We start from the raw sequence: 68,409 nt of genomic DNA on the forward strand, positions 1-68,409 counted from the left end.
AACGATACATGTATGAATAGTAATTAAATAAATAATTAAAATATTAAATCATTTAATCAGAACTGATACGTAAAATTTTAGCATGACACATGTAAGCAGATTTATGACTTTAACTCACAGTTCTGACGACCTCCTAGCTTTGCTCTGATGCCTCCAGTGGAGCCAGTCGAACTGACGGATTATCTAATCACTCGAACAATTCAATCAGTAAACGTAAAATGTTTGACAACTAACCCTAGGCCTAGACTCCTAGAATTAACTGTCTAAGAATTTCGACTCGGGTAAATTCTACCGAAAATTCGACAAAACCTCCTATAAACACGAACATCTACCCCCCGTATAACGGGTCCAGAACCTGCTAAAAAACACTTTAAATTTCCAACAATTTATTTAATGGGAGTCGCGTCACTAATACTTCATTATTTTTTCTGACTCCGCTACACATTACAATTCACGATTATTGGCAGACGGTTCGACAATTTATTATTTTGACAAACAAACCTTACATAATTATTCTAATGCTCAACAAAATAATTAATCACATAATTTTTCTCAACAAACTCTAAAATCTACGGGCTAGAGGATTACCGAGACACTTGATCATTCGGTCGACTCGCCTCCAGCCGCCGGAGTCCGATCAACGATCCGAACGCGCCTACAGACTCGAAACAACGCGTTGATGATGATTTCAGCACCCGATCTTCTGATTCGACCCCCGATCATCCGAAAATATTTATGGACGATCTCGACCGTCGATTTTCAAACGGAGTTCGATCACCGCGAAACTGGTGCCATTGGAAAGCTTGAGCTGAGGGGAGTCCGGATATGCCCTCAGATCAGCGAAAGCTCGCCGGAGACGATCGGAAAAGCCCAAAAACTTGGGTGCCATCACTTTGTTGGAACTCCTTCCTTTGGCCACCATTGTTGACGCTGCTACTCCTAAAAGGAAGCCCTCAACTTTAATAATTACTAACAATTTTGCCCTGCAAAATTTTCGTTTAACCCTCCAACTTTTTTAAACCCTTAACTATTTAATTTGGGTCAAATTAAAATTATTAAAAATAAAGAATTACTTATTTACCCTTGCTTTTAAATGTGAAATTATCAAAATGCCCTTACCGACACATTTAATTATAAAAAAACCAACCATACAAATTTTTATCAAAACCCCATATTAATAAAATTATATTTTTAGCCCTCATTTCAAAATTAATTGTCAATTTAATGCTAACACTTAATTTAACTTAAATAATCAATTTGCTAACAATTTTTCAATTAAAGTCAACACCATTTGCTAATTAAAATTTTTCATTCCTCAATAAAGTTTTTTATAAAATATTATTTACTAATTCTTTTATAACTCTCAAATATAGAATTTAATTCATATATTCATATGGGGAGAAAATTAAGTGACCGAAGATATAATTTATTTTTTAAGAAATTTACTTAATTAATTTCTTAAAAATCAAACTAATTAGATATAGACAAATAACTCTCTTATTTTTATCTAGCATTGCAATTCTATTTTAAATCATCCCAATTAAATCAATTAAAAATAAAATAATATTAATTTAAATAAAACTTGTTATTAATTATTACTAATATTATTATTATTATTAAAAAAATTCAGATTTTACAAGTAAATTGTTGTTTTATTTTATTCAATAAATTATTTTATTTTAATTTCTCAAGGGAGAGTTTTATGTAATAGCTAATGTGAATCAAAATAATAAAATTTTAAGCTAAATTTATCAAAATGGTAAAAAAAAAAAAAACAAATTAAATGACAAGAAGCCAAATTAAACTTTGTTTCTAATAATTTCTCGAAGTGGAGAGCTACCAATCCAACCAGCAAAGTGGTGAAGTATTATCGACATATTTTTGCGTTACATTCCCACTGGGAAAGAGAAAGAAAAAGAAGACTCACAGAGGTGTCTCTTCATGGATGTGAACCATCGCTCTTTCGTCAATGATTAATTAATTAATTTTTAATTTTTTGTCAAACACAAATTCGTCAATCACTCTTTGGGCTTACATGGAATTTTCAACAGCCTGCTCGACTTTACACTTATAACACATTTGCTTTTTGAAATTTTTTTTTTAAATATTCTAAAATTTATAAGAATATTTTTATTATATAAATTATTTTTTTAGATATTTTATTTTTTTAATTTTTTAAAATTTATGGTATGGTTATTTTTTAAATATTTCCTAGTTGTTTTATAAAAAATAATAAAAAATTAAGACCGTAACTTATTTTAATACAGCAAAAATAAAAAAATAAAAAAATCATAAATTTAATAAAGATTTAAAAATATTAAAATTACTGATATTCTTCTTTAGTTTTCTAAATATAATAAAACTAAGTAAACTATATGTCCAAAATTCGTGGGCCATTTAGTTGAAGTTTTAAATGCTTAAGTACTATTTTAAAATAATGTTTAGTTTGTAATTTTGGTACTTCTCTGTTGAGAGATTATTATGAGTTTTCACCATTCTAAAAGGAAAGTTTAGAATTTAAATTCTTTATTTATACTAATAAAGGGAAAAAAATAATATCATCATGACATGGAAGAAATACAGTAAATGGAGGTGACATGGAACATTATCTTATCCTAGTCATATTGCCAACTGCCATTTGCTGGGCAAATTATGTGGAAAATGAAACATTTTCTTATTATAGCTAAATAGCTGAAATGGAATTTTGATGGCCAAATTAGGTATTTTATTAACTTTATTAGCTAAATAAGCCAATTTCTTAAAGATTATATTGAGAAGTTAATATGGCAACTTATTAATATAAATAGAAATAACATAAGATAAGGATGCATAAATGAATCATAAATCACTATATATATATTATTTAAAACCTATATGTTATGCTATGCTTAAGATAGATAAAGTGATAATGTTATGCTATATAGTTTTTATTTTAATTTACTTGAATATAATTAAACATTGGTTACAAGAGTCTGTTATTATATTTAATTATTCGTTTATTCTGTGTTATACGATTTTTATTATTATTTTTATTATAAAATTAAATTGATAGATATAATTTAATAAAATTTTTAATTTTTAATATTAATTTATAATATTTTAAAAAATAATAGCAAACTAACTATTTTCAAACATCCTTCTTAATTTTTTTTAAATTTTTATTAGTGTAATAATATAAAAATTATTTGTTAATTAATTTTAATATTATACTATCAATATAATTGATATTATTATTTTTAGAATTAAAAATTTATTATATAATTAAGAATTTAATTTATTATTGAATAAAATATTAAAAATATTATTTTTTAGAATTAGATATATTATCTAATCAGAAAATTATTTATCAGTTAATAAAATATTAAAATATAATTAATATATACTATTTTTAAGATAGAATTAGTATTATTATCTAATTAGAAAACTATTTATTGGTTAATATAATATTAAAATATAATTAATATGCTATTTTTTAGAATTACATTAAGTATTTAATTAGAAATGTAATTTATTAATCAATAAAATAATAAAAAAACTATAAAATTACACATAAACTTGAATTTTATGTGTTAAAAATAAATACACATGTCAAAACATAAATTTTATGTGTCAAAAATTAAACACATATGTCAAAAAAATCTAAGTCTCAAAAATTAATATTTATTTATATATAGATTATAGTATAAATGTTATTTTACCAACAAAAAATAAATATTAAATTAAAAAAAATAGTATTCAAATTTTCATTAAATTATAAGATTTAGGCCGGATGAGATTGGATAGGGTGCTGTACATATACTTGTTGAAATTGTGTGATATGGTTAGCAAGTATGTATCTAATACAATGCAACTTCGGTTGTACCAATTAAAATTGGTAAAATATTAAAAGAAATAAAAGCACAGCAGTCAGCCTTTTCTCTTTCCTTCAAAAAGAATGCAATGGATGCGTAAAGAGTTCAAAAGAAAGAATTGCTGACATCAAAAGCACAATCGCCATCGAATTCGTTGATGGAATTTGGATTCCATAATTAATTTGTACTTCAAAAGAAAGATTCACCATTTTCTATACACATTTAGAGATGAGCCATTTTACCCCCATAAGTATTCTTCTCATCCCCTTTTCTTTATCTTCAAAAACAAAAAAGAAAAACAATATTTTACAACTTTATAGCATTTATGGATGTGCAAATAAAGTCCTATATTTGGTCTATAAAGTATTGATAAATCTTATATCAGACTTTCTTCCCTAAAGTCTATATGTAAAGCCATGCAGGTTTAGATATAAAGTGGACACTATTATACCAATATAGAGTGTCTCTACTTGCTACATTTTAAATTAAAGCATGGCTCTCATTTGTTGTAGACCTTCTAAATTGTAGATCTTACCTAAATGTTTTGTTTTTTTTCTTTATATTTAAAAATGCACATCAAATATAGATTAGTGATAGATCTAACTTTTCTTTTGGACCATAACTTTTATGAACACTTATTCACTTTTAATGTGCCTTAAATCATGGTTGACTAAAAAAGATTATAATTTATTGAGGAATATCCAGATTTAATTTAGAGATTTTATACTTATTTCTTACTAAATCATTTAAAAATCAATGGTGCATAACTAATTTAATTTTAATAAACTACTGATTGAATTAAACCCATTTTGAAATATTTTTTTATTAACTAATAATTAAATTATTTCTTATTTAAATAATATTATCGTTATTAAAGTTAATTAATATTAATTTATTTTAAGTTAATATAATATAATTAATTTTATAATTTTAATAATTTATTATTATTTTAAAATAATATTTAATAGTTAAATAATTATAATATTTAAAATTATAGCTTTTTAAATTAAAAGATTTTCATTAATGATTATTTTTAAAATAATTTTTATAAATTCTTTTAATAATAAATATAATTACAAGTACAGCTCGTTTTTCTCATTTATACAAAGACTAATTTTTCTAAATAAGGGAACAAATAACAAGAATGGTAACAATATCCATCAAATTTCCATACGTAGTCCCTCCATAATCAGCATAACCAATAAGTATTTTTTTTTTCAGGGGATTAGTATTTTTCTTTAAACTAAAATCAATTAGTCAATTCTTATAGATTGGATAAAAAATTATTATATAAAAACGTGTAGATGAGATGGTAACAATTTCATATATCTTAATTAAAACTTTGAGTTTGAACCTTATATATGCAACTGTGTTAAAATTTTGAAAGAGTATTTCACCACCTATAAGAGTACTGTCTGATACACTTTAAATTAAATCTAAATATATATATAAAAAATATATATATGATGATGCTCAATACACTCTAGATTAAATCTAAATACGTCCGTAAAAAAAATTCAAAATCACTTTCCTCATTCATCCCGGTTTAATTCAAAAACAATTTAATTAGGAACTGCTCACTTGTGCAATTATATTATTCCTCTCTATTTAAAATAATAATAATAATAATAAACACATTTGAATTTTGATAAAAATAATATTGTTGCTAAGTTTTCTATTTTCTCCAAATTCAAACCAAAGTCTTTTATGAAAATAAAAGTTATATTATATTTTGGTCGATTAATACTCTCTTATTTAATTTCTTAGTTAACACTTATCTTATTCTAGTTTTAATTATTTATTAGATGCCAAACTGTCAGAATTTGTACAAGAAAATATAATCATCTTTTTCTAGTCATAATAACTGAATTAATATATAAAAAAAACTTATATTCAATACTTTTACTCTCGAAATATCTGCTATTTAAATTAGGTCTAATTTGTATTTAGTTTTCTTAAATTAATTCGCCCAAATTCAATTGTTTTACTAGTACTCTCATCTAACTTAATAATATTTGAATAATGCTATATGATCTATATATTTTGATTTTATTTTTGTACATATATTATTTTTATAAAATTATTTTTAATTTTTAAAATAATTAAAATGTAATTTAATAAAAATAATATTTAATGTTTTAGGTGAACAAGAGTTATGAAAAAAATAGATGAGATGAGGTATTTAGTAACAATTATGACTCTTCTATTTTATAAAAGAAAATAAATTTCTCTGTTTAAAATTCTACAAGTATTCTATTCTAAAACAAAAATGGGTGAATAACCTTCCAAAAGAATAGAGAAAGTTTGGATTTCTGGTAGACCGAAAAGAACAAAAACTAAAAGAAAATTACCTTAAAAAGCTAAAAAATCTCCATTTTGAGGCCTTGAACAAATCTCATGCCATGCAAAACAACACTCATTACCAAACTCTTGGAAAACAAAATTAAAAAATAAATAATTAAAAGTTCATCTCTTTCCCTACAACCTCGTCTCAGATTCTTTGAAGAAGTCGCATACTATAATATAAACACTTCAATACTCAGACACGTCTCCTACTATTCCTCCCCTTGTGCCCCTCTTTTCGGCATTGCACGTGCTACCCATCGTCCCTCCATATTTATACCCTTCTCATTCCTCTCCTTTTGTTATCACCATCTCTTTCTTGAATTCTTTTTTTCTTGAATAACAAACACTCTTTTAACAACAATGGTAGAACCAGCAGGAGATACTTCAGGAGCAACAAAGGTAGTACCTTTGTTGAAAGATGAGCTTGATATAGTTATACCAACTATAAGGAATCTTGATTTCTTGGAGATGTGGAGGCCTTTCTTTGAGCCTTACCATCTTATTATTGTTCAGGATGGTGACCCTTCGAAAATTATTTCTGTTCCTGATGGTTTTGATTATGAACTCTATAATAGGAACGATATTAACAGGATTCTTGGTCCTAAGGCTTCTTGTATATCTTTCAAAGACTCTGCTTGTCGTTGCTTTGGTTATATGGTTTCTAAGAAGAAGTATATCTTCACTATTGATGATGATTGCTTTGTGAGTATCGTTTATCCATACTTCTGTACTTTCCTCTTTTCATGTTTTCTTCTAAATTTTGCATCTGGGTTTTTGTTTGTTATGCTAAAGTTTGGATCTTTATTGTTTGTTTTAGAAATTATGTTGATTTGATATACGGGGTGAGTTTGAATTGTTTGTTTGTGTGTGTTTGTGTGTGCATTTGACACTTTTTCTTACGATACAGACAGTATTATCACCAAAGTTGGTTTATATTATGAATAAAATATAGTATTGCATCTTATTGTAATCAATTTGCTAGTGTTTATGCAAATTCACACAAGCGAGTTGTGGAAACTATTCACATGGCAAAACATGGTCATTTACATTTGCTATTGATAAATAATTGGTAGCACTGTGATCTACAGCTGTGAATTTAAATCTCTGCCATGATTGAATCTGTGTTTGTTATCATACATGGTAATTAATAATAGAATGAATCTTCTCTCTTGTCTCCTTTTTGGGTCTGTGGGTCCTAGTCTGAAAATATATATGTTATATCCCTCATCCTACACCAGAATACTTTCTTAGAGTGTATGGTAATTGCCTCATCACTACATGTGCACAAAGTAGACCTTTGTTGTATTGAATTAGGATTATTATTGATGACTTTCTGAAATTTTGTATCTTATAATATGGTGGAAGTATTGAGTTATTGCAATATTTTTTAAATCACAATAGCTGTCTTGAAATAGCAAATATGGACTCGTATTATTCGCTGATATAAATAAAATAACAGACATTGGCAATTTTTTTAATGTTCTTTCCACAGCCTATAGAGAAGTATTATCTGGCGTTTAACCAATTATGCTTGCATCATTATTTAGCCAGGATGACTTGTCAGGACTTCTATATGCCAGTATGTATGTTTTAACTGTTAAACAATGGTTATCAGGTTGCTAAGGATCCATCTGACAAGCCGATTAATGCACTCGAGCAGCACATCAAGAACCTTCTCTGCCCATCCACTCCCTTTTTCTTTAATACCCTTTATGATCCTTACAGAGAGGGTGCGGATTTTGTGCGTGGATACCCTTTCAGCCTTCGCGAGGGTGTTCCTACTGCTGTTTCTCACGGCCTCTGGCTCAACATCCCTGATTACGATGCACCTACTCAGCTTGTCAAGCCTCGGGAGAGGAACACTAGGTACCTGTTTGATTATTAATAAATTATGATTAGTCCTCTATAATGTCCTCTCCTTGTAATCTGGACTTGGTATCATGCTCATTATCAGATATGTGGATGCTGTTTTGACAATCCCGAAAGGTACTTTATTCCCTATGTGCGGTATGAATTTGGCATTCGACCGTGACTTGATTGGCCCTGCAATGTACTTTGGCCTCATGGGTGATGGCCAGCCAATTGGTCGCTATGACGATATGTGGGCTGGCTGGTGCGTCAAGGTATGTTCCATCTGTCCTGAAAAGCTGTGAGTTTACGAGTCTGAACCCTTAACCGGGAGCTATACACAAAGAAAACTCGCATGTATTTAATGGGTGAATGTTTACAGGTTATCTGTGACCATTTGGGATTAGGAGTGAAGACTGGTCTGCCCTATATCTACCACAGCAAGGCAAGCAATCCATTCGTGAACCTGAAAAAGGAGTACAAGGGCATCTTTTGGCAGGAGGAGATCATTCCATTCTTCCAAGCTGCAACTCTTCCAAAGGACTGCACCACTGTGCAAAAGTGCTACATTGAATTGGCCAAGCAGGTTAAGGACAAGCTGAGCAAGGTTGACCCTTACTTTGATAAGCTTGCTGATGCTATGGTCACTTGGATTGAGGCCTGGGATGAGCTTAACCCATCTGGAGCTTATACTATTGTCCCTAATGGCAAAGCCTAATTTCAATTTTTGACTAGTGCCTTTAATTTTTTTGTCATTTAATTTAATACCATTGCCCTGAGAAGAAAGAAGGCAAAAGATGAAGAAGAAAAAGACTGAAGTTTATACTTTTTAGTCAGATGCTTGGATTATAAAAGATCAGGGATGTAATTTTATTTTTATTCATTTACTTCTTGTTATGAGCTTTAAATCAATAAAACATAGTTTGTCATATAATTCAGCTTATTTGATGAATGAAGAGTTAATCTTTTAAAAAATTGAAGTGCTAATATTAGTATATGACTACTAAATACATCTTCTAGTAGTTATAAAAAGAAAAGAAGAAAATTATTTATTTTAGGTGCTGACACTTTTGCCAAATAAGTCTAAGAAAAGAATTTTATTTGACACTTTTGCCAAATAAGCCTAAAAAAAGAATTTTATTTGAAATGATTTACTAGTCTGAGCACGATTCTATTTGATTATTTATAAATTATTAGTTGATTTTCTTAAAATTTAAAGTACTAGTACTACTAAATATAAATGATATTATAACAAATTGAACTAATTTTTTCGGTTCAATATAATACGGTTTGATGTTATTCTCAGTTCTAAAAATACGATTGACATTTGAATAACTTGCTTCGCAATTTAGTACACTTGCAAATATAATAATTTAAGATTTGAGACATGTGGCTGGCTACTGTAGTAGACAGTATTAGTGAAAAAGAAATTAAAGCTTGAGTAGATAGTAAATTAGTAATATAGTATACACGATACAACAAATATTATATATATATATATATATCATATATCATATATCATATATTTTTTATAAAGTATAAAGTATATTGTAATATAATTAATATTTTATAGGCATTATTTATATAATATGTATATATAATTATTAATAAATATATATAAAAATTTAGTTCTATAGTTTAGTCCGGATCAATATAAAATAGTTCGGTGCTTGGTTTCAGTACGGTTTTGATACAGTTATTATTAGAGAATCAATACCATACTGTAATAGTAAAATATTTTCGGTTCACCTTGCTTTAATTATTTCAATTTTTGTATTTTCAGTACTGAGCTCTATAATTCACCTATAAATTGATATTTATATTATGCATATGTCTATAAGAAAATAAATTTTCTTGATAGAGAAAATAAATTTTGTTTTGATTACTCTATTGTGGAGAATAACTTAATCTTCATTATCTTATCACAATAGTTGTTAAATAAAATCCCAATACTTGAAATTAATCAGCAAAGCTATTTCACATTCAATGAATGAGACAAATCCTTGTATGCAAACTTCAATTATATATAGGTAAAGTTTATAAAAAATGTGCCTTTAAATCGGTCTTATTTTGACAAATTAGCATATGTATTTTTGGCAAGAAATGGCATTTCATAATAACACTATTTTTTCTGTTGACCTACTTTAATTTTTCCATGTCGCGTTTGCACAATAAAAATAAAATGTTTAATTGTAGTTAAATACTAATCTTATTTCTATTGAATAAAAGTACCAATATCAACAAATTTTATAATGTTATACTGAATAATATCCTTTATTAATGAATAGAGTCACGTACACTTAATTATTACAGAAATATATACTACAAATTAAAAATATTTTATTTTTTTCAACTTAATACATTATATATACAATTAACAGTTTTTTTTTTTTTTTTGGTAGTCCGGCAGTTTTTCTAGAGAAATATAAAAAATGACATAATAGAGAAAAAGATAAAAAAAAATTATGATGTAATACTGAAATAATATCCGTGATTAACAAATAACAAATCACATGGATTATTATAGTCTGAATCTGGATATATGATATATGATATACGAATGAGACTTTTCTTTTTTTTTTTTACTATATAAACGTTAAAAATTATCTTATAGATTACAAATATATGTCTGTCTTTTTATTTTTTTTTAAAAAATATTATTATTGATAATTTATTATATACCTTTTATTTTAATTCTATATTTTTAGTATATTTTATATTATTTTTACTAATATTATTACTAATAGTTTATTATATTCTTTTTATTTTAATTTTATACTTTTATTATATTTTATATTTTATTAAATACCAAATTTATCTTCTAGTTGTATGCTAGTAAATTTTGTAATGAAATATCATACAATGAAATATCATATATTGAAATAAAATTTAATATAGGGAATTTTATTAACGATTCTACTGTTTATAGACATATTAAATTTAATTATATATTTAAATATATATTTATATTTGAAATTATATTATTTTTTACTTCACAAAATTTTAATTTTAATTATTTATTGTACTTATGTAATAATATTTTATCTTTTTAAATTTATTAATAATAATGTAATATTAAAATTAATAATTTTATATTTATAACTTTAATTTAAAAGGCACAATCATAGGTTATGAACATAAATTTATCAGTAAAAACTCTAAACATTAATTACAAAACTACGAATTCGTAAGTTAATAATACATTTATAAATTATAAAATATAATATTGGAGGTTACATATAATAATCTAGATGTTCATAAAAAATATAGATTTATAAGTTAAAAATAAAAAGTTCAGCTATTTCTGGAAATGCTTGAGTTAGAAAGAAAATCAAAGTTTCTGTTGAAAGAACTTTCGCTAATTTATAAACTATATTCATCACATATATACATAAAATTCATTGGTTATAGTTTAGAAATTTATAATTTTAAAAAAATAAATTTATATTTTAATTTATGAATTTATTCACATGCGATGAGTGTATGTCTTATATTTAATGAACTTAAAAATAAAATAAAATTTTAAAATTTAATATTTAATACTTAATAAAACTATTAATTTATCAAATATTAAATATAAAATTTATAATTATCTAGTTTTTGATATGACTATTTTATTGTGTAAAAGATCATAAAATAAAAAATAAAAAGATGAAAAGAAATTATAGAAAAATAAAGAAAGCAAAAAAATATTGTGGACAAAATACTCATGCAAAAAAACAAATAAAAAATATTGGAAAAATATTAGATATAAAATAAATAGAAAAAAGGAAGGTCAAAAAGGAATAAAGAGTAAAAGACCATAAAATGAGAAAGAAAAAAGATAAAAAGAAATTACAGAAAAGCAAACGAAGAAAAAAAATATTGTTAGAAAAATACTCATGCAAATAAAAGATATTAGAAAAATATCAAAAATAAAATAAATAGAAAAAGGAGGGTCAAAAGGCAAAAGGATGACGCCGTTGCCGGGGATCGAACCCGGGTCACCCGCGTGACAGGCGGGAATACTCACCACTATACTACAACGACCTCTTTGTTCTGCATTTCTTTTGAAAAGGTAGAGTTCATTAGCAGCAGTAAAATGACTGGACATTGGATTTCATTTCCTTCCTTTGACTATTTGAACTTTTAGCATTAAAAAAAGGTGAGAATTATTCCTCGAAATATTAGTCATTCTCATATTAGATATATTTCTAATCACAATTGAAATTTAATATTAAAAAAGAGTTAAAAATAAAAATCAATCACAGTATAACTCCGCATATAGATTAATTAAGACCATCTCTAACGTACTTTTTATATATGTCAAACTTTTTATTTTAAAAAGTTATAACATAAAATGACACACTAATATATTTTTTATTTTTTAAATATAAAGTAAAAAGTTAATTTGACTTTTTATATATGAAGAGCCAAACTTCACTCTCTGCTCTATATTTAATAAATGCATTATAAATTTTTATACATTTGGTTTAATTAATATTTTTTATTTTTATTTTTCTATCTATAAATTAAAAAAAAATTAAAACTATTAATGCTTATGAAAATAAAAGTAAGATAAAGAATAAAATATAAAAAGTACTACTCTTTATATTTAAGTATTTCTTAAAATACTTTTTATTATAAAAATTATGTTCTTAAAATAAATAACACCATTGGTGATGCTCTAAAATCCAATTCACTTACAACTAGATGGGTGTCTGCAACTATAATCAAAATTAAATAATTCCATATCATAAGAATTCAATAAAATATAAAAAATATTGATGACTATATAATGAATCTTTTCTTTATATATATATATATATATATATATATATATATATATTTTATAAAATATTCTATTTACATTATATAATTATAGACAACTTGATAATGTAAATCACCTTTCACTTTCAATTATAAATATTATTACAACACAAGTTCAAGACATTAAATGAAAATAATATAACATAGAAGAATTATATTTCTTGTGCTAATTATTAATTTAAATATATTTCATAAATAATTATTAGTTAAGATATTTTAAATTAATTTACATTATTTAAATACTTTGTTCAGTAAGAAGAAAAGCATAAATATAAAGAATTGCTCGATTAAAAAAAATAAAAAAAAAAAGAAAATATAATTTACACTAAAATAAAATGAAGATATTATCTCACTAGATATGTATATAATTATACAAGTATATTTTCATCATTATTAGAGGATTTAATAATAAAATGAAACCATTAAAATGATGATATTAATTAATAGGTAAGAAAAAGTTATTTAATTTACTTATTTAAATATTTTTAATAATAAATTAAATTCATCAAAATACAAAAAAATTTATAAAAGAATTGACAAGGAAAAAGAAGTTGAAAGCAATATATAAAGATTTCCTTTAATAATGGATGGCATCTTGTTCTTCTTTTTCGTTAGAGAAAAAGAAAAAACAAAAAATTGTCAAAACCAAAATACCAAGCACAAATAAATGGACACTAAAAGCATAAAACAAATAACATTCAAAATTGGCGCAAAGATTTGCTTCTACGTCTGCCACAACACAATGTCATCTTCATACTCACCTCAGAGCACCGTCTGATGCATACCATCTGCAGAAAATAGGTTCCACCCAGGGAGAGCAACCAGAAGCTCTAAACAACATAGTTAGCCAGTTTGCCATTGCTTTTCACTTCCTGCTTTTGATTTTTTTATTCTCTTATCTTTCTTTTTTCTCTAGCTGCTTTCTTAAATCTGATTTTTTGGAAAAAACATAGAATATGAGCTTTCTCCAAATGCCGGTTGAGAAAAAGCAGAAATAAGAAAAATAAAAAAGATAGTTAAATTTCTAAAAGCAAGTGCCCCATAGCAATGTCAAACTGGCCCTTAGTTGTATACTGAAAGAAGTACGCTTAATTCTCATGCAGAACACTCCTCTTTCTTCTGACGCTTGGCTTCGGGCTCTTCATTGTTTTCATGATTTAGATGTCCATTGATTGCCTCTGGACCCAAAAGAGAGATATGTTTGCTGGTAATTTGACGACCTGCTCTAACTTTTGGTCCCCAATGCCTTTCAGGATTTGGCAAGAAGCGAGCTACCTTCTTCGCCTGCGCCTTGCTAAGAGATGCAACAGCTCGAGCAAAATTTGCCTGCAAAACAAAGAGATCAGAGTTTAGTGAATGCCATTTACACACACCATCAATTTGTACGTGCACCAGACAATGGCATAATGTTTATGGTCATTGTAGATTTGATATGCACGAAATATAAATTAGAAATTAGAAATTTTAGATCATGACGTACTTGAAGAACTGGTGTTTTGGCAAGAATCACACTTCCAGGTTGATCAGGTGCTTGAGGTTTCACAGGATGATTTTTTACCTACATAAAAAAACCATGAACCACCACTTTGTAATGCTACAACAGCTGGAAAAGGTCAGCATCTTTATCATCTACGTCACAGCCAATTTGCACAGCATTAAGAAGTACAGGTCTATTTTTAAAAATCCCCTATAAAATTTGTATGCAAACGTAAAGTGACAAAAGAGAAAGAAGCATGATAGCAGAAAAGCTGAATCGAATTATCAATTTTTTGATTAATAACAATTAACATCAGGCAGAGAGGACCTTGAACACCCGTCCTTACCCAGCATCTCATGATATCCCAGATGACACCCATTGGAGCATCTGATTTTAGCCCCAGCGGATTCACATGCGTCCCAGAAATGCGATATCCTGCATTGATTACAGCAGAACGAAAGATAACTGCAGATGGGGAAGTACATTTCAGTGTTGCGCACAGGTTGTGTAGACTCAAAAAGAGTGGAACATCAGGCAATTCCTGCAAATCATACAGCATGGCTTTAAGAAATCCATTTTTAGAAAGATAGAAAAGCACTGAGAATAAAACCCTTGTTTTCTTTTCCTAACTAATAAAATAAACATGAAGGAATCTTCTAATATATTTTTGCCTTTAAATTTCAAGCAGAACTGCCAAATTGTTAAACACTAAGAATATGAGGCTTTTTCTTCTTCATAATTTAGCATTTTGGATTATAAATACATAATGCATCCAGCTGAAGCTTCAGAGGAATGAAAGGACCAATTTGCTGTTCTTTCAGGAGCAAGCACCAAACAAATAATTTTTCTTTTTAGTACTGATGGATGGAAATAAAATAGCAACTTGTGCATGTTATGTTACCTGTATTGACTTTTTAACATACAAGCCTCGGTTATTAATAGTACAACATACCTCAGATATTGTTGTCAGTATAGCAGAGATGTGATCGTAAGCAGGATAGCGGTCCTTCATAGATTTTATAGATTCAAGTATGGAAGTGACCCATTCTTGATCATGTATAGGAGCAGACCATATAGGTCCGCCCATGTTAAATTTCTTTCCACAGTCGACACAATCTTGAGGAACAGCTGGACCAAACCCAGGAAGATATCTTACACTATTGTTCTGAAAAAGAAAACCAGATGATACATCAACATTATAAGTTATTTAAAGAGAGGAACAAACTAAGGAAACAAGGAAACAAGTCCAGTGCATAGACCCAACTTGCACACTTCCACAACTCCATATTGTTTGTCCTGGTTCCATTTGCAAAAATTTTAAGAAGCAAATTTGGACAAATAACATAGACACTCTTATAGCCTGACTACTTCTAAAATATCCTTCTTAAAGTGAAATAAGAGAAGAAAATAGAACATAAAGATTTTCAATAAGTTAAAGAAGTGAGAGATAAGTGACCGGATACTTGTCATCTACTTAAAAGCAAACTGGATACATTTTTCCAAACAGAAATACCAATACAAACAATTAGCAAAGTTGGCATATCAAAACGGGAGGCAAACCTTGGAGATGGTCCTTCCAATAGGCTGAAGGTGAAAAGAATCACAACCAATGCATTGATAAACATATGAGAGCTTAAGAGGAGTGTTTTTCATTGCACTTGCAGAACTGAAAACAACAGCTTGAACTTTTAATATATAGATATATATGGAAATGCATGTTCTTCATGTAACAGATCTCAAAATAAAAAAAAAAAAAAAAAAAAAAACAGCCACATACGTGTATACGCGAACAAAAACTCGAACATAGAAGTCCATTCGGACAGATAGCACAGGAATAATGTAGCGCTTGTAGCGATTTGCATGGCTCTGTAATTAAAGAAAATATACAAACAATTATTCCGACAATATAAAAATTCTAGAATACATAAAAATATAAATTACATCAAGGGGAAGCCCACAACAACATGCAAGAACCAAATGACTTTTCAAACCCATACTGAAGATCCAAGACTTTTATTTTCAACTAAGTGCACCAACAGAAACAATGAAACAGCAGAAAGCTCAATCTTAATAGTCCAAGGAAAAACAAGCAGGATATATCCAAGCCTCGTATGAAAGCCTTAGAGATGCAACTTATAGCAACCAAGAAGTAAAAAGAAAGAGCGGCATAAAACCAGAAGAAACATCAGCGCCGTGACTTTTTACATCCATTATGGCCAACCAAGAATCTTTTAGCCACTTCACAAGAGGTATGCATGAGAAGCATAAGATGGCTTTGATTTAGTCCCCATTATATCAATGAATATCTAGACATGAAGCTTTAAAGTGCAGATCCCAGGGAAAAGTTCACTGCTGAAGAAAGCACCAGTCAAACAATACCTACAAATGGCGCTCCCACAAAGTTTAACTAAATTAAGCTGCTAAAACATTTATTACCCGATGGCAACACCAATTTAAAAAGTACCTCAATGCAGGCAAGAAGAATCCTCAAAGCCATTTCATGGCAGTATTTCCCTCTCAGAGGATAAGATCCATACCTAATTCCACAAGTATTTGTTAGAAGACAAGCCAAAAATCTCAAACTATATTTTACATGGAGTAAAAGGTTGTGGTCTTACTTGGAATAGCAAACCTCACCATTACCTCCACAGAGCACTGCCATATCTGTTGCTGTACACATTAACATACCACCATCAACAACAGATTGAACTGCAGAGTCCAAGAATATCGAAGGTGATCCATAAGGATCAAGATCAACCTGAAACAATATCATCCAACAAATACAATGAGCAGAAAGAACAAGTTGACATGAACAGGAAACTAGATCCATTTTACATGCACATTTTCACCAAAGTTATATACAATATGAGGATAGAACGCGCATACCATATCAAATTCTTTTGGGTGGGTGAGCATATATGCACGAGCATCAGTAAGATGGGATTCCACCTTTGAAATTGCCACTGAACCATTGAACTTTATATTTTTTCTGCAAGCTTCCACCGATGCTGCATGAGAAGAATGTTAGCATAACTCTTCTGAGGTCATATGCTTGATGAAATTAAAACACACGTATATACACATGTATGTGTAGGCAGAATCTACATCTGTTCCTTGGGCCCAGTTCATGCATGAATATGTCCATCCAAAACAAGGAAAAAGCTTCCAGAAAGTCTAGATAGCATCCAAAATAGTTACCTGGATCATTATCCAATGCTATAACTTGGCCAATTTCTTCAACCTCACGAGCATATCTTAGAGCTCTTAAACCAGAAGCCGACAATGCCTAAATATCCAGGAAGAAGTACTTGAGGTGATTTAAGAACACAATGACAAAAAATATAATGGGAAATAACTAACTTAATATCAAGTATCTAGCAGAAAGAGAGATTTATTATAAAACCTCAAGAACTCTTGGGGGCCCCAGCTCTCCTCGAATCTTTCGCTCTGTGGCCTTCCCTGGTTCTTCCGATATGCTACAAGGTTCATCCTGAAATGTCTCATCTGGCACTTCACTCTCTCCATTTACTTTTTCACTATCCATAGCAAGCCCTTTAGATGTTTCTTCAATAGCAGATTTCGAACCATATTTTTCAGATAACTTTGCTTCACATTCTCCATTTGATTTTTCATCATCCATAGCAGACCCATCAGCTGCTTCTTCAGCAGCAGATCCACAAGTATCTTTCTCAGATGACTTTTGAGCAGATTTTGTTTTTTTGGACAACCTTGCTTCGTGCTCTTCTTTGCGTTTAGATATAAATGTCCTGAGGACTGCAATGGATAGGTCTCTGTTGTGAACCTGAGCATTTTAGAGTTCAATTTTTTAGGATTCTCCAAAACACAAGGGACCAAATATCCTAGCAGTAGCAGGCAAACGGCCTCATGCAAAAATTAAAAACTACCGTAAAAAAAAAAAAAAAAAAGTGTTAGAGTTGAATTGTACAAGGTAGGTTGAACCTGTTGTGTAATATTTTATTTAAGTAAAAAGACAAAAAATCTGCAATGGTAGCTTCCTTAAGTAATACTTATTAAGACTTCAACTTCTGATATTAACTATTAGCAGCAATAGCTGGCAGCATCGGCTAACAGTTGGGTCTAAGTATGAGATGAATTATCATCAAAATGACAAGTGCCACTTAGAATGAACACATTACACTTCCTGATATTCCTTTCTTGCTATAATCAAGGTACATGATAAATTTCCGTTATTGTAACCAAAAGAATGTACCAAAAAAAAAAAACCATTAATAGGCGCCATGAGCTCTTTCTTTGACAAAGAAAAAGTACTATGCTTTATACTTACTTCAATTATTAAGACTAATCTAGAGTTAATCTCAGGAGGTCACCCAGATGTAAACATGCTAAGTCTTAGAAAGTTACTTTATTTATTGAACCTTAATGTAACACAATTATGTTCCTTTCATGATGCATACGGAGGAATATCTGCTATCCATTGCTTGAACTAAAGCAACAAATTTAACAATCCCATTATCAAATAATTTAACATAATTATACTCAAAACCAAGCTCAGTCATCCAATTAACCAAATTAAAAAAAATTCTGAACCTGTTCTCTTCCAAAACAATATATACAACTTCAAGACTGCAACTCTGTTCAATAGTCCAATTCATAAATTCCATTTCTTTGATAAAAATCAACAGTTCATTATAATCCCATCCCCCAAATAAAAAATTAAAAGAAAACAATTCAAGAACAATAAACAAAACAAACTAACTAAATCATTTTTCAAGAAAAAAAAAAGACACTTCTAAAGAAAACAATTAAAAAGAGAAAAGAAAAGATTTTGGCACCTGGGCTTTGTTGAAAAAGACACTGTTCTTTTTATGCATAAGAATCTCGGCTTCTCCTTCCTTGATAATGGTATAGTCATCTAGATCCATTTCCACTCTTGTTGCTCTGCTTTCATACACCAAGTAATTATAAAGGTCAGTTCTGTTGTGATTTCTTTTTTTTCAGAAAGATACTGAATTTATAGCAATTATAGTCCCAGATTTTTTTTTTTTGAAACAGTCCCAGAATTTTTGTTGAGCACTAAAAAGATCTTTATATATATGGGCGTGTGTTGTTGCGGTTACTTTATTTAACTTAAAATTTCTTCAATATAATTTGCAACCGCTCTTAAACCCTAATTTCTCACCTCGGTTTACGTTAGTATTTGGAACTAGTTTTTTGCTAAAATGAGCTGGACGATTGCCTTTTTCCAATGGATAAAACTTTTCAAATTTCTTCCGGGTACGAAGTGGAATTTCGGATCTTGGAGCTTCTCTACTTTGGCTGATTTGGGGTTCTTTTAGGTGAAGAATTTCTTTTGCTTATTTAGTAGGAGGGAAAAATTATAAACCGTGGTTTTATTATTTTTTAATTTTAAGTATATAATTCTTATTTTATAAATACTAATATGATTTAGTCCATTATTAATATTAAAATATTATCATAGTATATTTTATTTTTTATGATCTCACGTCAATGTTGTATGTATTTTATTGATATAGATTTTTTTTTTTACTGATAGTATTGAACGATACATTTTTTTTCCTATCATATAAATACTATCTTAATATTTAATTATGTTATAATAATATACTTAATTATATTAATAAATTAAACCACATTTATAGAAAAATTAATACTTAAAAGTTCTATTATTACTTTATCGAAACAAAATTTGACTAATACTACAAAAGTAAATTATTTTCAATTAATATTTGATTGCACAATTTATATGATTTCTTTGGATGTTTTATAGTTTTTTCTATTAAATTTTAATCAAATTGTTGAAATTTTACTAAAAAGATTAATTTTAATTTCATACTATAAGTGATTATTTATTAAATAATAAAATTTCAAATATTAAATTTGAATTTAAAAATCAAGATTATATTAATATAACCTAAAACATGAAATAGGGAACGTCACCAAATAAAAGTGCAATGATTTCAAAATTCTAAGTTTGGAATTTTAAATTAGAAAGAGAAAACAGAATACTCAGTTTCCTATATATGTGTTTGCAGTATCAGAATATCAGGCAGCAGAGCTTTAGACTTTAGGGTTTAATAATAGCATTTGCCGTCCAACTCCAACTGAAATAGAATTGATAGAAACCCTACCATCTCAAAATCCTACGCAGGTAAGACCAACGGCTTACCGTTCTCAGGTCTAATTTTCTTATAAATAAACCCAACATTAATAATTACCCAACAAATTTAAAAGAAAAAGCAACTAATCATTTATCTGTATATTTAAAAAATATTTATTAATAGTATTATATGAATTAGTTCTATAAATATAGTTAATATTACTATTTTTTAGAATTAGAAATTATTGTCTAATTAAAATAATATTAAAAATATTAAGTATAATTTAAAATGTTATTTTTAATATTATTTTTTATTCAAAAAGAGGGGGTATCCAACTAACTAACTTGCAACAATTCTGGGAAAAGACACCCCCACGATGTCCTCAAGAAGCCAGACCCCTAAGAGGAGCAAACAAAGAAAAAACCTCATTGTCATTGGCTAACATGTCAGTTGCACGATTACCCTCTCTATACAAGCACGAGCGAGATTCGAAGACCGTCCCTCATAAACCTCCAACCCTTGTCTGTGGCCATTTCATAACCACTTGAGAATCAATTTCCATTATAAGCTTCTTGAAGCCTTGATTATAACCCAACGAAAAACCCTTAAGGGCATATGCTATAATTCAGCTTCAATTGCTGTACAAACACCAATATTAACTGTTAAGACTAGGTGTAGGATAGCTAGCTTTCCTTATTAGTTTTATCTTATTTTCCGCATGTTAATAGCTTTATTTTTTTTGTTAATTACTTAAGTTAAAGCATTGACAGTCTATTAACCAATGCATGTAGTTTTGAACATTGCTTGTGATAGTATACAAGCTCTTGATCTTCTTATTTTTCTTAGCTTAAGTTGTATATGTACTTATGGTTTTAATTAATGAAGTTAACAAGTTTTTCAGCATTCTTTTCTTATTCTCAACTTCATTTGCTTCAATACACCTAAGGAAATCTGGGACTATCTGAAAGAGGAGTACTAAGGTAATGACAAATCAAAAGGATACAGACATTAAATCTGAGAAGGAAGTTTGAAATGTAAAAAATGGTGGATAGTGAAAATGTCAAACATTTCACAAATAGATTGATGGCCATTATCAACAAAATTAGACTCATTGATGAAGAAATGTCTGACAAAAGCGTAGTAAGAAGATTCTCGTCAGTTTGCCAGAAAGATTTGAGTCCAAAATCTCTTCTTTGGAAGAATCAAGGGACCTCACAAATATTGTCTTGCTAGAACTACTCAATGCATTTGAAGCATTGGTGCAGAGAAGGGCATTCAGATAGAAGGAGCTAGTTGAAGGGGCCTTTTTTTGCTAAGCAGAAAGACACTTAATTGCAGAATTTGAATGTTAATGTCAGAGGAAGTGGAAATAGACAAAAGCAGCATGCTGAGAGTAGTAAAGCAGGAACAAAGAAAGGGAAGTTCTCTCCATGTCCTCATTATAACAAGACAACTCACAAGGAAACAAACTCTTGATACAAGCCTAGTGCTCAATGCAAGAACTGCAATCAAAAAGGTCATATTGCTAGAGTATGCAAGAACAAGTATAAGCAAGTTCATCAGCCTCAAGCTGTTGATGCACAACTAGCACAAGAAGAGGAATCTCTCTTTGTAGCTACATGCCTTGAGGATGTGAGTTTTGTCAAAACTTGGTTAATTGATAGTTGTAATACCCCGAAATTTTTTTTTATGTTTAATAATGAATTATTTTTCCATATCCAATTAGTTTGATTTTCAAAGAGTTAATTAAATAAATTATTTGAGGAATAAATTATATTTTTTATTTAGTTATTCAAAATTTTTCCAAATGCATATTTATATAAGTAAAATTATATATTGAAAAATTATGGTAGAAATTGTAAGGGATGTTTTTATAAAAGAATTTTGGAAAAAAAAAATTTGTTTTATAATTGATTAGTAGTATTAAATTTTAAGTTGGAAATTGATTATTTAATTTAATTGTGTGTTAGGACTAAATTGGAAATTTATTTTGGAATAAGGATTGAAAGTATAATGTTATTTTTTATGGGGTTTTAATGGAAATTTGTGAGCTTGGTATTTTTGTAAATAAATATGTCGGTCAGGGGTATTTTTGTAATTGTGTATTTTCAATAATTCGGTTTTGGCCCAAATTAAATAGTTAAGGGCTTAATTGAAAGGCTAAAAAGAAGTTTGGGGGTCAAATTGGAATTATGCAGGATGAAATTGTAAGTAAGAAAATTGAGGGACCAAATTGCAATAAGGAAAAGTTCAGGGGTCAAATGTCGATATTGAAAGGAAAGAAAATCGGGGAAGAGGAAGAGGAAGAAAGGGAGGAGAGAGAGGGCGTCGGCGTCCATGGTGGGTTGGCGGCCAAGTTGGGTGGCGATCGGCTCCTACCGGCGAGGCTCTCTTGATAGCGATGGCGGCCTTTGTGGTGTGGGAGACGGAAGATCCGGTGGAGAGAAAATGGTGGCGGTAGGCGTTTTGGGTTTTTCCGTGAGATCCGGCGGAGGATGGACGATCGGAGGACGTATCCCGACTCTCCTCAGCTCAAGCTTCGCGATGACACTGGTTTCGTAGCGATTGGGCTTCGTTTGCGAATCGACGGTCGAGATCGTCCGTAAATCTCTCCTGATGATCGGGTGTCAGATCGAAAAATCGAAAGCAGGGATCGTCGTCAACGCGTCGTTGTGAGTCCAATGGTGTGTTCAGATCGTCGATCGGACTCCGGCGGCCGGAGGCGAGTCGACCGAGCGATCGAGCGTCTCGGTAATTTTCTCTGGCCGTTGATCTTAGAAATCCTTTAATTTTAAATTTGTGTTTATTGGGTTATATTGAGTATTGGATGATATTTGTGAGTCATAAATAATTGTTTGTCAGTTTGCCTGCCATAGTCGTGTTTTTGTGCTGTGTGGCGGAGTCGGGAAATAGTGAAGTTTGGGGACCCGACTCCCATTGTTTAAAGTGTTGGACATTTGGAGTGTTTTTCTAGCAGTCCTGGACCCGTTTTCACGGGGGGTAATGTTCGTGTTGTAGGGAGGTTCTCACGAATTTTCGGTAGTTCTGAGTCGAGATTCTTAGACAGTCCTAGGAATCTAGACCTAGGATCTATTGTAATTGTTTCATCGTTTTGATAAATTGTTTTCCGTGACTAGATTGTCGATTCGTTCGGCTCGCTCCTACCGGAGGCGAGCTAGGAGGTCGCCAAACCCTGTGAGTTAAAGTCACTTAATCGTTGCACTATTGCTAAGTTTGAATTTAATATGTTATTTTGAAAGTTTATGCATAATATGGTTATTAGTATCACAACATAAATAACTTCACTGGATTATTGAAGATAATATAAATATTATTATTAGTAATGTTATAATAATATCAAATATTATCGATTTTCCACATGAGTTGCATGATGTCTTACTTTAAAATTGTTAATCGTTATTTTGATATAGTTGAATGACTTCTTTAGACAATAATATTTATTAAATGTGGTGATTGCGATTTGGAAAATGTGGCTTGTAGAACATGCCGCCTAATGGGTTATGGCGGTAATGATCATGGACATGTAATAAGATATTTATGGGTTTGCCTGGTCGAGCATGGCTCTGGGCTGATTTGAGTAAATTCGCCGGAGGTAAGGTCCCTGGTCGAGCATTGCTCTCAGGCCGGCTTATTTGGATACTTAAGTGACCGGTGGAGGTAAGGTCCCTGTCGAGCATTGCTCTCGGCCGATCTTATTGGATTAAGAGAGCCGAATGGCTACTAGATTTCTTATTTGGATACTTAAGTGACTGACCGGAGGTAAGGTCCTGGTCGAGCATTGCTCTCGGGCGCCAGTCTTATTGGATTAAGAGAGCCGAATGGCTACTAGATTTCTTATTTGGATATTTAAGTGACCGGAGGTAAGGTCCACTGGTCGAGCATTGCTCTCGAGCGATCTTATTGGATTAAGAGAGCCGAATGGCTACTAGATTTTGGGGTTTAGGGTTCTCTTGAGCCACTCGTCCCGTAAAAGTAAAAATATATTTTTATTTATTCATTTATTAATTTATTATGGTATTTGATTATAATGTGATTTGTATTTCACGTGCATGGTTGATATTTTGATTCGAATGATTAATATTTTATGTGAAGGAAATAGTAGGGTATGATTATAGTATGGTTTGATATACTAATTTGAATAATCTATGTTTTCCGAGAAGAAGCAATAGTCCCTAGATTATTTGATTTTAACTCACTCTAGACCGATCTCATTTTTTACTTTTTCGATTCGTGATCGTTAGTTCTCTTGCGACTCTTATTCAAGAATCCGACTCCTTCATCATCGGGTGATGTATTTGATTTGGTATGTAAATTGGTAAATCTTAGATTCTCCATGAGTAGTAATTAGTAGATGTATCGGTTGTAAATTTTCTGAGCTTCGGGTCTCGCCTAGTTTTTCTGGTAGACCGAAGTAATTTTGTAAAGTGTAACTATTAAGATAATTTATGGTTTTAATAATATTAATTTGAGATGAGATTTGTTTAAATCAGTGAGTGTCAGGCTTACTACGGGTTTCGGTGGCCTTAAGCCTACCCATTCCCTAGTGCCGGTCACGGGCCCACGGGTGGGGTCGTGACAATAGTGGTTGCATTCATCATATGACAACTGATCTAAGTCTCTTCAACAACTTAGATAGAACCTGTGTTACTAAAGTAAAGATTGAAAATGGTGCAAGGATCCTGGCTCAAGGTAAAGGTGCTGTTTCAATACACACACCTTCATGTATAAAGTTAATTACTAAAGTTTTATATGTGCCTGAGATAGATCAGAATTTATTGAGTGTTGGCTAGTTGCTTGAGAAAGGTTATGCCTTATCATTTAAAAGATTAGAGTGTGCTTTTATCCTTTAGGAGTTAAACTCTTTTCTGTCACTACGAGGCACAGGAGTTTTCCATTAGATTGGAGTCTTATTGAGTCTAAAACTCAAGCTCTCTCTACTAGTGTTGATGAGTCTATTGTGTGGCATAAGAGGTTAGGGCACTTCAATTTTGCTACTCTAAAGAAAATGCATGTTGTTGTGAAGAATTTTCCTGTGATTAATGAAGTTGGTGATATGTGGAGTCTGTGAGAAAGGTAAGCAAAAGAGACTACCATTTCCATCTGGTCAGTCTTGGAGAGCTATTTAAAAGCTTTAGTTGGTGCACACTGACTCGTTTGGTCCTATGGACACACCTTCTCTGAACTGATGTTGCTTCTGTTTTTTAGAAATTCAAGAACTAGATTGAGAATCAAGTTGGTACTAAGTTGAAGATCTTGAGGTTAGATAATGGTGCAGAGTACAAGTCCATCAAGTTTCAAGAATTTTGTGATTCTAGTGGAATTAAGCATCAGTTTACTACCATATACACACCACAACAAAATGATGTATGTGATAGAAAGAACAGGACCATAATGGAAATGGCCAGATGCTTGTTGTTTGAGAAAGATGTACTAAAGAGGCTTTGGGCAGAAGGTGTTAGTACTGTTGTGTACCTCTTGAATAGACTACCAACAACTACTATTGAAGGCAAGACTACATTTGAAGTATGGTATGGACACAAGCCTTCAGTTGAGCACTTGAGAGTCTTTAGGAATATTTGTTATGTTCATGTACCTGACAAGAAGAGAACCAAGCTTTATAAGAAGTCTGAGGTTGATGTTTTTATTGGCTACAATAGTAATGTGAATGGTTATAGAATATATGGTCCTATCTCAAACAAGGTGATAGTTAACAGAAATGTCAAGTTTGATGAAGGTGCTAACTGGGACTGGGTTAATGGAGGGGTGATTGGCCATGAATTACCAATTAATACTCCAATGGGACACCAAGAACAAGACGTAACTACTATATACCCTGAGGAACTTGAAACTGAGGGTGTTAAAGGAAGCAGGACCTTGACAGACATCTATAAGAGGTATAATATTGCTATTATTGAACCAGGAAGTTGTGAAGATGCAATTAAACTCCCTGGATGGAAAGAAGCTATGCAAGAAGAGTTGGATATGATTCACAAGAACCAGACTTGGATTCTTGTTGGTAGACTTAAGAAACAGAAGATTGTTAGAGTAAGATGAGTTTTTAAGACCAAACTGAATTATGATGGTTCAGTGAATAAACTCGAAGCAACACTTGTAGTGAATGGGTATGCTTAGGAGTTTTGAGTTGATTTCTTGGAGACATTTTCACTAATGGCCAGGCTTGATCCAATCAAGCTTATTTTGGCACTTGCAGCTCAAAAACAGTAGAAGGTGCATTAGCTGAATGTCAAGTCAGCTTTTCTTAATGGAGTGCTTGATGAAATAGTCTACATTGAGCAACCTGAGAGATTTGTAATTCCTGGAAAAGAAGGTAAAAGTTTGCTTGCTAAGGAAAGCTTTATATGGATTTAAACAGGCCCCAAAGGCTTGGTATAACAGAATTGATGAGTATTTTATCAATTTGGGATTCCACAAGAGCTTGAGTGAGCCAAATCTTTATATGAAGATTGCTGGAAGTAAGACTTTGATTATCTCATTATATGTTGATGACTTACTGGTCACAAGTAGCAATCAAGCTCTCATTCACAGGTTCAAGGCTCAATTGCATAAGAAATTTCAAATGTCAGATTTTGGGCCAATTAGTTATTTTCTTGGCATGGAAATCAAGCAAACTGATGGTGGGATCTTTGCATATCAACATAAATATGCAAAAGAGATTTTAAAGAAATTTCTGATGGAGAATTCAAAGGCAGTAACTACTCCTATCATGAAAGGTGCAAAATTGTCCAAATCTGATGAACATGAGGCTGCAGATGAAAGAAAGTATAGAAGTTTTGTTGGTTGTTTACTGTACTTGACAACAACAAGACCTGATATACTCTTTGTTGTAAGTATGCTCTCAAGGTTCATGCATTGTGCTTCAAATTTGCATTATCAAACTGCCAAAAAATTCTTCAGATATGTGAAAAGAACTACTAGTTATGGAGTTGTATTTCTTGCTGGCAATAAAGCTCAGTTAAGCTTGGAAGGCTTTTGTGACAATGATTGGGCAGGATCAATAGAGGACATGAGGAGTACTTCAGGTTACATTTTTAACTTGAATTCTAACATTTTCTACTCAAGTTTGAAGAAACAGGAATTGGTAGCTCAATCAACAACAGAGGCAAATACATTACTGCTACATCAACTGTTAATCAAGCTATTTGAATAAGGAAGCTGCTTGTAGATCTTGGAGCTCTATAAAAAATTGCTACTCCCATCTACTGTGATAACCAGTCAACTATTCTAATTGCAAGAAACCCTTTATTCCATGGCAGAACCAAGCATTTCAAGATTAAGTTTCATTTTATCAGGGAAGCACAAAAGGATGGTGAAGTCATTCTAGTGCATTGCAAGTCTAAATAACAGCTTGCAGACATTCTAACTAAGCCACTTGCAAAGGGAAGGTTCGAAGGATTGAGATCTAAAATCAATGTTTGTGATTTGGATCAATTTCTGCATATTGAAAAGCCAAAAGAAGGAGAATGTTAGGATAACTAGCTTTCCTTATTAGTTTTGTCTTATTTTCAGCATGTTAGTAGCTTTATTTTCTTTTGTTTATTACTTGCGTTAAAGCATTGATAGTCCTATTAACTAATGCATGTAGTTTTGAACATTGCTTGTGATAGTGTACAAGCTCTTCATCTTCTTATTTTTCTTAGCTTAAGTTGTATATGTACTTCTAGTTTTAGTTAATGAAGTTAACAAGTTTTTCCAGCATTCTTTTCTTATTCTCAGCTTCATTTGCTTCTTCTTTTTCTTAAAGAAACTAAACATTAACAACAAACCCCTTTAACTCCACCTACAGTTCTGCCTGGATTTCCTTTGGAGCACCCATCAGTATTCAGTTTTATCCAACTAGGACAAGAAGCATTCCAACTTATCCCTGCAATATCCTTAGGCACCATAGTTGCATAGTAAGTCCAAGAACACTCAACTTCTCTGGCATACTCCTTAATCAAACTAATTTCCTTTCTAAAGGCAGCTCTTTTTGCCTCAAAATACGGTCAGTCATCCAATGCCAGAGCCACCATAAGACAGCCCAATTGTCCTTGTAGCCTTCCCTATGAATACTGGATAGATTAGAAATAAGCCATTGAACCAAAGGCATTCTTCCCCTGCACTACGATATCTAGTAATCACAAGTCTATCCCAAAACATCGAAGCACATGGATTGGCGACTCCAAGACTCGCAAAAAGGAAATTAAGTGAAGCCTCGCTTAACTCTCTGGTTACCATATTGGGTTAATTAGAAAATTAGTTTATTAGTTAATATAATATTAAAATATTATTTTTTAGAATTATAATTATTATTTAATTAGATATATAATTTATTATTAATAAATTAATAAAAAATTATAAAATCACACAAATTTAATCTTATATATCAAAAATAAAAATACTTATCAAATATAAATTATATATATTAAAATATAGTTATACATATAAAAAAGTTTGATGATATATATATATAGATTTATGATACGGAATGTATGCTAATGGATATCTTCTTTCATGTTTTCTTTACAGATGAGCGAAAGCCGGTGTAATAATTTTGATATTATATATATTATTAATTAATTTTTAGTTTTTTTTTTTACTTTCATAAGTCTCTTTTTTCAAATTGACTCTTCTAAAAAAATTTAATTCGGCTAAATTAAATAAAATTAAATAAAATTTTATGTTTATTTATATTATTTTTAAAAATAAAAATAGAAAATAGTTTTTTATTTTTAAAATTATAACTAAATTTTAAAAAAACTTTGAAAACAAATTTGATATATTTTCTATATTTTTCTTTATACAAGAAATCACTTGTCTTTAAATGAAAACAATAAATTTTATTTTAAGTTTACTTTTTATATTTAAATATTACTTAAATAAAAAATAAAATATTTTTTATAAATAAATATGTTTTACAAATTTTCTTTAAAAATAAAATATTTTTAAAAATTAAAAAATAGAAATAGAAAAGATTTTCTAGAAATAAACAGCAGCTTTCTAAAACTAATGAGGACTCCATTTACTCCATTTTCTTAGGTAAGTTTGTTACAACCAACTCTCCATTAACTTGTATATACAGAATTGAGCCCATTGCTGCCTTACTTTTGTTGAAACAATGTGTAAGGCTTGCCTAGCAGGAAAACAATAAGATTGCAAACGAAAATTGTTATGATATATTCAGTTCGGCGAATTAATATAATTGATAGCTAGTCAATGACTGATAGCTAATAAAATAAATTATTTAATATAATTTTATTAATTATTACTGTTAGTCTGTTAAATATTATTGTAAATATATTTATTTTTAAAGATATTTTAATTTATAACACTATTTTTAAATGATAAAAATTAATAAAAATAGGTGATAATAATTTAAAATGTTATAATTTACATTGACACAAACCATCATTTCCATTTCCATTGAGGAAAAAAACCAAAAATTGAAAAAAGAAAAAAAAAAAAACTCGAAATGTACATAGCTTACTAGCAAGTCCATGCAGTGACAGCATAAATGGGACGTTCATGCCAACAAATCATCAAACTCCATCTCTCACTAACAGTCTTGTAACCCTTAGCAAAGGCCTCGACCATTTGTTTGGCTTCCTGCTCAAAATTACACCACATCTGGACTGGCTTAAACCCGGCTCGTGCTAACCTCATCCCCCATTTACCACACCTCTCATGTCTCTCGTATCTCTCCAACCCTTCACAGGCTACAATATTTTCAATTTCCCTCCCAAACATTTCCTCTAAAACCATCCTATCTTCACTTCCCAAATTCCCTACTAATGTTGCATCAATTGAATCGAAAACAGCACTATAATAATGTAATCCCTCGATGAACCTATCAGGCAAACGATTTAAATTATGGTCTGCTTCTTGCTCTACTAAAAATAATAATCTAGGAGACATGGAACGGACCATTGCTAGAAAATCACTCATTTGCTTGCAATCTTTGATACAGGTAGACCTGTTGCCTCCGAAATGTGCATCCACCCGATCATCTTCAGCTAATAAGAGATGAAGATTTAATATTGATATGAAAGCCAGTGCTTCTCCTGATGCGACCTGAAGCATGTCCGCAGTTAGGTCTCTTAAGCTAATATTGAGAGGATGAAATTGGAATGCCATGTCTGAGGCTTCAGCTTCTTTTACCAGCCTCTGACCTAGCTTGTCTAGAATAGCTTTATCTGTATTTAGACAGGTGAACTTCAAATGTGGAGACCCATTTGGCGAGTGAGCTAAGCTGCGAAGCAGAGGAACCCACAATTTTGAGTCACCAGAACCCAAATCTACGATGTGAATTGTATGTTCATGGGTCATGGCTTGGAGCAAAGTTCGAGCTATAATGGCATATGCGAAACTGAGGTAAGGGAGCGCTCGTGCGAAAAGAGGCCTAACCCGGTCTAGGTTCACTTGGGGTTGTTGCGCCTCATGGTTTAAGGCCTTGTATAGACCAGGCCAGCGCTTGACAAGGCGGATGGCAAGGGCGGAGGCAAACCGGGCTGCCAGTCGTTGCATGGAGTCACCGGACACCGATGAGAGCTCGGATATCTCGGAAAGGCACGCGTCAGCTCGGTGGAGGTTACCGGAGGATGCATCGTTAGCACATTTAAGGAGGAGTTGAATGAGACGTATACCTCTTTCTTGGGTTTCATAAGGAGAAGGAGAGGCTGAAGATAATGCAAGGGACAAGGTCACGTCTGGCTTTAACAATGGTGTTATGGAACTCATTTTAGGGCTTTAAGCTAAGTTTTGGTAAAGATAGGGAAGGTTTGAGGGGTTGCTTCTGAGACTTGCAGGGGGAATCAATTTTGGAGGAGGAACAGGTAAGAAGGCATAATCTTATTGGAAGTATGAAATCAATCCAAATGAAAGCGTACAAGAATTGAAGGAGAAGTTCATGCAATGACTATATTTCTTGATTTAATATCTAACTAAGGTTATAGACCTAGCTAAATTGATTAATTTATGTATGCCTTAATTAATTATTTTATCAAATATGGGTACTTTGTTTATGGTTTTGTATTTGTAAATATTAATGCAGACGCTAATTTTGATTAACTAATGGCATTGTCCTTTTGCTTTTGCCATTAACATTGGATTCATAGAAGTTGTGACTTTTTTCTTATTTTGTTTTATTCTATGGATTTTTAATCAATGTACTCTTACGTTTGAATTTCTGAATAACTAATCATTGCATTAAACTTTAATCAACACCATATATCTTTATATTGAACTTTCAATATGTTTTGAAGCGTTTTTGGTGTTTGACTTTTGCATTTATTCTTGAATAGTAATTGTGCTTCATAAATGGTGGATTAGGTTTAGAGCCGGTTTGGTTGAGCTGTCGCGCTAAATGGCAGCAATCATTTGTAGTCAATAATTAATTATTTTCTGTTTGATTTATGAAATTACTTAACTAAGCTATAGTATTAATAAGTAACATTATAATTGATAAATATAATAGAGATTGAGTTTAATAATTTGAAAGATTAGTCTTATCTAAAATCTAGCCCTCCCATTTCTTTAAGCCATTTTCGATGTAATCCTATAAGTTATGAAATTATAAACAAACAAGTTAGTGATAATGAGCAAGAATGGCTTTTATATAAAAATGAAATTCTTATCTTAGTTGTTTTCTTCTATAAAACATTTTAATTAGTTCATGTTTTTATTATTATCCAAACAGGATCGAGAAAGGGAAAGAAACGAAGGTGTGAATATAGAAACAAAGAGAATCTCTAGCCAAATTGGTATTTTCAATAAAACAAAAGGAGAAGACTTTTTGAGAACAATGAGTTGCATCTCAATCAGCCTGAACACATATCACATGCATGATTACATTAATTTATTTTTATTATTTTTTTTTTAATTTTAGATTAAAAACAAAATCTAAATCAAATTAGAGATTTGTTTTAGCTACATGACACAAAAGCCGCCTGCCCACATTACATCTCATTGTCATATTGTGTAAAGCTTCTTCGAAAATTGGCATGGCAGAAAACAAAAAGAATAGCCATTACAAAGCCAATTACATATTTTCTACTGTGCATGCGTGAGGTGCCACAATCGGTTTATAATACATTCTCCTTTACCTAAGAAAATGAAATTACTACAACGTTTCAAGATAATATAATGCAGTTAAGAAGTAAAGATTGGTCCTCTTAATAGACTTAGATATCGATCACATTTAAAAGAAGGGATTCTTTCAGAAATACCCAGAAAAACGTTAAAAATATCATTTTTATTGTTAAATTTTTTTGTAAAATTGAAAAATTATTTAATAAATATGGTGATATATGTTAAATATATTTTTTTTACAAAATAGTATATTGTTGTTGGCAACTTGGTATATATTTTTTATAATTTTTATAATATTTAATTTTTAGTATATGTTTTCATCATTTTTATAACAAAATAGTCCATTGGTCATCAGTTAGTAGAAAAATCATCCCAGTAGTGGTCTTCTTGCCTAGCGGAGTCAACCCTTAATGGACAATGATAGGCACCCCTTAAGTATATGTCTGACATATATTTAATATCCATTCAATAATATTAATTTGATTACAGGTCAAACCATTTGAGAGTCAAATATATACATAACTATTATCTAAAACTATTTCTTAAGAATATGATTTATTTCATATATAAATCACATTTGTTTAATAAGAATTTAAAAAACATCATAAAAATAACTTCATTTTATAAATGTACAATATATACATTAGGTTTATGTTGGATATATATTTAATCAAAAATTCTAATTTATTTAATTTAAATATTTTAATTTTAATTTCTTTTTCAATAGTAATAATATCAGTTTTAATTGATTGATTTAGTTAAGATTTATATAATAACTCTTATGATTATTAAATATTAAGACAATAATATTATGATAATTATTTTATTATTCTATATTCCTATAAAATTATTAAATATTATGTACATTTTGAACATAATATAATAAAAAAGGTAGAAGCAAATGGGATCCATTCGACAAAATACAATATACATTAAATATATATTTGATATCTGAAATATTTTAATATATATATATATATATTTATTTATTTTAAATATAAAAAACTAAAAAGATAAACTCTAAAATTGGTATATATTATATTTATTTTAGTATATATTGTATATATTTATAGCATATTTTAAATACTTATATCTTATTAAAAAGAGCCAAAAGTAACAACAAATGGTATACGCTCAATAAATATGGTATACATTGAATATATATTTAGTATCCACAATTATTTTAATTCATATAGATAGCATATTTATAAAAATAAAAAAGTAAACTCTTAAAAAATACTATATATTACACTTATTTTATTATATGTTAGGTATAAAATGTTTATGTTGTATATAAGTATATGTTAGGTAACTTTTAATCAAAATCTCAATTTGTTTAACATGTTTTTATTCTAAAATTTAATTTTTTTCCAGTCGAAAAGATATAATATCAGTGTTTATTCAAAATAATGGACTACATTCATTTTACTTTAATATATGTTCCTTATATATAATATACTCATTATGTTTATATTTTTAGAAAAATGCAAAGAAAAGTTACAGTAAATTATATATAATTTACAAATTTTAGTATATATAATAAATTTGGTATACATATAGTATATACATACTATCTGAAACTTTTATTTGGTTTTTGCTTGTATCTTTAGTATCTATGCACCTGTAAGCTTGACACTATTAAATAGTTTAGCCAATTTCTTGGGACAAGCATACAAACATGGGTAGCACCATTACAAATGGTCATTTCATTGTTTGTCCATACATGGGTAGTATTATTACAAAGAAAAAAAATCGAATTAAATTGAATAACTAGCCATGAAGTCTTGAACGAATACTCTATGTCATCTCCTTTATTTGCTAATTATATAATCCACTTACTCTTTTTTTCATCATTCTATAGTTCTGTTTTTCTTCTTATTCTTCATTATATATTTCATGAACATAGAAATGAAAAGGAAACAATAATATTTGTATCACTAAACAAAAAAGTTTCCAGCATATCAAAATAAAAAAGTTACAAATAAAATTTTAATCTTCTTAAAATAGTATTTATATACATATTTTGGTATATATTTATATATATAGTATATATATACTGTCTTGAATATAATATGAAACCTATTAGTATCACACCCATTAAAACTATCACCAAAAGCAAAAAAAAAAAAAGTTTATTTAGGAAATTCATCAAATACCTTAAATGCATGGTCAAATGTGCACGAGTATGTACCTTAAATTCTGAGGGCTTGGGCTACATAAAGAATTCTAGGACTATGCAAATGCCACTAGGATACCTTTTGGAGTAATATGAAGGTATTGGAAGAGAACGATGACATCAAACTCTATGAATGGTTGCTAAACATTCCTCTTTCACAATGGAGTAAGCATGCTTTTTGGCCTCATGTAAAGAGTGAGCACAACACCAATAACATGACTGAGTCATTTAATGCATGGGTGTTAAAGCTTAGAGAATTGCCTATTATACATATGCTTGATGCTATCCAACATAAATGTATGGTAAGTGATAGGCTAAATTGTGTTAGCTACAATCTAAGGCAGTGTACCTATCGATGTAGTCTAGCACTAATGGCGAGTATCAAGGTCGTATTCCTCGGGAAAGTGAAAGCCCAGAGTTACTCCTTTGTTCTTTGTTATATTAATCTAAAATGAGTGATGAATACTTTCTAAACTAACTAATAGCTACAATCTAAGTTCTAAGGGAGATGCAGGAGTAATTGATAACTAAAATGACCAAGACAAAAAAGCAAACCCAAAGGGAACCTAAACTAGTTGGCAATCAAACAAAAGATAAAGGATTGGTGAGTCTAATTATGGTACCCGTGGATGAATTCTTAACTGAATTCGGTTTCTCTCTCAAGATAACCGAATTTTTAAATCTAATAACCTAAAGTTGGAATCTCTTCCTAACAATTGATTCTTAAATTAGCATTAAGCTTTAATCCGCCTTTATTAAGCTTCGTTAATTCTTAATCCGGCTAGTTAATTATCCTTATCTCTAAGCGATTATTAACCAGTTATTGCTATTCAAAATTCCAATTGCCAAATGGACTTCTCAATCATACAAAGCAATCTAAACACACAATTCACAACGTCTCATGAATAATGCATTATCTTATTAATACTGAAAGCAAGAAGAATACAAAACTAATCCAAACAATCCAACAATATAATACTAAGCCAACATAGTAAAGAAATATCAATGGATTTAATCAATCTAGCTAATCATGTTCATTATCAAAATACACAAGAATACAATTATAACAAAGAATAAAGGTAGAGAAACCCAATTGCACCCTTGGATGAGAGTAAACAGCCCCAATTCCTCTTGCTCGAATTGAATCGATTCTTGTTCCTCTTGCTCGATTTGAAAACCAATCAACGAACCTCGCCTAATCTTCAATCCTTAAAGGGAATCCAATTGAAACCTTGATCTAAGTCTCATTTTCCCTTGGTTTCAGCTTAGAAAACCCTTAGGGAGAGAAAAGTTAGGGTTTGGGACGTTCTCCCCCCGCTCTCCTTTTCTTTCTTTCCTCTCTTCTTTCTTTTAACTAACTCTCCCTGTCGCTGCTAACACTGCCGTGTTCCTGGCCATGCTGGGAACATGGCCAGTGTTGAAACCAACACGGACATGTTCAGCTTCCTTTTGCTCGTACTTAGCTTGTTTCGGCAGCTTCGACGTCCAATTATGCTCCAATTCTTCCCTTTATCATCCTTTGATTTCTTTTGGACCTAATGCACACAAACAGACGCATAGGGTGAGTGTTGGGACCAATTCACATCCAAATGTCCATAAAATCAATCTTAAAAACCCCATTTAGATGTGTGTATTTTACGCACATCAAATAACTTCACACTTAGCTCATTGCTTGTCCTCAAGCAATCAAAAGTAAAATAAGGAAAATAAACCACTAAGGAACAATACTTAAACTGACAGACAAGCTAGAGAGCCCCTGCACATATCCTTAACAAGCGTAAGTCAAACAAAAAGAAACGAAGCAATCAATTCAAGTATCACAACCAAGATGCCAATAATTCATAAAATACTGTCTCAATAAAATTATTCAGAACCAACACCTCACCAGATTCACTCTAAGTCACTCAAAGTGTTTAAAGGGTAGTGTTTAATCGCTTAATGCATTAACTACTGCCTTACTTACTATATGCTTGCTCTTAAATCCTACTCCTACCACTTATGGAGAGTCAACAACCATGTCAAGAGGTTTTTATAAAGGTTGTAATAGGGATTAGGTAGGGGTAGGTAATTTTGGTAAGAGTTGAACCTATGGTGTTTTGCAATGAAATACATGCCCTGCACACAAGCCACAATGATCACAAGGAGTAAACAATGGACAGTAGTCCAAGGTGGGAAATAGGAATCAAGTCAAAATATTTAGCTCACTTACTTTCTTTCTTTTCATCATCTTTTCCTCTTATTCTTCTTTTTATATATTATTCTTCTTTCTTTTTTTTCTTTTTTTTTTCTTTTTTTCATAAGGGAAGAATATTCACATAATAGAGTGAATTTCTTTTTGGATTGAAGTAAGCTGCTACAAGATTCCAAAGCTATTCCCTAGACAAAAATTCCCAATAAAAGCAACTCATGTGCAAAATCATAACCCAAAGTAGAATAAAACTAAGTGGTAATGGAATATGATAAAAAAAATGGTGAAAGAATGGGTTATCTACAGAATCAATAAACAAATGAAGGCTATTTGGCTAGAATGAAAAACCTAAGTGCCTCTATCATACCAAAGTGTTAAACTCTCCTTGTGGCCCTCATAAGCATTACCGAGCAAGTTCTAAAAGTAAAGACAGTAATTGACACTCTCAACAAGAAATAAATACAAGCATATAAAGTGTATGCTTACAATTTAGGCTCAATTTCTCACAAGTGTGCTTTTGAGTAGGTTCCAAACAAAAATCATCAAAACAGAATTAAATAAACCAAAAAAACTTAGTGCAAAACTCAAACTAATTATCTTACATTCTTCCGCAAGACTCAACACTATCGGTTTTACCCGATCATATGGACATAAACAGGATTTTCAAAAGCAAGTCAACAGTAAAAACATCGAAATAAAGTGAAAAATTTTCCAAAATCTTACAAAAAATTGCATAAAGAATAAATAAATAACTGAGATGGGATAAATAAAATGCGATATATACACTAGAAAAGGATCTGAATTTCATATATAAAACAATAAAAACACAAAAATAAGTGTATATAAATATCACCACCCCACACTTGAAGGACACACTGTCCTCAGTGTACAAAATATAAGAAATGAAAAAGGAAAAAGAACTAATACTGCCCTGACTATAGCTCCGGAGTGAAAAGAGGTGCATCATTAGGGATATTAAGGAGTTGGCTAGTCTGTGGTAGAGGAGTGGCTGCAAATAATAAAATAAGAAATTAAAATCAAAATTGAAACAAAAATTAAATAAAATATGTAAACTAAAACTAATAAAATGTTTCAAAATGAAAGGTTAAAATATTAAAGATTAAAGATAAAGTTTGGGGTGCCACCAAAAAGCGCTTCTTTTTTATGTGATGAGTCTTCTTAGCTGGACTCATGGTGAAAAGCAAACGGTGGGGATTGACGACCATCCATCATTCTTCCAAGCAAATGGCTTCAAGTATCTGCTTAAAGGGATAATCGTCGACTTCCTCTTCCCGACTGTCAAGCAAGCTGCCAGTATGATGGGCAAAACTTGCTCCTCGTATAATTGAACGTAGTCATGATGCTCTAGGGGCTCTTTCAATTTGAAAGCTGGAGTTTCAACAATTGGAAGGATCGATGGTTGGGCAATTTCTTCAGGAGTGTCGATGGTTTTCTTCAGTCCCTGGCTTGGTTCACTTGCTAGAAGACACTCGAGCTCCTCCAAGACTTCTTCATTAGATAACTCGTGCTCATCTTCCATCATCGAAGGGACTTGTGGAAAATCCACCAAAAATTCCTCTAACTGCAACTCAACATCATTGCCTCTTCCTTTTCTGGTTCTATCTTCATGTTCAAAGAGTCGTCCTGCACATAAGCATCATCGTCAAACATAATAGATAAACCAAAAAAATTCTCAAGATAACCGAATTCCTAAACCTAATAACTTAAAGTTGGAATCTTTTCCTAACAATTGATTCTTAAATTAACATTAAGCTTTAATCCGCCTCTATTAAGCTTTGTTAATTCTTAATCCGGCTAGTTAATTATCCTTATCTCTAAGTGATTATTAACCAGTTCTTGCTATTCAAAATTCCAATTGCCAAATGGACTTCTCAATCACACAAAGCAATTTAAACACTACAATTCACAACGTCTCATGAATAATGCTATCTTATTAATACTGAAAGCAAGAATAATATAAAACCAACTCAAACAATCCAACAATATATAATATTAAGCCAACATAGTAAATAAATTCCAATGGATTTAATCAGTCTAGTTAAACATGTTCATGTTTAAAACAATCTAGAAAATCAATTATAATGAAAGAATAATGAAAATAAAACATGTAGACCCTTTTCTCTCGAATTGGATGAACAGCTCCAAATCTGGATCTACACTTTGATTAATCTCTCAAATTGCCTCTTGAATTGCTCCACTACTGTTTTGCACTCAGAATCTTGCGATTCTGGGATTCTTCCTCCCTATAACTCTCTCTCGCACTCAATATTATGTAGAAACCGAACCAACCGCCAAGGCTCTATGTCACTCCTTCCCCCTCTTTTTCTAACCCTAAAAACTTCGTTTTCCTTATATATTTATTTCAGCACGGCCGTGGTCAAGGCCGTGCTGGTCAGCACGGCCGGGTCCAGGCTGTGTTGAAACTGTGGATCTCACCAAGTAGGTTTTCACCATGGCCGTGCCCCCGCCGGTGCTGGCCACCACGGCCCCTGGTGGAGGCCGTGGTGGCCTCAAAAACTGTGCCCAAACCATTATTTTATCGATGGTTGGTCACGGCCAGAGTCCAAGCCGTGATGGTCAGCACGGCCTTGACTCAGGCCGTGCTCAATGTGTGCAACGTGAGCTCTTGTCCGATCTTGATGAATTCTCATCCATTTCCACACGTATTGATCTATAATTGCTTAGACACTGATGACGGTCCTATAAATGCTCCTAAAATGGAAAAGAAGACAAAACATGAGTGATATGGGAATAAAAGCACAATAATTCCTAAGAACATACGCAATAATATGCAAGCAAATATGTGTAAAACTATGCACATCAAATTACCCCACACTTAAGCTATTGCTTGTCCTCAAGCAATTAACAACTCACCTCATAAAACTGCAGTTAGCAATTCCTTACAGTTTATGCCCCTAGTCCACAACAGATAGTATCCGACACATCTCAAAGTATACTCAATCATAAATCAAATTGCAAATCATTAATAGAGAATGGAAATAATATTAATGCATGAATAACTTAAATAACAACTCAATACAAACATCACGAACCAGTGCCTCACTGGGATCACTTAAGTCGCTCAAAGTTATATTAGGTGAATAACAAATCCCTCAAGACAAATGCACAAGACCCGCTCATCATAAGCTTGCTCATAAATCATATCTTCGCTATTGTGAACAAGTAAATACCAAAATCAAAGGGTCTTTACCAAGGTTATAATGGGGCTAAGGTAAAGGTACGGAGATTTGGACAGAAGTGTGAAAATGCTGGAATTCGTGCGATAAACAATAGTATATGCTCAAAGGGTTAAATGCCTAAGATCACAAAAAGAATCATTCACTAAAAACCCTACTTCATAGAATAATGCTTGCAAATGCTCTAAATCCAATAAAGAGATAAATAATTAAAGAATTTTATTTATTATATATTTTTTTTCTTCTTCTTCTTTTTTTTTCTTTTTCCTTTTTTTTTTCTTTTTTTAATAATGAACTAGCGACTTATTAGCGTATCGCATACAACTCGAATAAACATAAAGAATAACAAATACAAATTGGATCAAAGGGAGCATTTAAAATATCAAAAAGATTTAGTGAATTTACCAACATAGCAACTGGCATTTTAATCCCACATAAAGTTGAACAAATCACAGAAAGAAATTCCAGAATAAGGGTAAAGGAAAGATAAATGCAAAGAATGGTATAATTAAAGTGTATAGGTATAGATTATGAAGAAAAGGTTAAGGCTCAAAACTGGCTAACTAATGGAAACATAAGGTGATAGGCTTTTGGTCAAATGTGGTGAATCCTAAATCGCCCAAATCATCTCATGGTATTCACAATATTCATGTAACTTCAACACGCATTACAAAGCAAGTTCTAGAAGCAAAGTCAAGTACAATGTATACTCAAACAAGAAATATAAAGAGCATAAGTATAATAAATGCTCAACAGGCTCAAAATCTCACTTTGAGGTGTGGTATTAGGTGCAGTTGGTTCACAACATCATTAATTGAATCATTACTTAAGAAACACATGCATATGACATTATCAATGTTCTAAGTTAAATTCGACAATTCAAAAAACAATTAAATAACACTAGTTTAACCCGGCAGGGTTGATGTGTAAAACACCATCAATTGTTTTCCAAGGACAATGAATAACAAAGAAAAGTAACTACAATTCTATAAATCAAGTCATCAATCAGCTCAAAAATAGCATACTCAAGTGCATAAAAACACAGTGTTCTAACATCCTAACAATACACAACACCTAGTGATAGCAATTTCAGATATATCTAAGAATCATATGAGAGAGTAGGATTATAAGGTTTACCCACAACCACCCCACACTTGAAAACACACTGTCCTCAGTGTAAAATGTTATGGATACCCCGCATGGGATGCTCAACTAAGAGAACAAAGGTAATACAGTCCAAGTGCATGACATGTATGAAAAATAAAGTAAATAAATGAAGAAAAATAAAAAGATCTAAGGGACTACCCTAATCATCCATCGAGGTTGATGTTGTGGAAATTCAGTGCCTCCTCGGTAGAATCTAAAAATAATAAAATAAAGAAATAAAATCGAAACTGAAACGAAAATTAAATAAAATATGAAAACTAAAACTAATAAAATGTTTTAAAACAAAAGGTTAAAATATTAGAAATTAAAGATAAAAATTGGGGTGCCTCCCAAAAGCGCTTCTTTTTATGTGATGAGTCTTCTTAGCTGGACTCATGGTGAAAGGCAAATGGGCGTGATCGACGACCATCCATCCTTCTTCCAAGCAAATGTCTTCAAGTATCCGCTTAGAGGGATAATCGTCAATTTCCTCTTCCCGACTGTCAAACAAGCTGCCAATATGATGGCCAAAGCTCGCTCCTCATATAATTGGACGTAGTCATGATGCTCTAAGGGCTCTTGCAATTTGAAAGCTGAAGTTTCACCAATTGAAAGGATTGACGATTGGGTAATTTCTTCAGGAACATCAATGGTTTTCTCTAGTCCTTGTCTTGGTTCACTCGCTAGAAGAAACTCGAGCTCCTCTAAGACTTCCTCATTGGATAACTCGTGCTCATCTTCCATCATCGAAGGGACTTATGGAAAATCCACCAATAATTCCTCTAATTGCAACTTAGCATCATCGACTGTACGTTCTTGTTGATAGTCTTTCAAAGGAATCATGTTCACCTCTTCCTTTTCTGGTTCCATCTCCATGTTCAAGAAATCGTCGTGCACAGAAGCATCATCGTCAAACATAGTAGATAAACCAGAAAAATTCTCACCTGAACGCAAAGTGACGGCACTCAAGTGTTCCTCGGATTCAGTAGTGTTTGATGGAGTTCCCAATTGCTCTTCAGCTAGTAACTCGAAGATCAAGTCTACTTGATGCTCTATGTTCTTAATGGAGACTTGTTGACTTTCAAGTACCCTCTCTGTTTGTTGGAATCTATCATTAAGACTTGTAATGAACCTCATCATCAGCTCCTCTGACACTAACTCTTCATCTTGAGTTGAAGGTGCAAGATTAGGCTGCTGATGTGGTTGCTGAGATTCTGGTGGTTTTGGGCCATCTAAGCTCCATCCAAAGGGTGAATGAGTGCTCCACTCTTGATTGTAGGTGCTTCCATATGAGTCATTTGGCCAACTTTCTGTATAATTCACCTGTTCATAGTTATAAGAACAATGAGCAACATCACTATACAATGGACAATCATTACTTAAATGTAAACCACAACAAAATTCATAAAAAACTTGAGATGAAAGGATAGGAGTGGAGAGTTGATCGGTAGCCCTGCAAAACGATTCCACTCGAGCTTCTAAAGAAGCATGGGTATCCTAATTTTTAGCACTCTCTTGGTTCCTAATCCCATTTTCCAACGCATCATACAAAGAGTTTGAATTTAACATTGAATCTCCTTATCATTCACTACCTGAATCATAAACTTAACTAAATAAATATATACAAAAAAAAAATAGAAATAAAATAAAATAAAAATGGCTAAATTAACAAATAGCAAATTTCACTCTAGTTTTCAAACATTCCCCGGCAACGGCGCCAAAAACTTGATAGGCTAAATTGTGTTAGCTACAATCTAAGGCAGTGTACCTATCGATGCAGTCTAGCACTAATGGCGAGTATCAAGGTCGTATTCCTCGGGAAAGTGAAGGCCCAGAGTTACTTCTTTGTTCTTTGTTATATTAACCTAAGATGAATGATGAATAATTTCTAAACTAACTAATAGCTACAAGCTAAGTTCTAAGGGAGATGCAGGAATGAATGGATAAATGAAATAACCAAGACAAGAAAGCAAACCCAAAGGGAACCTAAACTAGTTGGTGATCAAACAAAAGATAAAGGATTGATGAATCCAATTATGCTACCCGTGGACGAATTCTTAACTGAATTCAATTTCTCTCTTGAGATAACCGAATTCCTAAACCTAATAACCTAAAGTTGGAATCTCTTCCTAATGATTGATTCTTAAATTAGCATTAAGCTTTAATCCGCCTCTATTAAGCTTTGTTAATTCTTAATCCGGCTAGTTAATTATCTTTATCTCTAAGTGATTATTAACCAGTTCTTGCTATTCAAAATTCCAATTGCCAAATGGACTTCTCAATCACACAAAGCAATCTAAACACCACAATTCACAACGTCTCATGAATAATGCTATCTTATTAATACTAAAAGCAAGAAGAATACAAAACCAACTCAAACAATCCAACAATATAATATTAAGCCAACACAATAAATAAATCCCAATGGATTTAATCAGTCTAGCTAAACATGTTCATGTTTAAAACAATCTAGGAAATCAATTACAATGAAAGAATAATGAAAATAAAACATGTACACCCTTTTCTCTCGAATTGGATGAACAACTCCAAATCTGGATCTACACTTTGATTAATCTCCCAAATTGCCTCTTGAATGCTCCACTACTGTTTTGCACTCGGAACCTTGTGATTCTGGGATTCTTCCTCCCTGCAACTCTCTATCGCACTCAATCGCGTAAACCGAACTACCGCCAGGCTCTATGTCACTCCTTCCCCTCTTTTCTAACCCTAAAAATTTGTTTTCCTTATATATTTGTTTCAGTAGGTCGTGGTCAAGGTCAGCATGACGGCCGAGTCCAGCCGGCCGAACCGTGGATCTCACCAAGTAGGTTTTCACCATGGCCGTGCCCCCGCCGGTGCTGGCCACCACGGCCCCTGGTGGAGGTCGTGGTGGCCTCAAAAACCATGCCCAAACCATTATTCTATCGATGGTTGGTCACGGCCAGAGTCCAGGCCGTGATGGTCAGCACGGCCTTGACTCAGGTCGTGCTCGATGTGTGCAACCCGAGCTCTTGTTCGATCTTGATGAATTCTCGTCCATTTTCACACATATGATCTATAATTGCTTAAACACCGATGACGGTCCTATAAATGCTCCTGAAATGCAAAAGAAGACAAAACACGGCTGATCCGGGAATAAAAACACAATAATTACTAAGAACATATACAATAATATGCAAGCAAATATGTGTAAAACTATGCACATCACAGGCCAAGGAAAAATAAGAGAAGGGAAGATGGAGAAGCAATAGCTATGGGCAAAATTAAGAGGTCCTTCACTGTCACATGTTCAATTCACAGACAACTAGGCCATAACAAAAATGGTTGTCAAAGGGCATCATCAGACCCAAGGGTATTGATATTTATTATTATTTTAGATTACAAATGTTAATCAATAATCTAATTATGTCTTACTTTTTCATTATAGGCGCCAACTCAGACTAGTTTGCAGAGGAAAAGTAACAAAAGTAGGAGACCTAAAAGAAATGCTAGCCAACTAAGTCAAAGTTTAAGGAATATTGGACGATATTAATTAGAAGGATAGTTGTCTTTTGGTTAGGCAGATGCCGCAATGAATATTTTTTGGTATATTATGGTTGCCATTTCTTTTTGTTTAGGGTTGTACATGTGCTTTTTGGTTATACACCAACTGATATACAATTCACTACAGGGCACTTACTGATTTTTTGTGAGCACTTGTAAAGTGCAGCAACTCAAACAATTGTAAAAGGCACTATCACATTCTTTGTGTACTTAGCCATTGTATTTTGGCTTATAAGATCATTTGTAATGTCTATGTACATTTTTATTTTATTTTATGCAACTGCAGCTATTAAATCAATTTAATTATAATTTCAATTCTTTTTTTGTACTAATTATTCTATTATAAAATATACTCTGGAAGCTAAAGTTCATTGCAACAACAGGTTCATTAAATATGCCATAAAGTCTTATATTTGGAACATCATGTCCAAATGTAACACCAGGTTCATTAAATAAGTCAAATTCACTGCAACAACAGGTTCCAAATGCACTTCTTACATTAAATAAGCCAAAGTTCATTGCAACAACAGGTTCATTAAATAAGCCAAATTCACTCCTATCTCATTAAGTACAATAATTGCTTGTTTCCTACTATCGCTGCCAACACAATCACAAATACCATCATACTACACATAATAGAAAGAGCAACAAAATTCTTGATATTTTCCACCACTTTTTCAAGTGCTTGAACATTTTTACCCATCTTCATATTCTCTTGTCTTAGAGAAGCTAACTCTGCTTTTAACTCAGCAACTATTCTGAAGTTGTTAGTTCTCATCTTGATCTAAGAATCAAGGCTTTCAATACTATTACTTAAAGCACTTCTAATGGGATAAGCGAGAATACACCAACCAAGGAATGAACCACATTTTTTTCCCTGGCAAAAGTAGTAAGGCCTTTTTTTGTTGTTTTTGTCTTTCTCAGAAATCCTAATTCCATCTTTTTTCTCACAATGACACATCTTGTTTAGGTATCTCCCTTCAAATCCATTATCATTGCCACTATCCATGGACATCTTAAACCTTGCAGAGATAACACATACTAACCATTAATCTTTCATTATGAAAAACTTCAAAAAAAAAAACCCTCAAATTCGGTTATCTTTGCAAATCCATTCAAGTCTATTTCAAATTAAAAAAAAAAAAAAATGACTTAAATCTTTGCAAATACACTTTATCTTAGATGTTTGATGCTCAACTCCCACGTTTTCTTCCGTATGTTCTCCAACTCGAAAGAGAGCTTTATTTTTTTGGTTATGTTTAAAGAGCAAAGTCCATTTACTATGAGAACATATCAATAAAGGGTATTTTAAGAAGTTACAGTAGCTATGAGACCCATTTCAACACCTTCACCATCTGTTTAAACAAAATATACCGAATATTTTAATTGAGAGCGTATTCGGTTAGTTAAATATGAATAAAAATAATTTTAAATTAATTTTATAAAATGCATGTCCTGACTAATGATTAGGTATAAACTCAAGCGGTATACAGTAATTAACCCTAAAAATAATCTAAAAGTCTATAAGCTTTATAATTATTTACTTACTTTTAATTTGTCATTACAGAGCCTAAAGGAAGACGCTAGAATGATATGTTTGGTGCTACTGACTTTATTATTCTGTTAGCTGTGAGCTATGACTTGTAATTGATAATCCTTCTTACAAAATTAATAATTTCCAACCTAAATCATTAAAGAGCTATTCCACTTAGAAGTTTAAACTATTAATTAAGATTTAAAAATGATTTTATATTCTTATCATATTTTTATAAATTTTCTTATTGTACTTGAAGTGTGAATGAATAATGCCCCTTATGTTATGCTGAAATATTTAATTAATAAAATTAAGATGATTAAGAATAAAAACAAATTATAAAAGTTCCACTAACCTTATGTAGTAATCTTTTTAATAAATGTACCCATGTTTGAATTTAAAATTTTAATGCAATTAGTTAAATAAGTTTGGCATAGTTTAGTTATTTTATGTTATACACTTGTTTTGATCCGATAGGAGATGAAATACCAGTCCTAAATTAAGTTAACTAACTCTAAGTAGTACAAAAGGGTTATCCTCAAATAATATAGAAAAACATCAATTTTTCAGATCAAAGAGAAAGAAAGAATACATTATCCTATCAATCATTAATTTACAGTCTTTTCACTGAGAGGTAAAAGGATGATTATCAAAGAGATATATGTATAAAACAGAAAAATAAAAACTCGAAGAAAGCATAAATCAATTGATTCTATTCTATATATATTGCACTATTATCTTCCAATAAAAAAATTTTAAAATCATAATTATGAATACAAAAATTAGATAAAAACACATGATCTATCGTCTGTTATACATCAAATTAGAACTCAAATTACTCAACAGTAATGATCAAAGATGAATCAATGGTCAAGCAAGAATATCAAAAGCAATTGGAGCAGTACGACCAAGAACATTTCCTCATTGGAGATGTTAACTGCAGAGAGGTTATTCAAGTTATATCTTGTTATTGGAAGAACTTATTTTGGGATAATAAATAAGACAGCAAAATATAACATAAATATGTGGGGCATAACCAATATCCAATAACAAAATTCAAACTGGACTTTTACGATTTTTAATAAATTTATCTAATTCTTCTAAAATTTACTAAAACATTTCAATACTTACAATTTCTTTTTTAAATATATTATCCGATGAAAAAGATTTGGTGACATTACTGACGTAGCACAAAAAACCATTAAAATTAAAAGAAATTGAGTTAGAAGAAAATACTGACTCATATGTCAAACGATGAGTTTTGATTTGATATCAAAACTCAGCATTTTAATCATATACAATAGCCACCATTACACTTGCAAGCTCACACGAACCTAGATCTTTGATTCCAGTCACCGGTGTTCTTAAAATTGAACTTGCAAAATAATAGGTTGTGCTAATATTTGCTTGGATTTTTGAAAAACCTGAGGACTACTTCCAGATTCACCATCAAATTGAAACACAAATCTTGGATCAGGTTCAACTTTAACATTCAAATGAAACTAAGCAACATATGAAATTTTGTTAGCTTCTTTACCAGTAGAAATCCATCCATTGTGAAACACACAAGCCTTAAACTCAGTTTCCGCCAAATCTAGTAAAGCATACGCTTTCCTTAAAAGCCTCCTGGAATTAAGGCCGCATGTAGTGCCACGTTCATAGGTGTAAATAAAGATTTTCAGAGAAAGCTTCGCAAAAGATTGATTTGGCAATTAAGCAGTCGAGAACGGATTTGCTCAAGTGGAATGCGTAGAGTAGGGTTTAGGGATACTCATCAGGAAAAATGTTATTATTAGGAGAAATGTAAGGGACTAAGCCTGTTTTGAGAGGGAAATTCTGGAGTTTGATTTTTCATAAATATGGAGAATAATATGGAAAAACAATAGAACGTGTTTGATTTAGTAACTAAAGGAATTTTGAGCGCCATATTGGCTACCAATAATGGAATGAAAGGATAGAATGAGATAGATAAAACCTTCCAGTTTTGTTGTTTGGTAATGATACTGATTCCTGGTATGTTGTGCTAATTGAAACGGTGAGTTTTGATATCAAATAAAAATTCATCATTTTTGACATAGTGGGTTATTCAATTATTTTTATATTAATGGTCAAATGGGGCCGAGAGCTGTTCATTCCTATAATTCTCATATTGTAAGCTCGAGGCTGGGTAAATCCTCAAACTAAGACTAAGGGAAGCCACTTTCTTAGCAATGGGTGGCCTTTATGTTCTATTAGAAGAGCAAATCGTGCAAGTTAAAAACTCATGGCCAAATGATCAAAAGTAGAGAGGTAGAAATTTAGATAGCGATAGAGAAAAAAGCCTTTGTTAATGACAATGAGGAAAGGGTCTGTCCCCCAAACTACAAATGGCTCTCCTTTTATAGAGAATGAGCCTTACATAAGGAAAATATGGATAAGGTAAAGACAATAAGGATAAGATAAAGTCTTATTCTTTACACACATAAAAATAATAAGGATAAGAAAAGGAATCTTATCCTACTATACACTTTTAATTATTACGCATAAAGACAATAAGGACAAGAAAAAAAATCTTATCCTACTATACACTTTTAATTATTACCACACTTTAATCTTTTGCACACCTATAATTATTACATGAAATATGAAGGAGAGAGATTGGGTGTTGGCCTTTCTTTATTGCTTCAATTGACATCAGCATAAAAAAGTTGGATACCATGGGCCAGTGTCATACTCTAGTGGCTGGGAATCTTACATAATGACATTTTACTATTTTGTGGTCAAACTTGGATCATCCAAATATGGGTAGCAAAGGCAAAGTGGATTGTTCAGAAGTTGAGTATTCAATTCATTGGTTATTAGGTCCATTGTAGGTGCAAACAAGTAGTGTAGAGACATTGATCTTTTCTTGGTCATTTCTTAATTGTAAAGCACGCTTTAATTCTTCTGTTATGTGCGGAGGAGCAAGACGTAAGGGCATTTCAATTGTCCTCTAGTATTGACAGATATTCTAGGTGGCATATGTGTCTGCTGAGAATTTGAAATAAGGCCTATGAAGAACATAGATGGTATGATATCCTGAAGCCTTAGAGTTATTGTCTATGAACAGTTTATTTTCATGAATGATCTTGAGGAGATCATTTTTCCACTGGTATGGGATTTTGAACCAAGTGAGATATTTCTATGGATAAGTCCCTGCATTTGCATGATAATATACTATGGAAAGACACCATAGAAATCATAGTTCACTTTCAATTTTTGGATGGATAGGAGAAAGATGATAGATTGAGCACCAAAGGTAATCTGGATAAAAGAAATTGGGTCGGATAGAGAGATAAAAAGTCTGCTGGATGACTATTAGACAATGGAACATCATATTTTTGGCAAAACTATTAACCTGTTTTATTGTGAGGCTCGAGGGAAGGTCTGGAGGAGAGGAAGGTTGTGGAGGTTTTTTTGGTGAGGAAGAAGAGGCCATAAAGATTATTGGAAGGTTAATTATTGAGGTAAGGAGAATAACAAGCTGGTGGTCTGGTTGTAGTTTTGAGAGTCTGGATAGAAAATCTGGAATGAGGTTTTTGGTTCCTTTTATATGTTGGACTTCAAAATTATATTTACTGAAACATGACTTTAACCTTAATAATTATTGCTCTAGTAAAGCTTTTTGGTTGAACTGAAGAATTTTTGGAAATGAAGAGTTATCCATTTGTACTAAGAAATGCTGACTGATAAAAAAGAATTCAAACTTCTTTACTCCATATTTTACTACTAGGATTTCTTTGTACATTTAATGGTGATACTTTTCTGCTGAAGAAAATTGTCCTGATGCATGCCAGAACAGTTTTTCTTTGCCATTAAAATTTTTAAGGAGAATAGCTTCCCATGCATGATCTGATGCATCTGTATGTAGGATGAGTTGTCTTGTAGATGGGATAGTGAGTGGTGGAGGATTCTAGGCCAACTCTTTTAATTTCCTAACCGATGTTGTCTGTTCTGTTGTCCAATAAGGGGGGGGGGTGGGTTTTTTTTTAGCATCTTGGAAAGGTGACACGTGTAATGGGATATATGTGGTAAAGCATCCCTGATATAGTTGAGCATTCCAAAATTGATGGATCTGTTTCACAGTGAGATTCTCATTTGAAAAATTATCAAGATCTTTTATCAAGTGTGGACCATATGTATATTGGCCATTTTAAAACGCATTCCAAGAAATTCTATTTCTTGCTGACCAATAATACTATTCTTTTCTGAAGTATTATTTCGTACTTTTGGATGATAGCAAGGAATTATTTTAGAAGCTGATGGTGATCTTCAACTGTCTCTGAGAACAAAAGAATATCATCAATGTAGATTAGGGAAGAATAAAGGATGGGTTCAAAGATCTGTATCATTGTTTTTTGGAATAAGGGCCATTTTGGGTCCAAAAAGCATGATAGTCCATTGGTATTGGGCATTTGGAATACAAAAGGTCGTCTTATATCTTTCTGAAAGGTGGATACCCAATTGCCAAAATTCAGCTTTAAGATCAAACTTTGAATAGTATTAGGCCTTATGGATGTGCATTTTCAAGCTTGAGATACGAGGAAGAGGGAACTTGTTATCTTACAAGAAGTGGTTTAAAGACTTGTAATCAATTACAAGTCTCTTTTTCCCTCTTAGTTTTTCAGACCTTTTCTCTACATAAAAGGCTTGACAGGCCCATTGCGAAATTGTGGGCTCAATTAAGCCTTATTGTGGAAGGGCTAGACACTCTGTTCTGACAAGAGCTAGGTTTGTAGTTGACATTACTGGATGAGTAGCCTTAGTAGGATTGACATCCTCGTTAAGCTTAAAAGGAAGCTTGATGTAAAACTGAGAATCTTTCCACAATGGTAGAGGATGTTATAAATATGAATGGGACTCAAGACAGAAAGATAGGAAATTCTCTTTTATATGGTAGGAATGGTGGTTCTGTGTCTGATATGACGAACATATTCGGGGTATCTATGTATGGACAGAATTGTCTCTTGAACTTGATTCCTGTGGGAGGAATTTAAAGCTTTTGAGCTTGGTGATAGAAATCAAATCCTACCAAAAGGTCTGTATTTGGGATGTCTGAACTAATAATATGTGTCCATACCACACAATTAGGAAAGAACCGTATCCCAATCTTTTGTTTCGTAATTAGGGTAGTTTTAAAGGTCTGACCATTTGCTACTCTGGAAAGCTGGGTGTGAGATTTTCAGTATTCAGGTGGGAGGACATCAGGATTCATCATGCTTCATTGAGCTCCGATATCAAAGAAAGCTATGAATAAAATAGGTTTTGAGTACTTTAAAGATAACACTTATACTGGAACATAGGGCACTAGAGATATCTTTTCGATAGCAAGCTAAGATAATTAGGGAATCGATGAGAAGAGAGTGGATATTGCATCACATTTGCTAGTATGTCTTCTTCACTTATCATAGGAAGATCATCCATTAAGATCAGAACTGTATCAGAATCAGAGTATGGAGAGGATTCTTCTAAGGAATCGGTAGAGTTTGAATGCTCCTCTACTTCTACTCCAAAGAGACTTTCTGGAGTGAGATCATCATGTTCTGACAATAGGGATTCTATGTCTTCTTCAAATGATTTTAGTAGAGACATGGACATACTAACTTGCTGGGTCATTTTTACTGCCTTTTCAAGATTTTGGGGATAGTTTTTTGCATAATTCCCTTTTTTTGACAGATGTAGCATCTGTCTGATTTATTTTTCTGATTATTATTTCTTTGGAAGTATCTAAACTTCTTAGAAGTTGGCCTTTTTTTCCTTAATTTCTTATTGCCATTATGAGAATATTTTCAAAAATGATGCCTCGATATCTTCTTGTGTCCTGAGCAATCAAAATTGGAGATCTTGTATTTGATCTTCAAGTGACTTTTATTGTAGGCCTTTTGAACAATCAAGTTCCTTTGAGACAGTTTTTTAAATAATTCTTGCTGGTCACACAGTCTCTTGATATATGAGAGTGTAAATTGCCAGATTTCTCCAAGAGTAATCGAGGTGACTGACCTTTTTGTTGTGGCGATCATATTATTAACTTCTGGCTGAATTTCATCTGGAAGGGAGGTGATGAAAGTATACTTCAGGGTATCATCACCATCATGTCCACCAATGACATAGTACAACTTGAACATTGCAAAGTAATATCGTTCAAGGTCCTTGAGTTTTAATGAACAACATTTCCGATCAAAATATTCTTGTTTCTGTTATTGTCTAATGAGATCAAAGCTCCCATTTTTTCTGAAGAATTTGCCATGATATATCTGATCCATGTGATTGTTACTGATGGTGTTGGCAAAATTATGAATTATAGCCTGGCAAAATTATGGTCCTGTTCCAGCAGTAGATTTTGGCTTTAGGTTTGGAGTCCCAATAGGAACGAAATATGATTGTGCATCATCCTCAGGTTCTACTACTTCTGGAGGAGGCTCAATAGTCGAGATATTCATGAGTATTTCTGTGATATCAGTCATTCTTGAGATATTAGAAGAAGAATCAAAATCATAGAAGCTGATTAAAGATTAGTCCGACAATTTGCTTTCTTTAGAGGTTGAGACTGTAGAATGCAATGATTTTGCCAACACCATCAGCAGCAATCGCATGGATCAGATATATCATGGCGAGTTTTTCAGAAAATGGGAGCTTTAATCTCATTATACGACAACAGAAACAAGAATATTTTGATAAGAAATGTTGTTCATTAAAACTCAAGGACCTTGAACGATATTACTCTGCAATGTCCAAGTTGTACTATGTCATTAGTGGACATGATGGTGATGATACCTTGAAGTATACTTTTATCACCTCCCTTCCAGATGAAATTCAGTAAGAAGTCAATAATATGATCGCCACAACAAAAAGGCGAGTCACCTCGATTACTCTTGGAGAAATCTGGCAATATACACTCTCATCTATCAAGAGATTGTGTGACCAACAAGAATTATTTAGAAAACTGTCTCAAAAAAACTTGATTGTTCGAAAGGCCTACAATAAAAGTCACTTGAAGACCAAATGTAAGATCTTCAATTGTGATTGCTCAGGACACAAGAAGAAATCGAGGCATCATTTCCAAAAATATTCTCATGATGGCAACAAGAAATTCAGGAAAAAAGGTCAAATTCTAAGAAGTTTAGATACTTTCGAAGAAAGAAAAATCGAGAAAAAAAAATCAGACAGATGCTACATCTGTCGGAAAAAGGGCCATTATGCAAAAAAACTATTCCCAAAACCCTGAAAAAGCAGTAAAAATGACCCAACAAGTTAGTATGTCCATGTCTCTACCAGAATCATTTGAAGAAGTCATAGAATCCCTATTATCAGAATAGGATGATCTCACTCCAGAAAGTCTCTTTGGAGTAGAGGTAGAGGAGCATTTATACTCTACCGATTCCTCAGAAGAATCCTCTCCAGACTCTGATTATGATACAATTCTGATCTTAATGATTGATCTTCCTATGGAAAGTGAAGAAGACATACCAGCAAATGTGATGCAACATCCACTCTCTCCGTCATCGATTCCCCAATTGTCTCAGCTTGCTATCGAAAAGATACCTCCAGTGTCTTATGTTCCTATACAAGTGTTATCTTCAAAGTATTCGAACCTATTTCAGTCTTATGAATCCCGATGTCCTCCCACTTGAATACTAGAAATCTCACACCCAACTTTTCATAGCAGCAAATGGTCAAACCTTCAGAACTACCCTAATTATAAAATAAAAGATCGGGATACAGTTCTTTCCTAACTGTGTGGTATGGACACACATTATTAGCTCAGACCTCCCAAATAAAGACCTTTTGGTAGGATTTTATAACGATCCAGAACTAGATCACATGAGATACTGTCCGGTTTGGCCCTCACTGCCTTATAGTTTTGTCCCTTTGGCAGATTCGAGAACTTTCTAGGAGATCACCCGTCTTGGAATTTCTCTAAACCAAGCACGTTTAACTTTGGAGTTCCTACAACTCCATAGCCAAACAACCAAAAGGCGCCTCAAGTGATTAGTTTCAATTTTTTACATATATGTTATCAACAATTCCCTATCTCATTTCAATGTGCAATTCGATTCATACATGTACCCCCGTACCTTAGAATGTTGTCATCTTAAAAGCCTACCAAAAGCTGCTCCTTGTCTAGGCATTCTATTTTTGCCCTGGTGTCCACTTCCCACCCTCGTTGGACCGCTCCTCTAGGTCAGGTTGTCACATGCCCACCAGCTTCCGCCTGGTTTCTCCTCGAACCACACATTTACTAAAGGGTCCTGCTCTGATACCAACTTTGTCACGGCCCGATCTGTGGGCCAGTGACCAGCACTAGAGAATGGGTAGGCTTAAGGCCACCAAATCCCATAGTAAGCCTTACTAATCGATAATTCAATAAAATGCTTATAAAAATATAATATTAATCATGTATGACATGCCATATACAAATCTAATTGGTCAATTGATAACATTTCACGTCCATTATAGACCAAGATAATTATAACAAATAAAAAAAAATACTACTGCGAAAGGTCTAGAATATAAATAACTAAAAATATGAAAGTATAGATTATTTGCAATAAGCTTGATGAAGAAAGAAGTCGGGCTGTCAAAATGCAGGACGGCAAAGTACTCTAACTGTCACCTGAAAAATAAAATTGAGACTGTTAGTCTCGAGAGTGAGTTAAAATCACATAACCCTGTAACTATTCCAGTCTCCTCAATAAAATAATATTCATTAACTCAGTATATCATATGCCATTGTGTATCAAAATACGAGTCATACCATAATTTAGAAAGAAAAGTATATCTAAGACTTATGGGACGAGTGGCTCAGCAGAACCCTAACCCCAAACACTAGTAGCCTTTCGGCTCTCTTATTCCAATAGGTATGGCGCCCAGAGAGCGAAGCTCAACTAGGGTCCTTACATCCAACCTGGACTCTTGTTCCCCAATTAAGCCAGCGTCCAGAGAGCATTGCTCGACCAGGGACCTTTCTCCAGCAGTCAAACTTTCATAGCCCAGAGAGTTATACTCGACCAAGGAAAAATCTAAAAACAACCTTTGTTACGTGTCTCCGATTATTACCAATGCGCACGGGGTCCTAATGCAACCCATCAGGTGGCATGTTCTACTTTCACCTCATCCAAAAAACACAATCATAACATAGATAAAAAAAATCATAATTAGACTATTCATAGGCAACATAATTTATTCGATTACGTACTGAGAAATAAAATTTAGTAATATCGGGTAAAACAAACACGCAAAATATCTATAGAGATAATAATAATAGTATTAAATTAACATTATTTAAAATATCATAAATAACGAGATAAATTAACTAATAATAATATTAATATTATTCATGATGATTATCAATTAAATGAAGTTCACTAATAATAACGATAATGATAATCATACATAAACATTAATCATTAAATATCATATGAAATCTAGAAATGCTAATGTACAACGATTATATGACTTTAACTCACAGTTCTGTCGCGCTCCGCAGTCCGCTCTTACGCCTCGGGTGGAGCTGGCGAAATGGACGGATTATCTATTAACGAAAACACTCAGTTAATATACATTCTTAAATTTTCCTAGGCCTAGACCCCTAGACTAGACTGCCTAAAATTATTTTAAACTCGAGAATTCTGTCGAAAATTCGGTAGAACCTCCTCTAAAATATGAACTTTTACCCCCCTATAACAGATCTAGAACCTGCTAGATACACTCCAAATATTCTGCGATTAATTAATGGGAGTCGGGCCACTAAAACTGCATTATTTTTCCTGACTCTGTAACACACCACAAATCACAATTAATTAAATCCAATTAATTTCAAGTTATCCATAATTGACAATTAATAGTAACAATATTTTTCGAGAATTACAACATAATTTTTAAAGTCTAGATAAAATTATACCAAACCGAAATTTTAAAATTTCACGCGTCCGAAAACACGGGAGTCCGGAAGCTAGTCTTGCCAACAGTGTCAGAATTCGAATTCGGAAGTGCCTACGCGAAGCTCAAGTTGCAAGGAGTTCGAAAACATGAGAGTTTCAGCTGGAAACTCACCGGAGTGCACCGAATTGGGGCCGAAAACTCGCCGGAAAGCACCAGATCGGGGCTGGAAACGGGCTCCAATGAAGCTTGACCGAGGCTGTCGGCGAGAATTTCATGATGGGGGAGCGCGACCTAAAGGTTTCCGGTGGTGGGGAGCTTGATTCCGGCGTCAGATGGCAAAATGGATGCTGGCAAGAGGCCGAAACGGCGATGAAAGCTTCCTTTCCTTCAACGATGCCGCTGCCGAGGGGAAGGAGGGGAAGGACGGCGCGATAGCAGGAGGAAGGGCTCGGCACAGGCAGGGAGGGGAAGCGGCAGTCATCGGGGAGAGAAGGTGAGAGAGAGAGGAAGGGGGGAGGGAAAACGAAGGAAAAAGGGAAAGGAGAGAGGGGGAGGAAGGAAAGAAAAAGGAAAGGAAAATATATATATTTTTTCATTCTATATTTGTTAGTCTCTCCTTAGTTTTTAACAAGTGTATGCTCTGTGCTTGCCTCGTCTGAGGATCCTGCATACCAGAAACTTGTTAGTTTTTATCCCCTTGGTATCAGAGCCAACAAGGTTCCTCGGAAGAGAAGATTATTTACATATAAGATATTTTAAAATTATTTTAATCTACATCATAGCTGTGCTAAACAAACTTGTTCATTTATGCACAGTAATAAGTCCCGTTTGATTTAAGGGTAGTAAATCTGGTGGCTTGGTTCACGTTTGTTTAGAAAGTTATTTTGATTTATTTTAAAATGAATTTAGAATCTTTTTTCTGTAGATCTTCTTCTTTTTCAAACTCTTCTACCTCTGAGTCTTCAAGGTCTAAAGGATTAGTAAATAGTGAGAAAATCACTATTGAAGATTTTTCAAATCATATTGATGATTGGGAAATACCTAAGATTTAAAAGAAGCAAATCTATGAGTTTTCAAATTTTCCTATCTTCAAAACTGATTTTACTATCAAAACTAAAGAAAGAGATATTCAAATTTCAAAGCCTTTTGAAGAAATCTATCTTTTGAATCCAAAAATCCTCCAAAAACATAAAGAAAAAGACTATAAATACATTCATATAGGCCTTGTCCAGGTAGGAATAAGACCCCTTACCAGAGAAAGTTTAGATACTTCCATCTTAGCAGTTCTTAGAGATGCTAGGTTTACAAATTTCTTTGATTCTTTATTAGATACTGTTGAGTCAAGCCTTAATAAAGGACCAATTTCTTTCAATTGTTTTCCAAATATTACAATTTCTTTAAATGACAAAAATATTTTAAAGAGCATTGTTCTCCAAATAAAAACACATAATTATAAAATACTTAGAGGATCCATTCCAATAGCATTGATTTTCAAAATACATTACAAAACCATGATTTCTGCTTTTGGTTCGAAACACAAACTCCACTCACCAAAAGGAGAAACCTTATTCCTCTAAACAGATCTTTCTAAATCCAATGCAACTATTCCAAAAATTATTCAATGGAAGATATCACTCTTCCAGAAGAATGGATCCTTGAAGGTGCAACCCAACCTGAATCACCAAAGTAAACAGAACCAAATACCAATCTCAGGAACATAATCCAGTATCTAGATGGGAAAGTCAAGCTTACATTCAACAGGAAATCAACTTCTTCTAGATTTTCTGATGATGATTCTTCAACCTCAACCATAGATATTGGAAGGGTATCAAACATACCTTATGTTATTTATGCCCCTCACAAAGAACCAACTCCATCACAAACACAACCAAGATTTTCAACATCTGATATACCAAGCTCAAACACCATTTTATAAAATGTTGATTATTAAAGCAATATACCTAGACCTGTTTACAATGAACCAAAGAAAGATGATGATATAGAGACCATCTCTACCCCCTCTTCGCCATCACCATCTGCAATAACCCAAAATCTAGAAGTAGAAATCAACATGATTTCAAAGGATTTTCAAATCAATAAAAAGCTTTTACATGAAGATTTCTATTCAAAGAAAAATCATTCAAAAAAACTTTGGTTTTTTAAACATTTTCTACAAGAAAAGGACAGTATCCAAGAAGGATACTACCAATTTTGCATACAAAAAGAATCCAAATCAAATTATTTGATTAGTTTCAAATTTATTGCAAAGAAAACAGTATCTTTTATCCTTTCAAAGAAAAACTCATTAGTCCTGTTACTGTAAGGAACAAGACTCCAAAGTGGAAGGTCGGAGAAAACCAAACCATCCAATCTGAATATCCTCCCCTTAGGAAAATAACCATTTCTTATGGAGAGAACGAAATAGAAGCCGCACCTTACAAATTAGTAGGAAAAGAGCTTGAGAAAAATGTCAAGAATATTGTTCAGTAGAAAAATTTCTCAAACACCTATCTTAACACAATAGAAAAATAACTTGTTAGGATAGAAAGCCAAATTCAAAAACCTCCTACAGTCTTCACCTCTCCGATTCCCAACACTGGTCATCCAAAAGAGATAAGCCAAACATAAAAGCTCAAAAACCCAGTCTTTAAACCCTATCAGATCTCAAAGCCTAGTCAAGACCAATTTCATAAGCAAACCGAGTTTGCTAGAGCAGTCAGGGAACAACTTAGCAAATTAGCCACTTCCGAGTCCTCCAAAAACCTAGTTCCTAATACTCCTCAAAGCAGTAAAAATATCAGTGCTATAGATCAAGCCCAAAGCAATGAATCCAATGATTCAGAGCTTAAAAGTGTCACTGAAAAACCCTCCAACATCAATAGATTGGGATGGCAAGCCCATAGATTGACTTGGCATACTTCTAGGAATACTGCCCCGGATTTAGAGATAGAAAATAGAAATAATATCCTCACCCAATCTAGGTTCAATGCTTCCTCCATCTATGAATGGAATATAGATGGAAAGTCGGAGTACAACATTCTTGGTCTCTTACAACAGATGACCATGGCAGCTAATGCCTACAAAACCCAAAGCGGTACCTCCGATAGAGCTAAAGCTGAGCTCCTTATAGCTGGTTTTTCTGGCCAGCTTAAAGGATGGTGGGATTACCATCTCACCCAAACACAGCAGCTCCAAATCCTAGGTGCTATCCAAACCACCATAGAAGGGACCCCCATCTTAGATGAGCTAGGAAATCCTATTGAGGATGCTCTGTTAACCTTAATCTTGATGATTTCCCTCCATTTCATAGGAGACCCATCTCTTCTAAAAGATAAGAATGCTGGGTTTTTCAGTAATCTAACCTGCAAAAAACTTAGCAACTTCCAAGCTTATAAAGACACTTTCCTGACCAGATTCATGCTTAGGGAAGATTCAAACCAACCTTTCTAGAAAGAAAAATTCTTAGCTGGTTTACCTAAGATACTAGGTGAAAGGGTTAGGAATACCATAAGAGAAGCTCATAATGGTCATATCCCTTATGATTTTTACACTTATGGCGAATTAGTTAGCCTTACTCAGAAGGAAGAATTAAAAATCTGCCATGACCTTAAACTCCAAAGACAACTCAAATGGGAAATGAAGAAGACTAGACAGGAGCTAGGTAGCTTTTGTAACCAGTTTGAGTATAATCCCATAGAACCTTCCCCTACCTGCAAAGGAAAATTCAAAGAAGACTTTTCTAAACCTTTTAAGAAAAAATATTTTTTCAAAAATAGAAAAGTGCCAAAAAACAGAGAGAATTTCTATAAAAGACCATCCTCTTCTAAATTTCCAAAACAAAATTCCAAAAAAAATTTTAGCAAAATTACTTGCTACAAATTTGGGAAAAAGGGACACACTTCAAAGTATTGCAAGTTTTCTAAAGCAGTTTTGTAACTGTCTTTAGGATGAATCTGGATTTGCCAAAATCCTAATTTCATATCAAACTTTCTAGAAAGAAAAATGAATGAAACCCTAGAAAGTCATTGTAGAATAGAAATAAAAGATTTAGAGTAAAAGGGTTTGATTACCAAATCCAGATCCCCCTGGTCATGTGCAGCTTTCTATGTCAACAAAAATAGTGAGATAGAAAGAGGAACACCTAGGTTGGTGATTAATTACAAACCATTGAATAAAGCTCTAAAGTGGATTAGATACCCAATTCCAAACAAAAAGGATCTTCTTCAAAAGCTTCATTCCGCTTTTATTTTTTCAAAGTTTGATATGAAATCAGGATTTTGACAAATCCAGATTCATCCTAAAGACAGGTACAAAACTGCTTCTACAGTTCCATTTGGCCAGTACGAATGGAACGTAATGCCTTTCGGATTAAAAAATGCTCATTCTGAATTTTAAAAAATCATGAATGACATTTTCAATCCTTATTCAAAGTTTTGCATTGTCTATATCGATGATGTGTTGATATTTTCAAATTCTCTAGAGCACCATTTCAAACATTTGGAGACATTTTTCTATGTTGTTAAGAAAAATAGTCTTATACTGTCAAAGTCCAAGATATCTTTATTCCAAACAAAAATTAGATTTCTTGGCTACTACATCTCCCGGGGAACTATCACCCCAATTGAAAGGTCTCTAGCTTTTACTTCAAAATTTACAAACAAAATCTTGGAAAAAACTCAATTACAAAGATTCCTTGGCAGTTTAAATTATGTGATGAATTTTTATCCAAATTTGAACTGTCTAGCAAAGCCCCTCCATGATATATTAATGAAAAATCCCCCTGCATGGACTGATGAGCATACAAAGATTGTCCAAAGCATTAAAAAGCAAGTTTCTGAAATACCATGCTTACACCTAGCCGATCCATCTGCATTCAAAATTGTTGAACTGATGCATCAAATTTAGGATATGGTGGGATTCTTAAGCAAGTTCAAAACAACAAAGAATGTATTGTCTAGTTTACTTCTGCACACTGGAATGATACACACAAAAATTATTCAACTATCAAAAAAGAAATTTTTTCGATAGTTTTGTGCATTTCAAAATTTTAAAGCGATATTTTAAACCAAAAATTTCTTTTAAGGATTGATTGTAAATCCGCCAAAGAGGTTTTACAAAAAGATGTTCAAAACATAGCTTCAAAACAGATTTTTGCTAGATGGCAAGCCATTCTTTCTATTTTTTATTTTGGAATCGAATACATAAGAGGAGATTCGAATTCAATTCCAGATTTTCTAACCAGAGAGTTCCTTCAAAAACAGGAGTGAAAATGCCAAGAAAATCAAAAGCAACAAAGAAGAAAAGTCGACAACAAATTCAAAGCCTGTTCAAAGTCTAAAAAAGGAGATTTTACCCTCCTCTTCAAAGCCTATCAGAACCCGGACCGAAATCATCCAGGAAGAAATTGACAAAAGCAAGGAAGATCCGGCCCAACACCAATTACAAATTCAGGAGTGGCTTGCTCAGCAAGATCCTAAATTTCTAAAAAGGGTCGAAGAATATTCAAATCAAATGATACAACTTTACCCCGAAGTCTCTCCAAAGACATCCTCCTCTTCCAACAAAGGTAAAGGTATACTTTCTATTCTTTTTCAAAACTTGAGACAGAAATTTTTCCTCAAAACCTATCTCAGAGCTCTCAAAGTATTTCAAAACCCAACTCTCAAGTAATAGTTTTGTCACAAATAAAACTTTTCAAAACCAATGAGTATATAGAAAAGCAAAATTTTCAAAGCATTTTAACTATTGAGGAAGGATCTTGTACAGAAAGCCCCTCAAAACTAATTTCAAAACTTTTCCCTCCAAGATGGTACTTCAAACCATGAAATATATCTAAGCCCCAATCTTACTACCAGTGTATCCTTGAGGTAACTGGTTCTGCAAAGTTCAAACACTGCAAAAAACATAAAGACCACAAAGACTCTGCATATTCCACATGCACCATCCAAAGAATCCTCCACCCTTCAAATTGGGAAATGGATTTACATTCATCAAGATCTTTTCTAACTTCCCTCCAAAGAACCTACCCATCAAGCCTAAACATTTCTTTCAACTATTGGGATTACCAACAAGCTTGGTTTAATACCTTTATTCTTCAAAACGAAGGACAAAACCATTCTTGGCTTTTCTACTTCGATACAAGCTCAATCCAAACTTCAAAGATTCCATATTGGTTTAAACAATGGTGGAATTTTTATGGCAATGTTTAATCTATTCAAAGCCTACTATAAACCAAATAAAATAGAAAGACGTTTTCCCCCTTTACTTTTATTTTTGTCACGACCCCACCCGTGGGCCCGTGACCGGCACTAGGGAATGGGTAGGCTTAAGGCCACCGAAACCCGTAGTAAGCCTGACACTCACTGATTTAAACAAATCTCATCTCAAATCAATATTATTAAAACCATAAATTATCTTAATAGTTACACTTTACAAAATTTCTTCGGTCTACCAAAAAAACTAGGCGAGACCCGAAGCTCAGAAAATTTACAACTGATACATTTACTATTACTACTGCGGAGAATCTAAGATTTACCAATTTACATACCAAATCAAATACATCACCCGATGATGAAGGAGTCGGCCACTGAATAAGAGTCATGGAGAACTAGGTCAAATCAAAATAAGAAATGAGACTGTTAGTCTCGAGAGTGAGTTAAAATCAAATAATCTGGGGACTATTGCATTCTTCTCAGAAAACATAGATTATTCAAATTAGTATATCAAACCATGCTCGTAAATACAAATCATACTATAATCATACCCTATTACTTTCTTCACAGAAAATATTAATCATTCGAATCAAAATATCAACCATGCACGTAAATACAATCCATATTATAATCATACCATAATAAATAAATAAATGAATAAATAAAAATATATTTTTACTTTTACGGGACGAGTGGCTCGGTAGAACCCTAACCCCAAATTCTAATAGCCTTTCGGCTCTTAATCCAACAGTCCGGCACCCGGAGAGCAAGCTCGATCGGGGTCCTTACCTCCGACGAACACTTGAATTCCAAATAAGCCGGCCGGAGAGCATTGCTCGATCGGGGACCTTAACTCCGTGAATCAATCGAACTCGACCCGGAGAGCAAGCTCGATCAGGTATGCATAAATCCATAATAACCTTATATCCATGATCATTACCGGCAGACGCCCGATGTAACCCATCAGGCGGCATGTTCTACAAGCCACGTTTCCCAAGACACAATCATCCATTTAATAAATATCATTGTATAATGAAGTCATTCAACCATATCAAATTAATGATTAACAATTAAGAGTAAAACATCAAAATTGTGGAAAACTGATAATATTTGAAATTATTATAACATTACTATAATAATACTCATATTATCTTCAATAATTAATAATCCAGTAAAATTAATTACGTTGAGAAATTAGTAACCATGTTAAACATAAACTTCCAAAATAGCATATTAAAATCAGACTTAGCAATAGTGCAATGATTAAATGACTTTAACTCACAGGATTGGCGACCTCCTAGCTCTGCTCCGGTGCCTCGGTAGGAGCGAGCCGAATGATGATCATCTAATCACGAAAAATAATTTATCAATACCGAGACAATCCATCATTAATCCTAGGTCTAGACTCCCAAGATCGACTGCTAAGAATCTCGACTCGGAGAATTCTACCGAAAATCCGGCAGAACCTCCCCTACAACACGAACATTACCCCCCGTAAAAACGGGTCCAGGACCTGCCAGAAGGACACTTCCAATATCCAACAATTTAAACAACGGGAGTCGGGTCCCCAAACTTCACTATTTCCGACTCGCCACACAAAGACAAAATACGAGGGCAGGCCAACCGAGGACAAATATTTATGACTCACAAATATCATCAAGTACTCAATATAAACCATTAGACACAATTAAACCAAGAATTTCTAAAACTAACGGGCCAAAGATAATTACAGGAGTCCGATCGACGATCCGAACACACCATCGGACTCACAACGACGGCCGATGACGATCCCCGCCCGATTTTCCGATCCGACACCCGACCATCCGGAGAGATTTGCGAACGATCACGGTAGTCGATTTGCAAACGAAGCCCGATCGCCACGAACCGGGTGCCATCGCTGAAGCTTGAGATGAGGAGAGTCGGGATATGTCCTCCGATCATCCATCCTCACGGGAGCTCACGGAAAGCCCAAAACACCGTCGCCACCATTATCTCTCTCCACCGGATCTTCCGTCTCCCGGCCACCACAGGCCGGCCGCTAAAAGAAAGCTCGCCGTAGAGAGCCGATCGCCACCCAACTCGGCCGCCAACAACGCGGAAACGGAACACGGAAGCCGCCACACGCGATTCTCGCTACCACGCTACTGAGCCGCCGGCCGCTACTGGCCAACAGACGCCGCCCACGCCCGAGTTTCGGCCGCCTTCCTCCCTTCTTCTACCACTCTCTCTCTCTCCCGATCTACTCTCTCTCTCCCCGATTTTTTTCCCTTCAATATCGACATTTGACCCCTGAACTTTTCCTTATTACAATTTAGTCCATCAACTTTCTTAATTACTTACAATTTCATCCTGCAGAATTCCAATTTGACCCCCAAACTTCTTTTTAGCCTTTCAATTAAGCCCTTAACTATTTAATTTGGGCCAAAACAGAATTATTGAAAATACACAATTACAAAAATACCCCTGACCGACATATTTATTTAAGAAAATACCAAACTCACAAATTTCCATTAAAACCCCATAAAAATAACATTATACTTTTAATCCTTATTCCAAAATAATCTTCCAATTAAATCCTACACACAATTAAATTAAATAATCAATTTCCAATTCAAAATTTAATACTACTAATCAATTATAATACCAATTTTCTCAAAATTCTTTTATAAAAACATCCCTTATAATTTCTATCATAATTTTCCAATATATAATTTTATTTATATAAATATGCATTTGGGAAAATTTGAATAACCAAAATATAATCATTTCTCAAATAATTTACTTGAATAAAAATAAAGCTAAAATTAACTTAAATATATAAAAAAATTCCGGGTGTTACAATTTTGTTCAAACTTTTTTCTCCCCTGGGAATGTGTATGGTATTTCCATTTCAACCAAGCAGCAGATGGAGAGATCATCCTTGCCCGAAGATTCAAAGTCAAATGGTGGGATAAATTCAACCACCAAGAAAAATTATCTCTAAAGATGGTATAAAGTTTTCTTTCAAAGAATAGCTTTTTGCCACCTCCGAAACAACAGACCACTTCTCTGGCACAGAAGTCCTTCATTATTCTAAAGCTAGTGGCGACTCAAACAAAAGAAGATTTCTTACAATTGATCAAACAGTTGTCGGAAACCGCCTCTTCCAAAGGAAAATCTAAAGCTTCATCTTCCTCTTCTAGCACCAGCTCAGCAGCAATAGATCTAGATGGTGACTCGAACGAAGATGACTATTTTGGGATATTCAAACCCATCAAATAACATCTTTATAAAGCCTTTGGGTTGAAAATAAAAAATGGCAGCCCAAAATATTTATGTAATAGGCCAAATGCCCAATAAATAAATAAATAAATAAAAGAGTCATTTAAAAAGAAAAGACAAAAGACTCTGCACCTCTACTTTTTTAAAAGTAAGAGATTCCTCAAGCGTGGCAGACAACTTTTGCAAAAGTCATGGAGCCCTTCACTCCATTTTCAAAAACATCCAAAAGACGTGGAGCCCCTCATTCCACTATGAAGAGCATCCAAAGCTTCAATTATGAAGCTTCAAGGCTGAAGACCTCTATAAGCATATGGAAAAGGATTATAAGTATATCCATATAGGCCTTGTCCAGGTAGGAATAAAGCCCATTACCAGAGAAGGTTTAGATACTTCCATATTAGCAGTCCTTGTTGAGTCGAGTCTCAATAAAGGACCTATTTCTTTCAATTGTTTTCCAAATATCATGATTTCTTTAAACGACAAGAATGTTTTAAAGAGCATCGTTCTTCAAATAAAGACACAATTACAAAATGCTTGAAGGATCTATTCCGATAGCATTAATTTTCAAAATTCATTACAAAGCTATGATTTCTGCCTTTGGTTCCAAACACAAACTTCATTCACCAAAAGGAGAAACACTGTTCCTACAAACAGATCTATCCAAATCCAACGCTACTATTCCAAAAACCATTCAATGGAAAGACATTACACTTCCAGAAGAATGGATCCTTGAAGGTGCAACCCAACCTACATCTCCAAAGCAAACAGGAACCAAACACAAACCTCAAACACATAGCCCAATTCCCAGATGGAAAGGTAAAGATCACATTTAACACAAAATCAACATCCTCTAGATTTTCTGAAGATGGTTCTTCAACCTCAACCATAGTTATTGGAAGGGTATCCAAAATACCTTTTGTTATCTATGCTCCTTACAAAGAACCAATTCCATCTCAAACTCAACCCAGATTTTCAACATCTGATGTTCTAAATACACTTCAGAATGTTGATTACCAAAGCAATATCCCCAGACCAGTTTACACTGATCCAAAGAAAGATGACGAAGATATAGAGATAACCTCTACCCCATCTTCACCATCACCATCAGCCATAACCCAAAACCTTGAAGCAGAGATCAACATGATTTCAAAAGAGTTTGAAATTGACAAAAAACTCTTGCATGAAGATTTCTATTCAAAGAAAAACCATCTTAAAAAACTTTAGTTTTTTAGGAATTTTTTAAAAGAAAAGGATAGTATACAAGAAAGATACTATCAATTTTGCATTCAAAACAAAGCCCAAATCAAATTTTTTGATTGGTTTCAAATTCATTTCAAAGAAAATGGCATCCTTTATCCCTTTAAGGATAAGTCCATTAGTCCTATCACAGTAAGGAACAAAGCCCCTGAGTGGAAGGTAGGAGAAAACCTAACTGTCCAGTCTGAGCATCCTCCCCTTAGGAAGAAAACCATTCCTTATGGATAAAGTGAGATAGAGGCTACACCTTACAAACTGGTAGGCGAAGACCTAGATAGGAATGTCAAGAACATTGTTCAGCAGAACAATTTCTCAAATACCTGTCTAAACACTATAGGAAAGCAACTGGTTAGGATAGAAAATCATATTCAAAAGCCTCATGTAGTTGTGACCTCTCCAATCCCCAATACTGGTCAATCAAAAGAGTCGAACCAGTCAGAAAAGCTTAAAAACCCAATTTTTAAGCCATATCAGCTTACAAAGCCAAGCCAAGACCATTTCCAAAAGCAAACTGAGTTTGCCAAAGCAATCAGAGAGCAGCTTAGTCTTTTAGCAACCTCTGAGTCATCCAAAAACCTAGTACCAGATACTCCTCAAAGTAGTAGGAATATCAGTGCTATAGGACAAGCCCAAAGCGATGAGTCTAACGATTCAGAGCTTGAAAGCCCTATTCAAAAACCCTTCAATATCAACAGATTGGGAATCCAATCCCTTAGATTGACCTGGAATACTCCTAGGAGTACTGCTCCAGATCTAGGAATTGAGAATAGGAACAACATCCTAACCCAGTCTAGATTCAATGCCTCCTCCGTCTATGAATGGAATATAGATGGAATGTCTGAATACAATATCCTTAGTCTCTTGCAACAGATGACCATGGCAGCCAATGCCTACAAAACCCAAAGTGGTACCTCCGATAGAGCCATTGCTGAGCTCCTGATAGCTGGATTTTCTGGCCAGCTTAAAGGATGGTGGGATTATCATCTCACTCAAGCACAACAACTCCAAATCCTAGGTGCTATCCAAACCACAGTAGAAGGAACTCCCATTCTATATGAAATAGGAAATCCAATTGAGGATGCAGTGTCAACTCTAATCCTCACTATTTCCCTTCATTTCATAGGAGACCCTTCTCTGCTCAAAGACAAAAATGCCGAGCTCCTTAGCAACCTTACCTGTAAGAAGCTTAACAACTTCCAAAGTTACAAAGACACTTTCCTAACCAGAGTCATGCTTAGGGAAGATTCTAGCCAACCTTTCTGGAAAGAAAAGTTCTTAGCCGGTTTACCTAAGATTTTAGGTGAAAAAGTTAGGAATACCATAAGAGAAGCCTATAACGGTCAAATCCCTTATGATTTCTACACTTATGGTGAGTTAGTTAGTCTAACCCAGAAAGAAGGATTAAAGATTTGTCATGACCTTAAGCTTCAAAGACAG

The 68,409-nt window shown here is 32.9% G+C and overlaps 3 protein-coding genes and 1 non-coding gene across 5 annotated transcripts; 1 reads left to right on the forward strand and 3 right to left on the reverse strand.

Annotated features, from left to right (window-relative positions):
- The first annotated feature begins 6,094 nt into the window (after nt 1-6,094).
- LOC8276943 (UDP-arabinopyranose mutase 1) lies at nt 6,095-8,979 on the forward strand. The gene is made up of 4 exons (XM_048373651.1): nt 6,095-6,899; nt 7,813-8,063; nt 8,152-8,320; nt 8,428-8,979. The coding sequence occupies exons 1-4, from the start codon at nt 6,558-6,560 to the stop codon at nt 8,761-8,763; spliced, it is 1,098 nt and encodes a 365-aa protein (XP_048229608.1). The 5' UTR covers nt 6,095-6,557; the 3' UTR covers nt 8,764-8,979.
- A 3,023-nt stretch (nt 8,980-12,002) lies between these two features.
- Nucleotides 12,003-12,074, reverse strand: TRNAD-GUC. The gene has a single exon. It is a non-coding gene; the product is annotated as a tRNA-Asp (tRNA).
- Nucleotides 12,075-13,401: 1,327 nt separating this feature from the next.
- Nucleotides 13,402-19,648, reverse strand: LOC8277305 (probable tRNA (guanine(26)-N(2))-dimethyltransferase 2). Of its 2 annotated transcripts, XM_048374418.1 has the most exons (13): nt 19,493-19,648; nt 19,146-19,251; nt 17,735-18,133; nt 17,530-17,617; nt 17,218-17,339; nt 16,950-17,089; nt 16,796-16,868; nt 16,109-16,197; nt 15,892-15,997; nt 15,284-15,496; nt 14,678-14,872; nt 14,335-14,412; nt 13,402-14,180 (listed from the first exon to the last, which is right to left on the reverse strand). In XM_048374418.1, the coding sequence occupies exons 2-13, from the start codon at nt 19,233-19,235 to the stop codon at nt 13,950-13,952; spliced, it is 1,824 nt and encodes a 607-aa protein (XP_048230375.1). In that variant the 5' UTR covers nt 19,236-19,251; nt 19,493-19,648; the 3' UTR covers nt 13,402-13,949. The 2 variants fall into 2 exon arrangements, with proteins under 2 accessions (XP_048230375.1, XP_048230374.1); XM_048374417.1 differs by lacking the exon at nt 19,493-19,648 and having other exon boundaries at nt 19,146-19,442.
- A 10,153-nt stretch (nt 19,649-29,801) lies between these two features.
- Nucleotides 29,802-31,368, reverse strand: LOC8276945 (scarecrow-like protein 3). Its single transcript, XM_002525866.4, has one exon. It carries the CDS (start codon nt 31,185-31,187, stop codon nt 29,937-29,939), a length of 1,251 nt encoding a protein of 416 aa, XP_002525912.1. The 5' UTR covers nt 31,188-31,368; the 3' UTR covers nt 29,802-29,936.
- Nucleotides 31,369-68,409: the final 37,041 nt, after the last annotated feature.

This window comes from Ricinus communis, chromosome 5 (genome assembly GCF_019578655.1).
Source record: "Ricinus communis isolate WT05 ecotype wild-type chromosome 5, ASM1957865v1, whole genome shotgun sequence".
Lineage (NCBI taxonomy): Eukaryota > Viridiplantae > Streptophyta > Magnoliopsida > Malpighiales > Euphorbiaceae > Ricinus > Ricinus communis.

Excerpts from the sequence above, each read along its gene's own strand:
- LOC8276943 (XM_048373651.1), top strand. The coding sequence starts at position 6,558 with ATGGTAGAACCAGCAGGAGATACTTCAGGAGCAACAAAGGTAGTACCT. Across the intron at positions 6,900-7,812 it reads CTATTGATGATGATTGCTTT|GTTGCTAAGGATCCATCTGA; the intron begins GTGAGTATCGTT and ends AATGGTTATCAG. Across the intron at positions 8,321-8,427 it reads GGGCTGGCTGGTGCGTCAAG|GTTATCTGTGACCATTTGGG; the intron begins GTATGTTCCATC and ends GAATGTTTACAG.
- LOC8277305 (XM_048374418.1), bottom strand. The coding sequence starts at position 19,235 with ATGGATCTAGATGACTATACCATTATCAAGGAAGGAGAAGCCGAGATT. Across the intron at positions 18,134-19,145 it reads TCTTTTTCAACAAAGCCCAG|GTTCACAACAGAGACCTATC; the intron begins GTGCCAAAATCT and ends TAAAATGCTCAG. Across the intron at positions 17,340-17,529 it reads AGCATTGGATAATGATCCAG|CATCGGTGGAAGCTTGCAGA; the intron begins GTAACTATTTTG and ends CTTCTCATGCAG.
- LOC8276945 (XM_002525866.4), bottom strand. The coding sequence starts at position 31,187 with ATGAGTTCCATAACACCATTGTTAAAGCCAGACGTGACCTTGTCCCTT.